Consider the following 72,089-nt stretch of genomic DNA (forward strand, 5'->3'; position numbering starts at 1 on the left):
GTAAGTGCTGCTATACTGCATTTGGAGTAATGCTGGTTTAACAGGGTGTGTGTGGATATGGCTGTCCTACATGTTTTAATACCTGCCATGTCAGTGCTATGTTTATGAGGAAACACCCATCTGTACGGCCATCTGCAGACTGGGCAGTATGCAGTTGCCTTTTGTTTCATGTATTACCCACAGAGCACCTATCTGTGAACTGCAGAAGGTAGTGTGAGGATTGCAGTCTGTAGATGGTGACAGCTGTGAGAGCTACTGACTTCATATCCCTCATAGGACATATGTTGCAACAAACCCTGTTACAACAGTAAATGTATGAAGTTATCACAACAACATGTCATTATTGGCCCTGTGTATGTGCCTCCAGCCACAACTCTGTCAACCTTTGTACATATGTCATGCAGTAAGAGGTGCTTGTGTGCTGTACACAATAATTGGTGACATCATATCTGATAACAAGCCAGTGAGATATCAGACTGCTACACATGTTATGTATAGTAAGGGTTATATTTTATGACATAACCTGGGAATTTTGTGGTTGTGTGTACAGAACTGAGATGATTTTCAACAGTGTGTGTATTGTTAATATGTACTTTGGCCTGTGTACAGACTATGGTAGATGTCATTGTTCTTGGTCCTGTTCTATATGATGTTACATGCTGCTCCACTGTATGTTACCCTATTGGCTTATGTTTGTAGGGCGCACACACATGTCCCATACCACAGACAGCCATCAGACCACACTGTGTAGCAGCCCAGTATATGTAGGGTTAGTGTGTGAGTGGCACATATGAGGATGGTGTTGAACAGATAGTCCATATACTGTAATATTACCCTAGCTTACCGTATGTGGCTGTGGCTGTGTTCACATTGGTTGTGGTTATTCACTTTCACACAGGTGTACCATACTTTGTGCTGTGACATGCCTGTAGAGCCTGCTTTATATGCTGGTACATGTGCATTCCCCCATAGGAAATGTAGGCCAGTGTTGAGCCAGTCTGTCTGTAGCCTGCACAGTGCTTTATTACATGCCTAGCAGCTTAGTATACTTTCCCAGTGAGTTGTCATGTCCAGATACTTGCCAGATGTACTGCTGCTGGGCCACCATAAAAGTCATGTATGTCAGACAGAGCAGTGGGATGCTGTACAGATGTATGTCAATATATAGTGGGTAGTACATGGCCATGGCACCTCTGTACCAGTGGTTATTATGTGTCAGGACAGAAAGGGGTGTGTGAATGCATAACCTATGGGGGCAAATGTATACCAATAGTTACAGGTTATACCCATCTACATGGCTGTTAACATCCACATTGTCAGGCTTGGTCCACATGTCTTGCACTAAGGGGTTCTGTGTATACCTCTGGACTATCTAGAGTGTGTCAGACTGTCCACATATATTAGCCAAAATCTCTGCTGTAGTCCAAAGGAGCATTATGTGCTAGCAGTGGTACTGCATTATGATGTCCTTAGCATGTCTGTCAGTAGCCAATGGCGCACATGTTAAAAGCAGATGTGACCTACCACACACACCATGTCTGTGAAGACAATCCCTATTACAGTACAAATAGTCTACAAATATACCTGCTACACATACCTGACATTCTCTTGCACTATGAAGTTGGGACTATAGGAGCTGAGGTAGGGCTACACTCCATGTTCAGGACATATGGTGAAAATATATGTATATACAATTATCCAGATATCTATACATATATATATATATATATATATATATATATATATATATATATATATATATATATATATATATATATATATATATCTACAGAAATCAACATACATAGATAGACATGTATATGTACATAGATATACATATAAACACTCAGATATATACATATACAGAGAAATATATGTCTACACATATACAGATATACATATGCACATATAGGTATGGATATCTACACATATATTGACAGTAGTAGGTATATCAGAATAGATATGTATGCACATATATTTATAGATATCTACATATATACCAACATATCTAGGCATATCTGTACACATAGGATGTGCATACATATATATCTATATATACATATATCTATTTATACATATATGTATATCTATCTATCTATATATATATATATATATATATATATATATATATATATAAATATATATATGTGTACATACCAAGAGATGTACACATGGCCATATATATGTAGCACTATACAGATATGTATACAGACATATGTATGAGTATACATGTGTATGTACATGTAGACATATATAGACCTATTATATGTATATAACCATATTCCTGTCATGAATAAACCTCACGGTTGTGTATACCCTCCCAGATGTATCTCACCGTATGTATCTGCTATGTGTACATTATGATAAAGCAACATATGTGATGCAACAGTCATATTAATAACAAGGACTACACAATTTAGGAAGTAAGGGCAATTGTTCAATACTACACAATATGTGTATTGACAGCTATACTGGTAAAACAATAGCTGTCTTCATAGTGGTCATGGAGTAGTGGTTAAGTGTTTTGACTGTATATATATATATATATATATATATATATATATATATATATATATATATATATATACATATACAAATATATATATATATATATATATATATATATATATATATAAAATATAATATATATATATATATATATATATAGAGAGAGAAAGAGAGAGAGACATATAGATGTAGACATATATATCAACATATGTATGCATATGTATGTATATATGTTTATTTATATATATATATATATATATATATATATATATATATATATATATATATATCTACATATATAGATATGTTATATCTATTTAGATATTAATATATATACACTCACAAATACATCTACATGTTGAAATACATTCCCTGTACTGTTGAATGACTGGGCTGGATGATATGTTTGTGAAAACATTAGGGTTATGTATATCTCACATAGATTAGTGGCAAATCACTTTGGCTATGGTGTGCAGGGTCCTGGGCTCAAGCCTTGCAGAGGCTGTTTATTTTGTTGCTGCGCAGAACAAGGGCCATTGGATACAGAGTGATTAAGGCACTTTTAAGCAGCTGTGAGCAGGTTTGCACGGAGGTAAGCACTGCTAACTTCAGTTACAGTTTCTTATACTCAGTTAGCTTCAAAATTGCTTAACCTGTGTAGGCATTGCTTACCCCTGTGCAAACATGCTTAAAATCGCTTACTGCTGCTTAAAAGTTCTTACTCCCACTTACCCCATGCTAATTTTTTTAAAAGTAAAGAAAAAGGGGTTAATAGTAAATTGGTGAAAAAGGGGCACAAAGAGGGAAAGACAGTAGGGAAAATAGCTAGGGATGTGCAGGAAGGGTGTAGGGAAGGTCTATAACTGCCCATTACTTCTACAGCAACAGCTGTGCATATACACTAAATTTGGAGGTAGATTTGGACACTCAAACCCCTGAGAGAGGGGTGAGGACAACAATAATATGTTGTGATGCCAGTTAGACCAGATTACATGTGTCCAGTGGACACATGTGTGAAATGGACAGCTATGTATGGGGCGAGATTTGTTTTGGGAACAGATTGCCCCTTTTTTTCAGGTGAGAGTGGGATGTTGGAGAGGGATAGTAGGTATATTTGGGGAGGTAGGTTGGGTAGGTTAACAGACAAGACAAATAAGGTGCATACAAGGGTGGTATATGACACATGTGGAGGGTAAACACCTTGATGGAGAGGGGTGTTGGGAAATCAGAAGCCCATGAGTCCCCTAGTGGAAACAGTGGGACTGAGATCCCTACCCATGGGCAGTCATCAGTACACCTTCACAGCCCTGAAGGTGGCTGTGCTGGGGGCTGAGTCACAGAGCCAGGCCAACCCTCTAGTTGTGACACACGCCCCTCGAGCTGGTGTAGCAGATCTCCAACCTCCCTGCAGAGCTCACTACGCACCACAACCTGGTCCTGGCGGTGGGTAACAGGTTCCTGTCCGTGACCATTCCTGGGGGGGACGAGCCCCATCCCCTGAGGTGGTTCCACCCAAAGGTGGTGCAGGACCAATGGATGAGGAGGTCCCGGATTGGGCCCCAGACATGCTGGTGACTGGTGCCATGGCCAGCTAAGGTGGGACAAGTGGATCCCCTGGGACCGGCCTTCCAATACGTGCTATAGTGTTTAGATTTTATCATCATATGTGGGTTAGTAATAGTCAACACATTCCAGGGTTAGGTATAACAGCATGCACAGATATTCCCATTAACTCAGACACCAGATACGGAACAGCTGCATAGCAAATGGAACACATGCATATATGGGACCACAGTGGTAATGACAACAGTATGCAGGTATATTGATGGCACCATGCCACCAGTGTTGAAATAATTCAATATAGCACATGCATGGAACAAATTTAAATATATATCAACCAATAGGACATAATCAGAAGAGTGGAGTCATTACATTCTGGTTGAGGTGGGTATGTAGTTTATTGCTGGAGATATGGTGGGGGGAGAGAAAGATGTCAATTAGTAACTACTATATTCCTGTAGTCCACATTGCTTTCCTAGTCAGTGCTGTTATCTGTACCTTACATGTATTACTACACTACCCTATAGCCTTAGTTTGGATGGTGATATGGTTGTCATCATTGTTATACATGAACTGGTTTTACCTGCAGTATACACCTCTTACCTGATATATCTGTGGAGGGAATGTTTGTTAACACTAACTGTTTCTACACATACTCCCAGATTCTGGCTTGATGTTGTGCACATAGCTATACAACTCTTTCTGCACAGACTCTGGCCATGTCTTGACCACATGCAGGTGGACCGGGACATATCTAGTCTATTGCCCTCTTCAACCTTTAGTGACTTACCACTCACATATACATGCTTTCCTACACAGTTATATTATGTAGCACAGTGTGGGTGACAGTGATCTGTGATACTTTATTATTTAGAGTAACTGCAACGCTCACAATTCCATACAATACCAGAATAAACAGTACCAGTACAGGGTGCCAAGGTTTTTATTTCGCAGCACAGTCTTCGTATTCATCATACCTGTGGGAGCAATGTTTATTAGCACTATCTGAATGTTGCCACACAAAGTTCCAGATTACACATTAGTATTATGCACATACATCTCACTCTGTTACTGTGCACACTCTGATCACAGCATGACAACATGGGGGTTTTGATAGGACATACTTGGCTTATTACTCTTAGAACAGTTTGGGGAGTTGCTAGAGTGACAGATTTGTTCTCATAGATGTGTGACAACCAGTTGTATTCCCTGTTTGCTGCCTAAACATCTGGGATCATCCCACAGACTTCCCAGGGGAACAGGATGGCAGGCAGCAGATATGGGCCCATATACTGGACATTCTGGTCTTATCTGTACAGTTGTGGGGTATGATTCTGTATGCAGCCAACTTCCACTCCCATGATTCAGATCATGGCTGTGTTGGCTACAACTTAAACACTGTCTATCAGAGTTGTGTGTGCTATATATATATATATATATATTGCTGTATATCTCCTATCTGCTTTCTGTCTTATAATTCTCCTGTGGTTTTGCATTCTGACCTTGTATTACAACACTCTTATGCAGGATTTCCTATACAGTTATATTTTGTAGGGCAGTGTGCGTGACAGTGATGAGTAATACCTTATTATTCAGAGCAATTGCAACTGCATCAGTCACAATGCCATACAATACCAAAGTAAACAGTACCAGTACAGGGTATCATTCTTGTATTTCCAGGGACAGTGTTGGTATCTGACAGACCTGTGGGAGAAATGTTTGTTAGCACTAGCTGAATGTTGCCACACACAGTACCAGATTCCACATTACTATTATGCACATACATCTCACTCTGTTACTGTACAGACTTTGGCCACAGCTTGGCAACATGTGGGTGTAAATGGGACATACAAGGCTTCTTACTCTCATAAGGTTTTGGGGGGTTGCTAGTGTGCCAGCTTTGTTCTCATAGATGTGTGTCAATCAGTTGTATGTCCTGTTTGCTGCCTATACATCTGGGATCATCCCACTGATTTTCCAGGGTGTCAGGTTGGCAGGCAACAGATATTGACCACTTTACTGGACATTCTGGGCATATCTGTACAGTTATGGGGTATGATTCTGTATACAGAGTACTACCACTGCCAGGATTTGAACCATGGCTGTGTGTGCTAAAAATGCAACAGTTTACATCTCAGTTGCATGTGCTATTCATGTTTTGTTGTCTGCCTTTTCCCTGTTTTCTGTCTATGTGTCTATCAGTTGTACTAAATATCCTCTCAGGATTACAGCAGTTATATAAAGGCATTCCTACGCATTCTATTTACGGTGCACAGTGTGGGTAACAGTGCTTAATGCAACAGTACTATTACGTGATTGCAAATCTACATAACCATATGATACCAGAGTATACACGTGCAGTCCAGCAGTTAAACCTTTATTGTCAGGCTATTACGCTTTTATTTACATACAAACTATATGAGACCCTTCCTGTCATAGTCTCTGGTGTATGCAGTGCTTGCCTTAAACAATACAGGTTTTATACAGGCAATTAATGTACTAATACTTTTAGATTTATTTCCTATGACAGTACCTGCAAGAGTATTACTGACCTGCCTCATGTCGCAACCTCTCCAGATGACTTCCATGGGCCTCCTGGTTCACGGCCTACTCACTTGCAGCTGTGGAGGACATAATAGGAATATTTAGCCATACCTATTCATGATATACATGAGCTGGCTATTATTACACACATAGTGGAGTGATACACACAGCTGGGACATCCCCTGCTGTTCTAGCCTCTTGGATCCACTGCTCCAAGAGGTCCCCCTTATGCTGTTTCAGGTTGGAATAGTGATACCTGACCTGCTCAACAGTTTAGGGTATACCAGTGGCAGTGATGAGGTCATGGGCGAGATGGTCCCAGGCTTCTGCTTTATATTGGGAACCCTGGTACTGGCCCTGCAGCAGACTCTGCTCATGGTATTTGACAAAGAGTCCTGCCATGACTCTGGATTCCTGGATGCACCAGCACTGCACCCAAAAGCGCACTCCCTCTCCACTTCCTGACATGGTGCCTGCAAGGGGAAGCTATAACCGGTTATGAGATGTATTCCCCCCTGTTGGGTTTAGGTAGTACCAGTTCCCTGCACTTTACAGTGATTGGCCAGTTTTGAAAAGGCTAGGCTATGGGCAAACCTGCTTACCTAAGGTTGGAATTGTTTAAAGGGGTATACCAATGGGCAGCCTGAGTTAGCTGGCCTACACATTGCTTACACCTACTAAGCTGGGCTGTGCAATGCTTAGCATTGCTTAATATTTAATTTGCATTATATTTGCATTTTGGCATTGATTTATTATTTATTACATGTTATATATGTGTTTGGTATCCATGATTCATGTGTACATACACTGTATGGGGTCCTTGTATTTATTAGGGGATTTCAACACTTTATGACAATGGCACCTCACATCTGGGATTAATGCAGTACTCCAGTTCACATATTTATGTTATGTAGTAGGTTATACAATATAAAACTGTATATGCATTCCTTTCACATGTTCAGTTTGTATTTCCTGTAGTGAGGATCTGTTTGGTGATACCTCAATCTTATGGACTGCTGTGATGGCTTAGTGGTTAAATGCTGTGACTATAGTGTTCGGGGTCCTAGGTTCAAGACCTGCAAAGGTTATTTGTTTTGTTTCTGGCCAGAACAGAGGCTGATGCATACACAGTGATTAAGGCACTTTTAAGTAATTGTAAGTGGGTTTGCCCATATTTGCATGAAGGTAAGCAATGCTAACCTCTGGTTAAATATGCTTACAGAGAGTTAGCTTCCATATTGCTTAACTTGTGTGCACATTGCTTACCGCCACCCAAACGGACTTAAATGCGCTTACTGCTGCTTAAATATGCTTGCTCCCACTTACTACTGCTTAAATATGCTTACTCTTGCTTACTACTGCGTACTCCTGTTTACTACCGCACTAATTTAGCCAGTAATGTCAAATGGTTCTTGGGAAGGTGGTGGATTTGGAAACTGTATGGATTTATCATTCATTCCACATTTTACCTTCCATTTGTATCCCTGATTCCTGTGTACATATACTGTATGGGGCATGTGTGATTATCTGTGGAATTTACAACATTATGAAAATGATACCTCATATCTGCATTTAATGCAGTACTCCAGTTCACAAATATATATTATGTAGTAGGTTATGCAACAAAATAAATTGATCATAAAGTGATTTGACAAGGAAAATGGATTACAATGGAGTGGGACTCAAACCAGGAATGACTACTCATAACGTGAATGCTCTTCCCACTACACTATTGCTGTCCTGCTTCATTTGCATATATCTTGCTTTTCATCCTCTTGTGCCATTTAAGCTGCATTAACCATAGCTAAGCGATGGGCAAACCCACACACCTACGGTTAAATTTAATCTGTTGTATAAAGAAAAAACACTTCTTTATATTTAATGTTTTAACTATTGCTCTTGTAAACTTGGGGGTATGTTGCTGGGGGTATGCGAACACCTATTAGCGGTCACGCTCATTCTTATTCATACACTGCTGTTCTTCATTGCAGGGGCTTGTATATTCTGAGAGCTCTGCTCTTAGACACACTCCCTGCACTGATACACAGTCCATGTCCATTTAGGAGCTCAGGCAGCGTGCCTTCATTGATATGCATGGCGCGCTGCTATCCTGCCCCTAAACGCTCACTTCCGTGCAGGATTAAGCTAATCCTGCATGGAAGGATAGTGAATCTGGGGGATTGTGTATACTTGGTGTAGGCTTTATTGAATCTGGCCCTGTGTCTATTTTGAGGGAGACCCAGAGTACAATAGCTCCTAGCCATGAGAAATATATGAGTATATAATTGCATAAATCAGCAAAAAAGCATGTGTAGCACATATAACAGTTTTATATGCATACATAAAAAGTTAAATAAATGACACCGACAGATATAATACTATTAGTGCAGGCATAATGCAAACAATATGTCAACAGCAATGATCAATGCCAAAATATTTACCAAGTATGCATTGTTCAGTATTAGGTATTAAAAGTAAAAAGTATTAGCAATAAACACATAATGACTAAGATTCAGGAAACTCAAAACAAGAATGAAAAAAATAATAAAAACAGATGAAGAAAGAAATATAATTAAAGTAAGTGAAGGAAATATGGTGTGAATTTCCCAACAAAAAAAAGGAAAGTAGCAGCCAGATTATTAGAACCACCTTACATTAAGTGTTGCAATATTAGAATTTAGTGATTACTTATTTATTTATTTTACATTTTTAGCTGGATAAGTGCTTTTCATGTCTGATGCTCATTATGATAAAACAAAAACAAATCTATTGTAACCCTATTACTACTGCTGACCTTGATAACAAGACTGAATATATACAACAATACAAATAGCACCAAATGGTAGGAAAGAGTGCTCAAAACAAAGTAACCAGAAAATAAATAAAATATGAGCCAGTAGGCAGAATAAAGTCTGTTTAAGAAATACTCCAAATAAAACAATCCATAGCAGCAGTACACACATAAGCGGCCAACAAGTTAATATGTGTTTTTGTCAGAATAATGACTTCATCAAATGAATGCATACCTCTTAACTCCAGCCTTATTTATACTGCCAAAATATAACACAACCAATCAGATGCTAATTATCAAATTCAAAATGTGCAAAATATATAAAACCTTTTCCTTAAAAATATATTATTTTCTGTGTCTAAAATCTGTAAATAAGAAATACAAATACATAAAAGTTGTTTTATTAATAAAAGATATTATAAATACAACATATATAAAGTTCTAATAAAACTTTCATGAAGATTAATATGCAAAATACAAGCAGTTCATTAGTCATAATAATGCCATCTGGTGAGCTAAATGAAAATAGCATGTTATAACTGCTGATCTAAGCTTTAAAACAGGGGTCAGGGAGACAGTTTCATTTAAACCTAGCAAGTTTGTAGCTTCAAGAAATAACTGCCAGAATAATTCTTGGCACTCCAATCTTGTCTCCCATGGCCCCCCCAATGTCCTTTGGCACAACTTCTAAGACAAAAAAAATGAAAACAAGCATCTTTACAAATTAACTTGTGTTTATATAAAGCATTATTGGTTCATTTATTCTTTATGCCATAGTCATGTTCATATATACTAGATTTTAATTTCCTTTCAGTTTTGGCCATACAAAAAGAAAGACATATTTCACATTGTGCAAGATATACAAGACCACTTGTATTACAATTTGCAAAACTAGAAATACAAATCAATTTAGCTCTACAAGCTAAGTAAAAAGTTTCACCTTTATAAAGGAAAGAACATTTGGCACAATGACCACACTTAAAAGTGCCCACCTTCCTTTCTTTACTTGAAACTTTACTCATATTATTTTCTAAAATGTTCTTAATGTTCCATCATTTCCTATAAATTAATTTAAAAGGCTCATCAAAAATCCCTTCTAAATCAGAAATATTCTTAAACCTGTTCCATTCTTTCTCAAGGATACTCTTATTACCCCTGAGTCACCACTAAAATCTACCACAAAGGCTTCATCCAAGCCATTAGCTTCTAAATTTTCTCCTGTTCCCTACTCGTAGATGGAAGTGTCACAGTCCCTACAATGGACGCAAATCTACCTTTCCTTCCCCCAAAGAACTCCATGCTCAAAATCTTTTATTAAGCTCTCAGGGTAACCCCTATCCAAAAACATGGAAGTCAATAACTTACATTCTTCTAAAAAATCATGGTCCTTGCTGGTCATTCTGCAACTGCGTACAAATTGTCCCTTTACTATACCCCTTTTCTGATAAGGGGTGTGTGTGTGTGTGTGTGTGTGTGCTAGTGTAGAAAAGATATGAATTGGAAAAAGTTTCCTTCCTATATACCTTAAAAGCAAAATTACCCTCATCCTTCATGATAGCAAAGTCCAAATAATTTGTTTATTCATGCTCAACCTTATAGTTAAACTTTAGGAAGGAAGTGGTTCCAGAAATATAATTAAAAAAAGTCAAGGAATCTTTCTTCTGTATCTAGCCAAAATATACAAATGGCATCCAAAAAAACTGCTGTAAAAATTCCAACATTCAGCAAATTCTGAACCTAAAACATATTTATTTTCCCAAAAAGACAAAATTATGTTAGCGTATGTCAGGGCACAACTTGCCCCCTCTGCTATACCCTGTACTTGCTGAAAAAGCTCCCCTTCATAAAAAATAAAATTGTTCTTCAGAACTAACTCCATAAAGGTCAAAACTGTACAAAACTCATTATATTTACCATATTCAACTAAGGCCTCCTCAAACCAGCACTTCCCCTCTGTGTATAGTATTGAGGAGAACAAATCCACTACATCAATGGTAATGAAAATTATCCTGTCACTATACAACTCTGGTTTTAATGTTTTTCAGCATGTCCCATGAGTATTTTAAGATACTGGCTTCCATCAAAGACATGTCCTTCAACTTGTAATCAAGAAATTTTGCAAGGGGGGCAGTGATAGAACCTTCTGACTCCTCAACTATGGGGCGCCAAGGGGGGTCCTGAATATTTTTATGAACCTTGGGAATTCCGAAAATGGAAGGAACTCTAGTTTTTTTCTAAATATAAAAACTTATATGTGTCCAAGTCAATTGTTCCTTCCATTAATAGGTAATTTAAAGTTACAGAAATCTTTTGCTTGACAATATTAATCTTGTTTAAGGACACTCTAGCATACATAGCCCCATCATCCAGTAGTTCCATCATTTTCGCTTCATAAACTATAGTATCCATAATAACAGTACCTCCCCCCTTATCAGGTACTAATGACTAAGATTCAGGAAACTCAAAACAAGAATGAAAAAAAAAAACAGATGAAGAAAGAAATATAATTAATGTAAGTGAAGGAAATATGGTGTGATTTTCTCAACAAAAAAGGGAAAAGTGGCAGCGGGTTGACTAGAACCATCTTACATTAAGTGTTGCAATATTAGAATTTAATGATTACTAATTTATTTATTTTACATTTTTTAGCTGGATAAGTACCTTTTCATGTCTGATGCTCATTATGATAAAACAAAAACTAATCTATTGTAACCCTATTACTACCTCTGACCTTGATAACAGGACTGAATATACACAACAATACAAATACATTTTTCATCAATTTTTGAATGCTAAGAAAACTAATAGGCAAAAAAAATATATATATATAAAGTATTTCCACAAAATGGAAAAAAGACACGTGCTTTAAATTAAATCAAAACAAGTTTATTACTTTCATGTCAAACTTTAAAATGAGACTTCATAAGAACTGAACTCATTTGTGAGTTTGCCTTCTTATAGAAATTCATATGTCATATCTCATTCTTACTGGATATGATCAGTCAACTCAAAGCTAAAAAAGAGAATAAAATCAAAAGCTATGACTAAAACTAACTGGAGTGATGTATTCCATGGAAAAACTGCAGAAGGAATGTGGAATGTTTTGAAAGAGAAATTGTCCGAATGCAAAACATTGAATAATGTTTAACATCAGGATCTAGGCATACAATGTCAGGAGGATATATTTCCATAAGAACAATATATTTGATTAAAGTAAGAGACAAAAAAATATAAGAAATGGAAAAGTGGTCAAACTACAGCATTAAAAACTGAAATAAAAAAAGGTAGAAACAAATTAAGCACAGTGTTAGACAAGATCAAGAAAAAAATCAAGAAAATGTATATAAAGATATTGAACATAATAGGAGATCATTTTATACATACAGAAAATGTGGAAGGAATAAAGAGACACCAATTGATAAACTGTGTGTAGATTCTAAAATTTATTCTCAGGCTCAACAGGTTATACATATTTTTGTAAAATCTTATGCAAAACAGTTTGGCTCACAAAGGGGGGGGGTGATAAATTGTCCAAGTTGCATCTAGGTAACCTCAGATACTGAAATCAAATTAGATTATAATGAAAATGAACTAAGCAAACTGGAGTCAAACAAAGCGCAGGGAGGAGACAATTAATAATAATAATAATAATAATGACCTGAGAACACTTAGCAAGAACTTACAGTACCATTATATCGATTATTTACTAGGTTGTACAAATATGGGGAGGTTCCTCAAGATTGGAGACATGCACTTATGAAACCTGTCTTTAAGGGAAGGGAGAGTAGGACAAACCTAGAGTCAGACCCTTAAGTTTACTTTCATGTTGTGGAAAAATAATGGAGAAGGTGATATTGGATAACTTATTGTCAGAATTAGCAATGCTGGGACTTGAAACCATATATCAACATGTAGATGTTGAAAAATAGATCTATTACTACCTGTAACATGATGTTTTATAACAATGTAATAACAGCTATGAATGAAAAACTGTGCTCTGATATAATTTATATAGATTTAACTTCAGCATTTGACAGGGTTATACACAAAACACTAATCAATAATTTAAAACAACTGGGTATTGATGTACTCTTGATAAGATGGATAGCTGCATGGCATACAAACAGGACATGGCAATTATCATACAGCAACTGGACAGGTGAAATTCCTGGTTTCAGTCAGGGTGTCCTATAGGGATCTGTGCTAGGCCCTTACTTGTTTGAATTGTTATCTTTCAGACCTACCTTTTTCATCTGAGTTATTCTACAGTTTGTATGCAGATAACTTGAATTTGGGTAAACTGATTACATGTGTTACAAACAGGGCATCACTGCAAAATAACTTGACTAAATTGACCATTTGGGAAAAAGAGAATAACATGCTGATAAATACACCAAAAACTAAGCATATGAGATTTGGGAGACATAAATTGAAAGGTGAATATTTAATACAGCACACAGTGATTGAAACTGTAGATTCATGTAAGGACCTGAGTATATGGTTAGATCCAGCTTTGAGTTTTTCTAATTGGGTCTACTTCACATGACTGAAAACTCAAAATACTGAATTTAATTTGACTGAGATCACAGTACCTAATTTGCAAAATACTGAAAACTCATTTGATTGATTCTCATTATGCTGAATGCTTACAAATGCTGAATTTCAAAATATTGAATTATATATTCTGAATATCAGTCAAACATTCACCACTGCTGTTAAAATAAATTGCAAATTAAGAGTACAAGCATTGAGGTTCAATCCTACCAAGTCTTTTTTTATGTTTGCTATAATAGAAGGAGCAAAGATAAATCATTTGATCAAAACTGGCCATCTCCCGTCATTAAATGTCCTCTCAGTCAATCTGTACATAGGAATCTTACTTTTACCATTACTGAAGTCTACTGTGATTTATGCCTAGCTCATCTCTTGCCCCGTTTGGCTACCATTCCCCTTCTATATTGAAAAGTCCCCATAGATTTTCTGTGATCTTGTTAAAAAGTTCCCTGAGTTTCAGACTGATTTGCAATAACACTTGGATCTGTTTGAGGACCCCATACAGCTCTGGTAGCCAATCTCAGGAAGTCCCATGGTATTTTTGTAGGAGATAAAGAACCACCATTTAACTGGTTGTTAACTTGAGGTACTTGTTGATATATACTAATTTCCTTCAGTATTTTTAACATGGGTCTTTTGACAATTTTCAGTGTTAAAACAGATTTGCCTAACCTTTCCACTTAGAGCCACATCTTAGCTCATTTTGTGTCTTTTAGACCTCCTTTTTTGTTACAAAGGTTATGCACTTCTGATAGTATTTCAGGTTGAGCATTTTCCTTGTACTTTCATAGTGCTTTAAAACTGGGGGGATACTGACAACTTATTGTATCATGTGATAATTAGGGTACCAATACTATGCAATATAAAACTTTACCAAGTCAGTCTGCATTAATACCTGTGATAAAGGATAATCCGTTTTGTCTCCCTTTGTACATATCACCTCAGTTGACTGATTACTAATTGTTTTATGCTTGCAAACAAATTGTGATTTAACCAATGTAATTATATTTTTAAATCCAACAAATTCAGTAACTCTTTGCCTTCTACCGTATCAGTAAATTTCATATGCTTGGTGCTAGCACAATGACAGACTGAAGATTCTAATCTTCTAGAGGTTAACAATAAAGTGATATCATGCTCCTTTGGTACACTCTGATGCAGACTAGCATTGGCAGTTTGTACAGCCAGATTATTGTTGTCATTAACTGTGCAGTACTTGGCCATATGTCTTTTTATAGAGATGTATTTTTCTACAGCATTCTAAACAAACTGCTTCATAGATGACAATGTTTTTCATAGTAATAGATAAGGAAGTATACTTAGTGATGGCATAGTACTAGCCATATGCGCATGAGCATCTGCTTTGGAATCTGCAGCTTCACTTAGTATCTATGCTCTATCATGACTACTAGCTGTTCAGAAGACTTAGGGTCAATTTGGGCTAATCACTTTCTGAAGTTACTATGGAGTGGCTGCTTAAATGTATCTAAACCAAAATTTCCCCACATTTTTCTTACATGGTTTACCATTATAACCACAATTTTAAAATGTGTTTTAGGTCAGTCATTCGTGATCTTACCTTTCTGTCCATATAAAATGTCTCATTATGATACTTAAGGAACTATGTTTCAGGTGAAGTCACTATTGCTGCTAAAATTTCTTTCAGTTTCTCACATACAAGTGCATGACAGTCTTCTTCCAAATCCATGCAAATTTGTAGTGCCTCACCAGTTAGGAGAATACAGTTCTGCTACTTTCTGCTTGGGTAAGTTCTTTTTAGTGGCAAACCTTCAAAAGCAAATAGGTAGGCCTCCATGACGTCATCATTTTATACAGTGTCAGGGCCTAAAGTTTTCATTTAATTTAAGAAAGTCAGATTACAACAACCTACTTACTTTATACTTTGGATGTCACATCTTTATACACAAATATACCTCACATATTAGGCTTGAGAACACCAAAATATTGGTTGAAACATATAGATCAATACACATTTGAATTTAATAACTGTATTTCACAGTTGGCTGAAATATCTGTGATTAAGAATATCTTTTAATCTAGCAGAAATGCAAACTAAAACTTCAGGGCATTGCAATAGGGACTTTTTTGCCCCCCTCACTCCAACATTAATATGTTCATTGGTTATTTTGAATAGGCATGCAGCTAACACCTTAAATCACTTTTGGACAGTATGTGACATTATCTGGATATCTGCTGGATGATTTTGTGTGGGTCAAGATCAGACCTGTCTAACTTTTTTTTCAATATAATAATAGTTCAGAATTTGGCATTCATTTTACTCTTTGAATAGAAATTTACTGTAGCATTTCCTTGAGGTGAATATGACTATACTTTCAGATGAAGCATGTATACTGCATTCTATAGGGGAACCATTTTCTAAGAATTCCTCTAGCTGCCTCCCTTCACATATGATTAGAAACATACATAAAAAAAAACAATTCATGTTATTGAAACTTATTTGCACATCAGAAAAAAAATGTGCTTACCTGTTTGTGGATCTTCAAGACATATTTCTACATGGCAATCAAAAAACTACATAGAAAGCTGAATCAAATATAGCAGAAATATCTAGGGACATTTTGTTGTTTTATCAAGTGACAAGTATTAACAAGGGTAAACTGGATTCCACCAGATGAATCAGATTATTCTGAATTATTGGATCATTCTGGGCCATGACAACTTCCTACATTCTAGTTTGCCCAAACTGTGATTTATTTAGTACATTGTACTTTCTATGTCAGACATATATCATGTCTTTTTATGAATAGGATTCATGAGCTAATAAGTATGGAAAGGTGGCAGAAGTACTTTAAAATCTATTGTGATGAACATTTTATGCCCTATATTATTTTAACCTTCTGCTTATTTTGACATATGTTCATTGCTATTATGGCATTGGCTATAAGCACTTTATTGCAATCAACCAAGGCTTAAAAATATAACTAATTTTGTAGTAAAATGTTAATGTTGTATAAGAAACTAGATCATATGATTTCATTTCAGGACCATGTAATGCGTATTATGGTTATTTGAGCATTGTCAATGGATTTACTGATGAAGCCAATTTACTTGGCAAATTGGTATTTTGTTTTTGATTCTGTTCTCTAAAAGTTAAATAAAAGGATTTACTTTTGTATTGTAAATGTTTGCTTACTGCCTGTATTTTGGAGCTTTTCTCCCCGGGCCTCTACTGAAAATGGATATATGTCCAGCTAGACTAGCCCGGTCAACAAATGTAAAATAAATAAAATAAATAAATAAATAAATTTTGGTTCAAGTCTCCATTGCTGGCTTTTCTATTGATTTCTGCTATAGCTAGTGCAATTAACAAGCCACTGAACACAGAAAACATTATTTTGTGATTTCATACTCCATCAGCTTAGTCCTGGAGTATACCATGCAAACAGTAACAACATTTTGCAAGGGTGGGAAAGAACAGTTCAGGCAGAACATTTATTCAGGTAGCTTTTTCAGAATTGCATTTTGTATAGCAACTGCCCGCATTCTCTACCAAAGTACACATAATAGAGACTGAAGTCAACTGACATTGTTTAGTGTCAGTTTACTGTTAAGGTGACGGAAAAATAAAAGGGCAATTGCTTCTCTGCAACACAATATTTATAATAAGATTCATAATACCACAGTGATACGTAGTGGTAAAAAATGAAACCAACAGCAACACAATATTCATTGTAAAATAACATAACCATGTTTTTCTTGGAAAACACAATGTAGCCCTAAAAAAGTTTTCACTTAGATTCAGATGCAAATTGTCCTCTTCCTCATAGAGGATTGCAAACTAGATGGGCAGAAATAAACAGTTTATACAGAAATGAAGTCTAAAATTGTCAAACAGTTTTAGTCTTCAAAAAAATCTCCTTATGCAGGTTTCACACAATTCAAACAGGTCCAGAAACAAATTAGATCATACAGCTTTGTTTATTTAACACAACTTCCTGCTGACAGTATATCCAATAGCTTGCTTTCATAAATAGTGCTTAAAGAGATGACAAATGCACAGTAACTCTCTTAGCATTCTGACATAGGCAGGTACAATCTTTATTATTCCATAAAGTGTCACACAGGCAGGGATACATCCCAGTGGCTTTTCTTCTGGAAGTTAATTAAATCATTTACCTTCCAGGAACAATTTTTAAGTAGTGTTTCTTCTGGTACACATACATTTCTGGCTAGAATGCTTCTCAGGCACACTGTACAGCTAAAAGCTTCAAATATGCTTACTCCTAGGGCACTGGGCTTAAAATAGCTTTATGTGAAACTGCCTATTATTATCATTAGCCTGCCTGTTTCTGAATTAGTGTCCTTAAAGGGACTGGCCACCACTATGTTAGTATATATGTGCATGCATGTGTATATGCACACTCACACACACACTCACACACACACACACACACACACACACACACACACACACACACACACACACACACACACACACACTCTCACTCTCACAAACAAACACATATATGCGCACACACACACACACACACACACACACACACACACACACACACACACATGTAGGTATGTGTGTGTGTGTGTGTGTGTGTGTGTGTGTGTGTGTGTGCCTATACATACAAAAAATGTATGCATGCACAGATAGACACACATACACATACACAAACACACACAGTCTTCTGGTTATCAGCTGTATTAATACCTTGGGTTATACCAAAAAATGGACATGCTATTTTTCTGTTATATTATCCTAGTCAACACTTGTTAAGTAAATGAATGACACAAGAATTAACTTACTGATTTAATCATGTGATTCTATTTCTGTTTACATTCTTGTATTAACTGAAAAGAAATGCTAAAAACACATGTATATAATTGCAAGTGACATAGAAATATTAAATATGAGGCACTATTCATAGCCTGTAGAGTAAACAAGTAAACAATACAGAAAGAAGAAAAAAACAGCAGCAGTACCTAGAAGCAAGAGTATGAGAAGGCATCAGCTAAGTGAAGTGCAAGTGTAGTCACTTTGGGCTGATGTAAGGTATTATATAATATAGAACCAAACTCCACAACAAACCACAAGGAAAGTCAGGAAAACGAATCCAGGCCAACACAGGTTTATTATCAACAATAGAAAACGAACATTTACCTAGGTTTCGTCCACAATAGGACTTCTTCAGAATGCTGAAGTCAACCATAAAATCCATGTATATATATATATATATACACAATCTATCCAATTAAACAATTTAACAAACAATTAATCATCCTTAAAGGTATACACCCTATAGCTAAGAGAAAACCTATACTATAAAAATGCCTACAATAAATACATGAAAGTTACATAAAAATCACATAAAAATTACTACTAAATACTGTGCCACTAAACTAACAATATAAAAAATAAATGTATGTGCAACAATAAATATATAACAACACTAAAAATATGTACAAAGAAAATATGTATAAAAATGTATGCATAAATATAAAAAAACAAGTAATACAAAGACTAAAAATTAAATTACCTAAGCCCTGAAATATGCTTTAATTTAAGGTAGGGCTTAATAGAACTATACTCATTAATACCAGGATAATTATGTGCATTCAACCTAAGCTGCCACTTTAATTCACAAACATCCAAGTGGGCATCTGTAATTCTTTATATTTATGCATACATTGTTGACAAACTTAAGAGGTTAGGTACAAACCCTTATATCACCTGGTGGATAGCCAGCTGTCTCACATATAGGACCTATGAAGTTAGAATTGGGGAGTCCACCTCTACAAAGAGGTCAGGCACAAGCAGAGTCCTGCAGGGATTGCTCCAGGGACTGCTCCTTTTTGGCAATTACTTCTCTGAAGTTAAGGCCAATATCAATGGCCTCTGGCTGAATAAATTTGCAGATGATTGCAAATTAGGAGTTGTCACTGAATTGCTCACTGACACAAATGTTCTCAAGGAAGGGCTGACACAGACAAACAACTGGTGCCAGAGCCATGGACTAAAACTAAATGCCAAGAAATGCATAACAGTATCCTTCAGGAAGTCCTCCACCCTTGCTAACTATCATATTGATGACACACCCCTAAGAGTTGACCTAGTAGTCAGGGACTTGGGGGCACACACATAGATAGTAGTCTAGCTGTGATGTCACCTCTCTGAGCCAGTAATCAAGGCGGCTTAATCCTCTCCAATGACACTGGAGGGAGACATTCGCGTGGAACAAAAATAGATACACACAGTATTTCTAGATGCAGCTTTCTGCATCAAGCACAATTTCTCTTAAGATTACACAGGGAACACACTCAGTCCTTGGTGTCTAGGTTACTCTTGCTCACTCCAGGTCACTAATAAGACTCCTCACTGGCACAGTGTAGAGTTAAGTCCTCAGCAGATTGTCCAATCCAAGTCCTCCACCACTCTCTCAGTGAAACCAGTGCTCTGTGTCCCTGCTCCAAGCAGCTGACACACACACACACACACACACACACACACACACACACACACACACACACACACACACACACACACACACACACACACATACACCTGAGAAAGGCTGTCACATATTTACTAGCTATGTCCCCTTCTGCCCAGACTATAAGGTAGTTAGACTGCACCAGACACTCCAAAGCAAGCTACTCTAAAGGTCTTACAAGGTTACCCAATTATATTGAGTGAAATTAATATTAATACAAATGATAGTGTTTGACAAATGCAGTAAGGCTTTCTGGAGTAGCCACAGAGTCTCCAAACAGATATAAGTATTTTCAAAGTTTATAATATTCTCTAAAGGACCAGCCACAATAGAAACATTAAATATATTTAATAATAAATAATAAAAGAACATGAAAATACAGAATATCTATTTAAAATAAACACCAGAGTTTTAATCACAGGAAATATTAAAATAACACAGATGAATAGAGTCGCACAGATGCAGACAGACAGTATTTAACTAAGCTCACTATATTTTCCTGACTGATCTAAAGAATTACTATTTTCTGGCCACTTACTAGAATAAGGCAAGATGAAGTAGGTGAGGGGTCCTTCTTTGTCAGGATCCAAAAACAGATGCCCCTGATACTTCAGTCTCATCCAGTATTAAATCATCATTTTTGTTCTGGATTACAGAATGACATCACATGCATCTGGTCATCTGACTTTGGTTGCCATACTACCCCCGTTTACTAGAAGCTGCCAGGATGTAGCACATATGCATCAATAATACACACACATAGAGCTTTACTAAAATCTGTTGCAGCTTCTGGAAGTCATAAAATCATTTCAACACTTCCACCCTTTCAGGGTAGCAATTAGTTCCCTGCTATAGACAACACAACAAAGATTTCTAGTCCTTGTTTTCACAGACATGTTGTCTCTGGCTGCAATCAGAACTGTAAGACACAATCTGTATGGCCTACCAGGTAATTTAATTTCAAACTATTTTTCAAAGTTAGCTGGACTAAGATTAACCTCTTCTCTTGCAGTATCATTTTGTTACAATGTATTCATTTCAATAGTTATAATACAGTCTGACATACAAGTGTATTTCTTTGTTTGTCCAGTAGGACACACTGTTAGTACATTTTTTTCAATGCAAGCGGCTGTACAGATCAGTTTGATATGTAAATGACACAATTATTTACAAAACTCGAGCTAGCTATGCTGGCATATTTTACACATCCACTGCCCTACTTCTCCTGGCATAGTTCATAATACCTCACATTGTCACACTAGCCTTTGACCGTCACTTGTCTACAGTAGTGAGGAAATAATTCTATGTTGAGCAACTTATAAACAAAGGTATGGCATCTAGGTCCAGGGGAGTCATTGTTCCACTGTATTCAGCATTCGACAGACCTATCATTGATTGCAGTGCTGCCCACTGATATGTACCTAATCAAGCATATTCAACAATTGGGACTTCCACAGAGGTTCTTCACTAAAAGAATACATGGTATAAGTAACATGCCCCACACAGACCACCTCTAGGCTCTATCCCTGGATTCTGTCTCCTGCAGGCTGTTGAGGGCAGATCTATGCCTAGCATACATGGCATTGTCAGACCCCAGTCTGATGGATCTCCTGCATATCTGCAAAATAATCAGCACCAGAATTACCTGTATTATAGACTTAAACCTTGCCTGTGATATAAATAGGACCTGCTGGAGAGACAGATATGTATCCCAGTGACTGCCCCTTCTCTGGAACAGGCTCCCCGTCCACGTGAAGCACAGTTCCTCCATAACTCAGCTCAAGTGTAATTTGGACAATTGGATGGGGAACAGGAAATTCATCCCTGGTTTGGCAACTATGTCTCTAATGTACACAAACAGCTTGTAATTGGTTCATCTCCCAGGCCCATGCTTGTAAATATTTAATCTCCCAAGCCCCTGCTTACACTTATCAAGGGTATCAGAACTTGTCAGATATTTGGTATACATGGTTAGACTTAAAAAGACCCTTGTGATAGTTAGCTTAGTAAACACCTATGAAACTATGAGCCCATGAAGGAGAAACACAGCATGGTATGAGTAATCATGTCACTGACTGCAGAGATATTAATAAACACAGCATTTGTAAGTGTGGAGTTCTCTAAAGTCATCCTAATGACTGGTATTGAGGAGGCAAAGACAGGCATAGTCCTGTACTGCACTGGGAAGAGACAAAACTTATAATTTTTCTAGGCATTTTTTTGTATCCATTATTAAGTATAGGTGTTGAGCATTTTCATAAGTGGCAGAGGAAACATTTGTCATATCCGGATGTTGCAATTATGGTTCAGCATCACTCCTATGCATGTTTGGTGGAGAAGAAGCTCTTATCGTTCTGCTGGAACATTGTGATGACAATTGCGTTCAACTAGAGATGATGAATATGGTAGGAGTTAGGCCGTGCCTTGTCAGAGAATTAAATTCTACTGCACATTGGTATGCTTGCCAGATCTGAGAAGCACAGATGAAAGTCATTACCGATGAGTATGTCCATAAACTATGTCATAAGGACTATCTTTTTTCTATCTGAGGAAAGACGTTAGTTTTTATTATTCACCTGATATGATGCAGTGGTTTAATATCATTTCCCCTCTCTCCCCAGCTGACCATCAGCTGCCGCCAGCACCTCTCCTTATTCTCCAAGTCTGCTGAACATGCATTAGCCTCCTAAATCACATTGATCAGCTTGAAAGGGAACATTATTCACTGCTTGGTGGTGCAGGGTCATACAGCTTCTGAAGGATGTGTCCTAACCCCCAGACTCCATCCCCCCAGTATGGCTGTGCCTTTAGTCATAAAATGTTGCTTTTTTCAAGCACAATCTTCAACTGTTTGGTAGTATATTTTTTGTCTATCATACTATCAGCAGAGATGGGAGCACTTTTTAACCATTAACACTAAAATCACCATGCAGTAAAAATGTGACAGAGTATGAGGGTAGACTGAGCATTCTCAGCAGACAGAGGCACTCCAATTGAATAGTAAGGTGTATAAAAAAGTTATCTTATAGGCATTAGGGAATGATTTGTCAAAGAAGGTACATGGCATCTCATATGTAGTCAACATATCTAATTAAAGATCTTCTATATTATGAAGTATTATAAATGTTTGCTTAACAATATTTATTGATTTCAATGAAAGTAAAATAATTTCTTATCAGTAGATGTGGAAATGAATGAAAACTGTATTGTTCATTGTATGTCTTCTTTCAAAATATGCCATTTCAAAATGAACCTTAATTGCCACAGCTTGCATAGTGAAATAACTATTTTGATAAAATAATGTTCTTTTTTTCTGCTTCTACAGTTCAGCATTCACAATATATTTATTTTCAAGGTTAAAAGTACATAAAGTTGTTCCATCCCATTCAAAGAAATTGTCAAAGAAATCCTTAAATGACTAATGAGTCAATTCATCACTGACAATATGATACCTGACTTAATGCCAACAGTAGACTTTGTATGTGGGATCTCTGGGGAAAATAACAGGTTGGAAACATAAAGAAAAAATATTGCTGGCCAAGTACTAGGACCCCAGGGAGTCTAAAAAAAAAATCATTTTCAGTAACAGAACTTTAATTTATTTCAGTACACAGGTCTATAAAATCAGACATAAATCTGAAAAATAATATATTTATGCATTTATACATCTGATTTTAATTATGGCATGATTAGGTTTTTCAAAAGCTCAAAAATCTAAATAGAAGATGTTTACTAGTAATCATTAATTTAAATCACTGCTGACTATTTCATAAATGCAAACTCTTTCAAAAGGTAAACTGATGAACTTGCACTGTGGGATTATTTATCACTATAAAAGTAGATGCTTGAATAACTGGAAACTCACAGTAAAAATACTATGTTCCTGAAAGTGTATTACAGTTCTATAATTCTTATCCTCTGCAGCAGTCAACATACCTATGACACAGATTTTAACTGTCCAGATTTTTGGCTTATATTTTTGGTCTGTTCCACATAAACTTGGTGGTTTTCTAGAAAATCACTAAGGATTGATGTCACTAAATAATGACATACATTTGAATTTCAGGCTTCATATCTTTCAGAAAATACATGCAAATACAAATCCTGTTATTTTACCAACTTTCTACATTCATAAGAGAAATATTCAAAAACTGTCTGTATTTTCGCACCTGTCCCCCCCCCCGCCCCATTATTTCAGGATCTATCTAAGAAGTTGAGAGGTATGCCCTAGGAGTATGTAACTTCAGTCTCACCCTATGGCTGTTAGATGGAGCCAACCTATAAAGCGGAGCATCTTTGTAATGTGTTCATTCTTTGTGTGAAAGCAGAGCAATAATATTAACAAATGCTCTTGGAGAAGGCTAAATGAACACTAAAATCCTTATTACAGCTGAGGAAAAAAATATAAGTTAAGTCTATTTAAGGTAGCATTTTATCTAAATGTGAAAATATATCTGAAATTAAAATATTATGAAGGATAATGCAAAAAATGCAGTAATAAACTGCAGGGTATTTTGCAGCATAATAAAAACATACAGCAAAAGCCAGTGAAGTCTGCGACAATAGGAGGTACTGCCAGCCATACCAGGAGAAACAGGGCAATGGATTTGTAACATATGCCATCACAGCTAGCTGGAATTTTGTAAATAATTATATGTCATTTGTATATCAAACTGATTTGTACTGAAAATGTATTTGTGAGGTTTGCTTGTGTTAAAATGTTAAAATGTATCAACAGTGTGCCCTACTGGAAGGAAAAGAGATGTACATGCATTATTGTAACTGTTTAAATGTATACATTGTAACAGCATATAATGAACGTGAAGAGGTTACTCTTAATCCACCTGACTTTGCAAAATATTCTTAAAATTAAATTACTTTATGGGTTAATCCATAAAGATATTATCCCACAGTTTTGAATGGAGCCAGAGATGCAATGTCTGTGGTGGAAAATCTGTTGTAGCGCCTGTAGGAAGAGTGGCATAGTTTTATGACTTCCAACAGCTGCACCACATCTGAACAAAGCTCTATCTGTGTGTATTGTAGCACATAAGTGCTGAACCCTGGTAACTTCTAGTGATGGGGGATAATGCAAGAAACAGAGTCAGATGGCCAGATGTATGTGATGTCAATCTGTACAGAAATAATGTTTTAATATTAGAGGAGACTGAAGTCTCAGCAGCATTCTGTATTCTGTCTTGGATCTGGCAACAAAGACCACTCACCTACATCATCTTGCCTTGTTCTATTCAGTAAGTAGGAACAGTAATTCTCTAGATCAGTTAGGAATAGACAATGAGACTAGCTAAATACTGTTTTTCTATAACTGTGTGAAACTTTCCATCAGTGTTATTTTTAATATTCCCTGTGACTGAAACTCTGGTGTGTACTTTAAATAGATGTTTAGTATTTTCTTGTTCTTTTATTATTTATTTTTAAATATATTTAAACTTTTCATTGTGGCTGGTGCTTTTTAGAAAATATTTAAGCTTTGAGAGTTTGTACACATATTTTTTAGTGATAACTCTGGCCACTCCTTAAAGCCTTGCTGTTTGGTCAACACTACCGTTTGTATTAATATTAACTTCACTCAGTAAACATGGGTACCCTTTTAAGAGGCTTATAGTAACTGATTGGTGGCAGTGAAACTGCCTTAGACTCTGGACAAAGTTGGTAGAGCAGGTAATCTGTGCAAGCCTTTCCCAGGTGTGTGTGTGTGTGTGTGTGTGTGTGTGTGTGTGTGTGTGTGTGTGTGTGTGTGTGTGTGTGTGTGTGTGTTTGAAAATTAAATCTCAAAGAGTATGTGTGTCAGCTACTTGGGGCAGGGACCTGAAGCACTGGTTTTGCAGTGCCAGTTGGTAGCCTTATTCGGGACCTGGAAGGAGACAGATAGAGACACCCAGACCCTGGATGAGTGTGTGCCCTGTGCTCTTAAGGGAAATTGTGATTGATGCAGAGATGTCTGTGTTTGGAAATACTGAGTGCATCCATTTGTATTGCAAGCGACCATCCATCTCCAGTGTCATGGTGAGGATTCAGGCTCCTTGATTAATGGCCCAGAGTGAAGACCTCACAAAAAGTCCATAACTGGTACAGAATTAGCTATATATCCAGATCACAATAGCCATAACATGTGCAGGATCATTGCAAGGGGAGGGAGAAAGACTTTTCTGAAGCAGTGATGATATAATTTAAACAAGACTGTGAGGTGTAGCTCCTTTGGTACAGGGTTTGATTTCCTCTGCCCTCATTTGTTTACTGTGTGACCTTGAGCAAATCACTTAGCCAGACAGTGCTTTGGACAACTGGGTATTTGGGCTAGGCTTCTCAAAAGTTCCCCTGGATTGCAAACCCAATATTTACCTATGAACCTATAAACATATTTTACTGTGCTAAATATACTTTTACTGTACTGTATTTGGCCTAAGGGTAATTGCTGCAGTAGTTTCATAATCTGGCTCAGAGAGTACCTGCATACCTCTCAACTGTCCAGATATTTGCATAATGTCCAGATTTTTGTCATATATTTTGGTTTGTTCCTGATAAAATATGTGGTTTTCTGGCAAATCACTGTGGTGATCTCAGGATTGAAGTTACTGAATAATGGCATACATTTGAGTTTCAGACTTCATATTCTTCAGAAAGTATATGTTAAAATAAACCATGTTACTCTAGCAACTTTCTAAGTTTATAACAGCAATATTTAAAGTATGTCCCTATTTTTGGGCCTTTGTCCCCCCATTTTAGTTGGGCTTTGTCTTGCACTAAGAGGTTGTGCGGTATGAGTACCTGCCAATGTACTCCAAACTTCAGAAATGAGCAGATGGTATACAATATTCCTGCAAGACAAATGAAACATTCTTCTTTATATCCAGACTGAACATCTAATTTTCAATGTTTGGAAATTATGTGAATGGTGGTATAAGAAACAACACTGTAGTATTATTTGGAAGATGGGTGGTATTTTTTATTTGTTAAAGTATAAAAGTCAGTAAAAGAAAGAAGAGGGTGAATACCAAGGTAGAGTAAGTTTGGGATTGTGCCTGGGATTGTTAGACATTTTTTACTGAAAAGATGAATGAAATGTAATGTTATGAAGGGAGTGAGTTTATGGACAGAATGGATAAAAATGAAGAAACATGACATTTTTTGCTACATGAAAAACAAGAAGACATTTGGGAAACATAGAAAAAAAATGAATATTGAGTCAGTCTAAGGCTTCCATAGTTTATTTGTTTACTTATGTATGTATTTATTAACCAGGGCAGAGTAGTAATCCACAGGAACCTTTTTCAGACTCAGCCCAAGAGAGCTATTAAGTGACTTGCTAAGAATCACACAGTAGGCAAATAGAGACTGAGGGAAGCAAACTCTGGAATACAGAAAACAGCTTGCCAAATCCCTACAAAGCATTGTAATCTAATTCATGCTATTTTGGATCTTAAGCTCTTTACACGCAAATTAAATTTGGAACACCTGATGGGGAATTTCAATGGCGCTTCTGGTGTCTTTTTGAAAAAATCTAGCACTTTTAATCCCCCCCTTCACCCACAAATAAAAAATTTTGAGAAAAGGGTAGAAGGTAGGTTCAGAAAAGAGTTGGGGTTGGGCTACCTGACGGCCAATTTAACATGCCAGGAAAGAGATCTCCTTGACCACCTCAAAGGTGATCCCACCCTTAGGGTTATGGAACCAGATAAGGGTGGGGGGACGGTCATTATGGACTGTCTTCTTTACCAGGGAAAAATGTATGATATTCTTCATGACCACCAAAAATACACTTCGGCCTCTTTGAACGAAATCAATATATCTTATCATAAGATTGATTTAGTAGTGCAGGATTTATTGGACCAAGAGGTTATTGATTTCCAAACTTATTCTTTTCTCTCAAATGCACATCCCAGGATACCATCAATTTTTGGGATTCCCAAGGTGCACAAGGACCCCCTGGATCCACCACTAAGACCCATTGTAGCATCACAGGGTTCTAAGACCCATCCCATCTCCAAGTACTTAGATTGGAGAATGAAGGAATTATGGGGTAGAGAGAAATACATTCTCAAAGATTCATGGGCCTTTTTGAGGAGTGTTGTTCCAGATCTACTGGTCAGTAATATGGTATTTTTAACCATAGACGTAGTGGATCTTTTTTCCGTCATTCCCCATGAATTGGGGCTTGAATGGTTAGAAGAGGCCCTTTGGGAATGTCCCCATATCATTAACAGCGATGTGCATGCTATTACTGAATTGATGGGTCTTGTATAAGAACAATTTTGTGTTCTTCATGGGGGAATATTTTCACCAATTGACTGGTGTCTCCATGGGGGCCAATTGTGCACCTACATTTGCTGATATTATCATGTACATTTGGGAAAAGAAATTTATTTTGGACAGCCCCTTTTCAAAATTTTGGAATTATTACTGTCGATTCCTTGACGACATTTGTATTTTTTGGACAGGTCCACTAGAGGATATAGGGAAATTTGTTGAGTATATAAACACTACTACCAATTTTTTAAAGTTTACTCACCATATTTCCCAAAATAGTGTTAACTATTTGGATGTGACACTCACTGTGGGTGACCATGGATTTAAATCTAATGTTTATCGTAAACCTACATTTTCTAATGGTTACCTACATTATCAGAGTTCCCATCCAAGTTTTCAAAAAAAGGGCATCCTTAAGGGACAATATGTCCGAATTTCAAGGATGACTTCCTTGATGAGGATTATCAACAAGAATGTTGTGTTTTGCAACAACTTTTTGGAAAGGTTACCCTTTATCATTGATTAAAATGGTTCAAGAAGAAGTTACACAAGCTAGGTTATCCAGATTTGCCCCTATTTTAGGTAAAAAGGAAGTGAGTATTGCAAAGGTTTCTGAATGCAACAGGACAGACCAGTTCTTTGGTAGTTTTACCTTTATCACTGAGTTCAGTGGAAGTCGTCCCATGTGAGGAATATTATTGAAAAGAATGGGACGTGTTCAGGAATTGACTGACTTGGATGTTTTAAGAATAGAGATATGAAAACTATTTTTAGGAAAGGTATTAATATTAAAAAGACACTTGAATTTTCAGATTTTTCCAAGGCAAACCCTAGATCTAACAATGGTACTTTTAAGTGTGGCCATTGTTCCTCCTGCAAGTACATTTTACAAGCTAGTCATGTTTTTTTGGAAAGCAGAAGTAGGGACATCAAAGCTAAGGGTCACTATAATTGTAAGACGGGTGGTTTAGTCTATTTGGCATTATGCCAAACATGTCCAGCCGTTGGAAAAACCGAAAGGTTATTCCACAGACGTATATATGAGCACATATACGACATTTCTAAGTGCAAAAGCACTAGTGCTTTATACAAACATACCACTACGTGTGCAGATGCCAAATTTTTGTTTTTTGTTTTGGAAGTAGTTTTAAAAGACATCAGGGGTGGTCCATGGGAGGCTCAGCTTGCTCACAAAGAAACACAATGGCAGATTTTGTTGGAAGCCAACAAATCTCCTGGCCTCAACAAATCTATTTCTATTGCCCCGTTTTTGAAAATCAAGGCTCAGTATATTAAGTAATATAATTTTATAATTTTAGAATATACTTTTAATACACCATATATGTCAATATTGTTATTTATATTGTATCAAATGTGTGATTTTGAATTGTTTTGTTTTTACAAAATCTTCCATTATTTTATGTTTTTAATTTATTTCTACTTAGTTGTGTATTTTGTAATAAGTGTTGCAAGTACTTGCATTTATGCATTCACACATCTTCATAGAAAATGTTTGTCTGAAATTCTTTTTCATCTGATCCACCCTAGTGAAATGGAATGATTGATTAATTAACAATTTGGTTTTTGAGTATTTAACCTGGGTGTGAACAGGAAATTCATTGTATCTGATGAAGTCTTCCTGTAGAGACGAAAACGTGTGTGTTGCTTAGTGCTGGGATTCTTACACGTTAATAAACTGAATTGCGGAATACTTTGCCTAATTGTGAGCTCCTTTGGCTTCAAACTGTTGGACTGGTGTGGCTGCTTTGCTTTTTCGTGAAATTTGTCATTTTGCAGCTCTGCCTTGTTTTTGAGTTTGTTGTTATGGCCGCTAGTCCGACGGCTTCTTTGAGGCAGGAACAACAGGGGGGTCCCCCTGTGGATCCTTCCAGGTCCGAAACGGACGGATTTACCCAGCTCACGGGCCAGTTGACTTACTTGATTAACCTCTTGACTCCCATTGGTACGGGAATCCAGACATTGCTACAGGAACAACGAAATCTTTCTAAACTAGTTGTTCCTAATCAGAGGCATGTACCCGCTGTGGATTTCCACGATGGTACGGTCCGCTCAAGGGGGAACGTCAATCATGCTTCTGTTTCCAATACGGATTTCCATTGTACGCCAGCAGTTCTACGCAACAGTAGTCCTTCACCCATTCCGGCCGTACAGTCGGCCGGTGTAGCGGATTCTGATCATCGCCCGGCCTCTTCCTTTAACGAATGGTTTTTGTCCAAACCCAAGTTTGCTTATGAGGAACATTTTCATGGCCGGGGTACCAGCGTATTCTGAGCTCCAACGGCGTTTTGAGAACGCTTTGTATCGTTACAAGACTTTGGAGTTGGATAACCTGTATCTCACGGAGAACTTAAATAAAGGTACTGTACCTAAGGGCTTAAGGGTATACAAATACCCCAACCAAGTTATAACGGGAAGTCCTTTTCACAAGGACCTTATTGAGGCTTTTGATGAATGTGGACGTAGCATTGTTAAAGCCATCATCAAAAAGAACAATGAGGAACTTGTTATGTTACAGCAGGATATTTCTGTGTATTATAGACAAATGGCTGATGATTTACAATTTGATTCTGGTAAATGTCACGAGATTAGAAGGGATGTTGATTCACATTGTGAAATAGTTTTAAATCGCAAATATAAAAAATTAAGAAGGGATCTGGTTGAATATGAGCAGGGGAGGCAGTACCCTAACCCACCTCCATTCAAACAGCATTTTTTCCACCATGTACCTGAACAAGTATTTCCCCCTAACAGTTCTTTTGTGGAAGCACCTATAGAACAGATGAATAATGCATTTTCACAAGGTGAGGGTGATGAATCATTTGGTGAAGGGGAACAGGCCCTGCGCAGGTCAGAGCGTATACGCCAACAAGGGCAACAACCTCCCAACAATTACAACCCTTTAGGACAACCACCCCCCCTGGCACAAAGAGGGGGAGGGGGAGGGGGATACACCAGGGGATGGAGGAAAAATCAAAGGCAGAAATGGTAAACAATTTTGAGCATGTAGTTACAGCTTTGGGACCATATACTTTACACACTTGTAACAACTACCACATTTACAACTATAGCAGTTTTGTTATTTCTGACCAATGTTTTCAGTTGTTTACCAAGGGGTTTAAATATGTCCCTAAAAAGCATTGTAATCTAATTCATGCTATTTTGGATCTTAAGCTCTTTACACGCAAATTAAATTTGGAACACCTGATGGGGAATTTCAATGGCGCTTCTGGTGTCTTTTTGAAAAAATCTAGCACTTTTAATCCCCCCCTTCACCCACAAATAAAAAATTTTGAGAAAAGGGTAGAAGGTAGGTTCAGAAAAGAGTTGGGGTTGGGCTACCTGACGGCCAATTTAACATGCCAGGAAAGAGATCTCCTTGACCACCTCAAAGGTGATCCCACCCTTAGGGTTATGGAACCAGATAAGGGTGGGGGGACGGTCATTATGGACTGTCTTCTTTACCAGGGAAAAATGTATGATATTCTTCATGACCACCAAAAATACACTTCGGCCTCTTTGAACAAAATCAATATATCTTATCATAAGATTGATTTAGTAGTGCAGGATTTATTGGACCAAGAGGTTATTGATTTCCAAACTTATTCTTTTCTCTCAAATGCACATCCCAGGATACCATCAATTTTTGGGATTCCCAAGGTGCACAAGGACCCCCTGGATCCACCACTAAGACCCATTGTAGCATCACAGGGTTCTAAGACCCATCCCATCTCCAAGTACTTAGATTGGAGAATGAAGGAATTATGGGGTAGAGAGAAATACATTCTCAAAGATTCATGGGCCTTTTTGAGGAGTGTTGTTCCAGATCTACTGGTCAGTAATATGGTATTTTTAACCATAGACGTAGTGGATCTTTTTTCCGTCATTCCCCATGAATTGGGGCTTGAATGGTTAGAAGAGGCCCTTTGGGAATGTCCCCATATCATTAACAGCGATGTGCATGCTATTACTGAATTGATGGGTCTTGTGTTAAAGAACAATTTTGTGTTCTTCATGGGGGAATATTTTCACCAATTGACTGGTGTCTCCATGGGGGCCAATTGTGCACCTACATTTGCTGATATTATCATGTACATTTGGGAAAAGAAATTTATTTTGGACAGCCCCTTTTCAAAATTTTGGAATTATTACTGTCGATTCCTTGACGACATTTGTATTTTTTGGACAGGTCCACTAGAGGATATAGGGAAATTTGTTGAGTATATAAACACTACTACCAATTTTTTAAAGTTTACTCACCATATTTCCCAAAATAGTGTTAACTATTTGGATGTGACACTCACTGTGGGTGACCATGGATTTAAATCTAATGTTTATCGTAAACCTACATTTTCAAATGGTTACCTACATTATCAGAGTTCCCATCCAAGTTTTCAAAAAAAGGGCATCCTTAAGGGACAATATGTCCGAATTTCAAGGATGACTTCCCTTGATGAGGATTATCAACAAGAATGTTGTGTTTTGCAACAACTTTTTTTGGAAAGGGGTTACCCTTTATCATTGATTAAAATGGTTCAAGAAGAAGTTACACAAGCTAGGTTATCCAGATTTGCCCCTATTTTAGGTAAAAAGGAAGTGAGTATTGCAAAGGTTTCTGAATGCAACAGGACAGACCAGTTCTTTGGTAGTTTTACCTTTATCACTGAGTTCAGTGGAAGTGCGTCCCATGTGAGGAATATTATTGAAAAAGAATGGGACGTGTTCAGGGAATTGACTGACTTGGATGTTTTTAAGAATAGAGATATGAAAACTATTTTTAGGAAAGGTATTAATATTAAAAAGACACTTGAATTTTCAGATTTTTCCAAGGCAAACCCTAGATCTAACAATGGTACTTTTAAGTGTGGCCATTGTTCCTCCTGCAAGTACATTTTACAAGCTAGTCATGTTTTTTTGGAAAGCAGAAGTAGGGACATCAAAGCTAAGGGTCACTATAATTGTAAGACGGGTGGTTTAGTCTATTTGGCATTATGCCAAACATGTCCAGCGTTTTACGTTGGAAAAACCGAAAGGTTATTCCACAGACGTATATATGAGCACATATACGACATTTCTAAGTGCAAAAGCACTAGTGCTTTATACAAACATACCACTACGTGTGCAGATGCCAAATTTTTGTTTTTTGTTTTGGAAGTAGTTTTAAAAGACATCAGGGGTGGTCCATGGGAGGCTCAGCTTGCTCACAAAGAAACACAATGGCAGATTTTGTTGGAAGCCAACAAATCTCCTGGCCTCAACGAATCTATTTCTATTGCCCCGTTTTTGAAAATCAAGGCTCAGTATATTAAGTAATATAATTTTATAATTTTAGAATATACTTTTAATACACCATATATGTCAATATTGTTATTTATATTGTATCAAATGTGTGATTTTGAATTGTTTTGTTTTTACAAAATCTTCCATTATTTTATGTTTTTAATTTATTTCTACTTAGTTGTGTATTTTGTAATAAGTGTTGCAAGTACTTGCATTTATGCATTCACACATCTTCATAGAAAATGTTTGTCTGAAATTCTTTTTCATCTGATCCACCCTAGTGAAATGGAATGATTGATTAATTAACAATTTGGTTTTTGAGTATTTAACCTGGGTGTGAACAGGAAATTCATTGTATCTGATGAAGTCTTCCTGTAGAGACGAAAACGTGTGTGTTGCTTAGTGCTGGGATTCTTTACACGTTAATAAACTGAATTGCGGAATACTTTGCCTAATTGTGAGCTCCTTTGGCTTCAAACTGTTGGACTGGTGTGGCTGCTTTGCTTTTTCGTGAAATTTGTCATTTTGCAGCTCTGCCTTGTTTTTGAGTTTGAGAGTTTGTACACATATTTTTTAGTGATAACTCTGGCCACTCCTTAAAGCCTTGCTGTTTGGTCAACACTACCGTTTGTATTAATATTAACTTCACTCAGTAAACATGGGTACCCTTTTAAGAGGCTTATAGTAACTGATTGGTGGCAGTGAAACTGCCTTAGACTCTGGACAAAGTTGGTAGAGCAGGTAATCTGTGCAAGCCTTTCCCAGGTGTGTGTGTGTGTGTGTGTGTGTGTGTGTGTGTGTGTGTGTGTGTGTGTGTGTGTGTGTGTGTGTGTGTTTGAAAATTAAATCTCAAAGAGTATGTGTGTCAGCTACTTGGGGCAGGGACCTGAAGCACTGGTTTTGCAGTGCCAGTTGGTAGCCTTATTCGGAACCTGGAAGGAGACAGATAGAGACACCCAGACCCTGGATGAGTGTGTGCCCTGTGCTCTTAAGGGAAATTGTGATTGATGCAGAGATGTCTGTGTTTGGAAATACTGAGTGCATCCATTTGTATTGCAAGCGACCATCCATCTCCAGTGTCATGGTGAGGATTCAGGCTCCTTGATTAATGGCCCAGAGTGAAGACCTCACAAAAAGTCCATAACTGGTACAGAATTAGCTATATATCCAGATCACAATAGCCATAACATGTGCAGGATCATTGCAAGGGGAGGGAGAAAGACTTTTCTGAAGCAGTGATGATATAATTTAAACAAGACTGTGAGGTGTAGCTCCTTTGGTACAGGGTTTGATTTCCTCTGCCCTCATTTGTTTACTGTGTGACCTTGAGCAAATCACTTAGCCAGACAGTGCTTTGGACAACTGGGTATTTGGGCTAGGCTTCTCAAAAGTTCCCCTGGATTGCAAACCCAATATTTACCTATGAACCTATAAACATATTTTACTGTGCTAAATATACTTTTACTGTACTGTATTTGGCCTAAGGGTAATTGCTGCAGTAGTTTCATAATCTGGCTCAGAGAGTACCTGCATACCTCTCAACTGTCCAGATATTTGCATAATGTCCAGATTTTTGTCATATATTTTTGGTTTGTTCCTGATAAAATATGTGGTTTTCTGGCAAATCACTGTGGTGATCTCAGGATTGAAGTTACTGAATAATGGCATACATTTGAGTTTCAGACTTCATATTCTTCAGAAAGTATATGTTAAAATAAACCATGTTACTCTAGCAACTTTCTAAGTTTATAACAGCAATATTTAAAGTATGTCCCTATTTTTGGGCCTTTGTCCCCCCATTTTAGTTGGGCTTTGTCTTGCACTAAGAGGTTGTGCGGTATGAGTACCTGCCAATGTACTCCAAACTTCAGAAATGAGCAGATGGTATACAATATTCCTGCAAGACAAATGAAACATTCTTCTTTATATCCAGACTGAACATCTAATTTTCAATGTTTGGAAATTATGTGAATGGTGGTATAAGAAACAACACTGTAGTATTATTTGGAAGATGGGTGGTATTTTTTATTTGTTAAAGTATAAAAGTCAGTAAAAGAAAGAAGAGGGTGAATACCAAGGTAGAGTAAGTTTGGGATTGTGCCTGGGATTGTTAGACATTTTTTACTGAAAAGATGAATGAAATGTAATGTTATGAAGGGAGTGAGTTTATGGACAGAATGGATAAAAATGAAGAAACATGACATTTTTTGCTACATGAAAAACAAGAAGACATTTGGGAAACATAGAAAAAAAATGAATATTGAGTCAGTCTAAGGCTTCCATAGTTTATTTGTTTACTTATGTATGTATTTATTAACCAGGGCAGAGTAGTAATCCACAGGAACCTTTTTCAGACTCAGCCCAGGAGAGCTATTAAGTGACTTGCTAAGAATCACACAGTAGGCAAATAGAGACTGAGGGAAGCAAACTCTGGAATACAGAAAACAGCTTGCCAAATCTTGTTGTCTTAATCCTCTATATTAAATGCCAGACTGATAGTTGTTGTAGACACCTGTGTACATATGTGGTCCTCTTCTCAAAACCCATCAACTCGAGGCTTTCAGTTTTGTCATTGATTTTCCTGTGCTGAATGGCTGCAGAACATAAGCTGTATCCTTGTGCAAATGCTCAGACAAAAGAAAGATAAAACTAAAATGTTTTCAGGATGACTGCTAAGTATAGGGCAGGGAATACTTTATTGAAAAGTAGTTCAGAGAAAGAAGATGGACTGTTTGGAAATTGATATTTAAAGAATTTAAGAGATTCATTGAAAGTTACATCAAATTTCCTATAGCTCTATGACATCATAAAACTCAGTTCTTTCTCATAGTCATGAAGCTTCTTTTACATACTACCAGATGCTTATTTTACATTGATGCATTTTTCTTTCTGTTTTACACTGGTTTTGTCTCCTCACCCTATTTATTATCCTTTCACATTTTGATAAACTTGGTGCACTTGGGGGAAATATTTAAGTGACAGGGAAAAAGAAAAGCAGTTTGCATAGACTATCTGCACTCTGCAGACTTATATGGAGTTTTTTAATGTATTATAGCACATATTTTCTTGCTAACCTACCTACTCTGAGTAATTGATGTGACTGACATATTGCCTTAGGAGCAAATCTCTTTATTTCCTTTGTTTTCTATGAGTGTACATAAGCATATTTAGTTCTCTGAATTTTACCATCTATTTTGTGTTCCTCTAATGCATTGTTTTTAACTGGCTACTTCCTGTGTTTAGATAGGTAATGACAGTTACAGATTTTCTAAAGGGCACATTTTCTTGTTAGTGTTTGCGATATATTAAATAGGATGCATAGATTACTTTTTGTCACCATTTAAAATGACAAATATTTCAAACACTGAAACTAATTTTAAGCTTTCTATAATGTAAAGTATTATTTTCACCGAGAAAACTGTACTGACCTTTATACCTTCTATAATATGTTTGCACTGTGTCCCTCTCTTCTCTTCCTCTATCTTCTAAGTCTTTCTTCCTTCCTAAACTAATACAAACATACAGTTATTTCATAATACTTTCTCTCACTAATTCGCATACCTAAATTTATTACAGGTACTTTCTCTAGTGCCACCTGCCAACTGCAGAAAGGAAACCTCTGACTCCCGCCCTTACCTAACAGCAAATCAACCTTAAAATGAAAGAAAGAAAAAGCAAGTTCTGGCTGCTCCTGAGCAAGTCTGTCAAGGCATGTTTTCTCCTGTTCAGACTTATTATTTAAACACTGTTCCACATGTAAAATGAGGCTATAAATGTAGGAAAAAGCATCCTTACTCCCTCATCTTGACAGAGTGCAATTTAATAGCTCATCCTCCTTACCCAGGGAAACAGGCTGCATTTACTTGAGTGCCTGCTCACTTGTTTTAGATCATGAAGGTGAACTCCCAAACCTTTAACAAGTAAGGGGGGTTAGTTTTAATTAGTATTTCTCCCCCTTTTTATTTCTCTCTCTATATAATATATATATATATATATATATATATATATATATATATAGAGAGAGAGAGAGAGAGAGATCTATAGCTATACCTATCCGTGTGTGTGTTTGTGTGTATATATATATATATATATATATAGAGAGAGAGAGAGAGAGAGAGAGAGATTTATATATGTGTGTATATATTTATTTATTTTGTCTGACCCCTACCCTTGGGATGTGTTGCCTCAATATTCCCTGCATCCACATTGCACAACTACATAGATTGATTCCAGCTGGGGGGGAGTTATGGCCCATTTTGATCCCCTCCCATCTCCAATCCCACAGCCAGCCCCCAGGCTCTCTAATTTATACATCGCTAGCGCCACCTTCTTCTCTCCCAGTTCTGTCCCTATCTCCACCCTCTTCTGACCACTCATTAAAGGTACACATAACTTCACTAAACCTATGTTTGACTTCCTCAACAACCTTAGTGTGACATATTTAAACCCTGCACTTCCATACAGTTTCATCACCATCCACACTTAAATAAATCCACAAACAATCAATACATCATTCCCAACCCCTTAACATTCCCCTATATACTCTCAGGACCTCTCCCAGCATCACAGACTCTTGCCACTCTTGCCACTTACTTTCAAAACTCCTTTTCTACCCTAGCCTTCACAATGTTTCTCCACCTCACCATCTTACTCATCCTTCCTTTAACTTACTACACTATACCACCAGTAACCCCATCTATTCTCCAGTCTCTCAACCTACCCTTTACTAGCCTACCACAAAGCTCCACAATTACTTACTTGAACCCCAACACCTATGCCACTCATTTACATGCTCCATTCTCTACCTACCATTTATGCATGACTACAGCTTCATACTCCACACTCCTTTTACCTCATCTCCCCCAAACCTACCAAATTCCAGGAACCCCACCTAAAACTTCCTAGATATCTGTATAAACTCACCCCTATACCGCTAATCCTCAGAGCCAACACTGAATCCAGTCCAGGTCCCTCCCACCACATAACACCCATAGGATCATAGGATCATAGAAGATTACTAGGCTATAGACTGAGAGGTCATTTTAAGCCTAGCCGTTTCATCCCAATATAATGCCATGAAAATGCTATTCACTACCTAAGATTGCATTTAGTGATGACTGCGAATATCCAGGAGGGTTGTGAGCACTATTCCCGGTAAGAATTTATGGTACCCCATCCACTCATCCAGGTTCCTAATGAACAGTGTCATAGAGGTGCTTTGTTTCACATGAATTGGCAGCCTGTTCCAAAGACTTGGCAGTAGTTAGGAGATAAATCTATTCTTCCAGCATGTTTAAGTCGCAGACTATATATTTAGGTCCCTGGAATGGGTAGCCCTAGTCCCATTTGATTACTAATATGCAGCACGTTCATTAGGTTTGGGTCTTCAATTGCTCTGTAGGCCAGGCATAAGTCTCCCCTAAGAAGTCTATACGACATGGTGTATAGTGACAGGGACTTTGGTCAGTCTATTTAAGGTACATGCTGAAGCCCATTGAACTTATTTGTTAGAAACCTTTGAGGTCTCCTTAGTTACTGCAAGGGCTTTGTACTCAATTATGGGCCAGATTATGCTGAGCATAGAGGGGTTATAACCTCTTTCACTCTCTAGGTGATGCCTTTACTTCAAGTGTGCTATGTAGAAAGCCTTCCTTACTACAGTAGACACATGGTGGTCAAAGTTAAGGTTGCAGTCAACTTGTGATCCAGGTCCCTAATCACTTTGTGGGTACTTAGGGTTTTGTTGTTGATTTGATAGTGTGAAGGGACATTGTTTGTGCTGAAGGGAATGATGATGCATTTCTTTGCATTCAGTTTGAGACCATGAGTGATACACCAGTGATTAGTCTGTGCGAGACCCTCCTGAAGTATACTGACATCATTTGGGGATTCAATGATTGCGCCTAGTTTGCAGTCGTCTGCAGACTTCGTCAACCACAATCTCTTAGTTTTGGCTTGAACTTCTGAGAAGTATATACCAAACATTAAGGGGCCCAGCACTGACCCCTGTGGTACCCCTCTGTTAACAGGTCTGCTGGCTGATGTGGAGTCACCCACTTTGATAGTGTGTCCAGTTTGTGAGCCAGTTGGCAATCCATCTTACAATGGAAGGGGTTTACATTCAGTTTGCTAAGTTTATCGTAATGCCTGAATGTGGGATTGTGTTGAAAGCCTTTGCCAAGTCGAGGTATGCTGTGTACACAGATTTGCCCTTGTCAATGGCCCTGGTCACATTTTCAAAGAAGTCCACCAGATTTAACAGGCAGGATCTTCCCTTGACGAAGCCAGGTTTGGAGGTCGCCTATGTCTTTATTTATGAGGTCCATAATGATACATTTCATGGACATACAGATGAGGCTGGTCAAGCTTATGGGTCTGTAATTCCCTGGGTCTTTTGCTAGGCCACCTTTATGGAGGGAATAACTGATGCTATTCTCCATTGTTCTCCTTTATTCTGCATAATGTTTCCCAATACATATGTCTTCTCCTGTGCATTAACTCTCAAAGCATCTCTAATAAACTTGATCAGATAAATACCTTTCTTGCAACCCACTCACCCAGTATCACAGCTGTCACTGAAACATGGCTCAAACAACAGAATTCTAATTTTTAGCATATACTTCCCTCCTACAAATACCTTCAAGACACAAGACCTGGCAGTAGACAAGGTGGGGGCACTATTATTCTTTATAAACACAATCTTAAACCAACTATTATTGCTCAAGAAAATGGCTCCTCGGATACTGAACCCATCTGGATCCTTCTAAAACTTCTCTCCTGGAAGAACAATTACCTTCTAATAGCAGTCACCTGCCTTCCTCCTCTAGCGTCTCTTAATAAATTTAAATCCCTTATTCTTACTATCACCATAGCTGCCCATAGCTATAAAAAGATTTTTTTTCTAGGTTATTTTAACCTAAACTACCTAGGTTCCTTGAGAAATTAAATTGCAGAATTCCTAGCCAATATCAACCTTGCCCAGTTAGTCAGTGAAGCTACTAGTCTGAATCTCGAAACCAACAACCATTCCCTTTTGCAGCTTCTAATTACTAATAACCTCTCCCCATCATCTCCAATATATCTCTTCTTCCACCATTATTCAATGACTACTCCCCAATAACTTTCCAAATTATCCACTAGTCACCTAAACTACCCTCACAAACTAGTTACCCACACCCAGATCCACCATTAGTACAGACAGCCTCAAAAAACACCTAGCAGCATTCGACATTACCTACTTGCAGAACCCCAACTCAGCTGCAACAGCTCTTACACATACCCCCTTTCTCCTTCAAGACAGATTCTTCCCCCTCACACACCACCTTTTCAAATACAGCAAATTCCCCTGGTTAACCACTGAACTGAAAGCTCAGCTCAAACTTAGAGACAATGCATGGTCTTCATGGAGGCAAAACCCTTCACCAGAAAATCTTACTGCCTTTACCCTCTATATATAACCTAGCTAAGCAAGTTGTTTGGAGGTGCAAATCCAACTATTTCAAAAACAAATAAGTTGCTCTGCTAGGCAAACTCAAACATTTCTGGCATAAAGTAAATCTTATCACAGGCCAGAAATCCACAAATCCAATCCTACCTAGTATGACAGTCTCTACCTCTCCACTCAACTCACCAAACCCCCCCCTCCTTTTATCCTCCTCTTCTATTTTAAGAAAATTATAGAGAAAAATCTTGATCTCAGTACTAGAAAACACATCCCTGGATAGAACCTCTAGTGCAGACAGCCGACTCCCATGGTTTATATCACTCTGAAAAAACTTCCTTACCATACCTCTTCTCATATTTATAATTCTGCTTAACTCAAAATACAGTGCCAGACATCTGAAAAACTGTTCTTGTTTAACCCCTTCCCAAACAGCATCAGCAGAAAATGCCCTCCACTTCCTCCTATACTTAGGAAAATACTCAAAAAACTCACATTCTAAAATCCCACCTCCTCTCCTCTAAACAACATGGAATCTGGACTAGTTGACACACAATGACAGTACTATGGTCACTTACAGATGAGATCCTTCTCAACATGCATAAAGAAACCCTTTCAAGAGCTCTCTTCACTGACCTCACAAAAGCTTTTGACCTTATTGACCACTTCCTGCTCCTTCACTCTCGCCAAGAAATTGGAGTTTGCCCCAACACTGTTAACTGGTTCCAACATTTCTTAACAAATAGGTAATTCAGTGTCAAAATATGATCATCCTTATCACCTCCAGCACCCCTTACCACAGAAGTGCCCCAGGGATTAATTCTTGGCCCATGGTTGTTTTCAATCTTTATTAACAAACTACATTCTGATCTCCATAACCTTCCTATCACTCTTTAGGCTGATGAGATAGTTATTTTTTGATCCAGCTCCTCACATTAAACTATTCAAATCCATCTTCAGACTGACCTCCACTCCCTTAATTTTTGGCTGAACAACCATAAGTGACTCCTAAACCCCTCCGAAACACAAAGTGTTGTATTTGGAACCTCACAAAAGCTATAAAAATCATACGAATCTCAACATTATTGAGCTCAATGGCTCCCAATAGAAACAGCCACATCCTTTAAATACATGGGTTTATGGCCAGACCAGTCACTTAACTTCCAAAGCCACATTGAAAACACCAGTAAAAAGATTAGTTTTATTCTAATCCTTGAAAATATCTCCATTTCTCTTCAAACCAGCTAGACCTGCAATAGGCAAATGAGTCCTCCTTGCTCAACTTGAATACTTGCTCCCCATCATGGTCACAGCCTCTAAAAAAAATCTCATCCACTCTACAGTCCAATGAAAACAAAATCTGCCAATTTATTTCCAATGCCCCCCCGGATCATCACTGCATCACCCTCTCCAAAGCCAGTTGGTTACCAGTCTCCTACAGAGTTGAATTACTCTTAGTGTCTCTTCTTTTCAAACTATGAAACTACTTCAACCAGATTCTTTCTCACCTCTTGCAACCAAACTTCATAATAAAATCACCCCTACAACCTCCATAACTGGTCCCAAACCAAACCGCACTATAGCGACCATTCCTTCTCCATTCCTGTACCCAAACTCTGCTAATCCCTGCACCTCACCTAAAAAGGCTACTCTTTCCTCATATTCAGCTCAAGTTAAAAGACACCTCTATCAAAAATCTAACTCAAGTGCTTTTCTACTGGACATGTAACCTAACTCCCTCATTACCTGCATCATTGCTACTTTGGCCCACTGTTTTCATATGCTGCTTCTGTCTTTTATTTGCTACTAAAATTAATTCACATTAGTTTTTCTGCTCTGTTCATAATACTTACATATTGTTTCAATTGTTTATTGGAATACCTACTTCTTGTGATTACACTGTTTGTGAATTTGTTCTGTTTTTATTTATTTGTTTATTTATTTTTTTTTTAAATTACTTCACCTGTGCTGCACCTGCAAATGGTCTATTATGATCAATGTACTATCCTAGTAAACACACCTTATAAATCAATCAATAAATAAATAAATCAGTTCAGAATTCAGTTATTTTTAGTTTCTTGCCTTACTATGCAGTTAGTCGGATAAGGCAAAGAATTAATTAATTAATTAATTAATTAATTAATTAATTATTAAATAATTAATACGAATGTTCCAGTTGCTGGGTGAAACTTAAAATATAATGACTCCATAGGCTTGGAAATGTATGCACTTCTCATGCCTCTTCTGTTTATAACGTATTTCATTAAAAGAAGATGAAGAATCCCAGTTTGCAATCTCCTTTAAATTAATTTTTACAGTGAGTGCATGTATGAGTCAAAGATAGAGAGAATGAATGCAAAAATGAGGGCTTAACTCTCTCAAGCCTAACACGGCATTTTTGATACTTCTGTTTCATACCCATACCACCTTATGGTGTCCAGAACTTTTTTGGGTCAGACATCTTTAAGTACGTGACTTAGCAGATAATGATAGGCAGCATTTGGAATGGTATGGAGCAATTAATAAAATTACAGTAAGATTATTAGTCTAGGATAGCCTGCAGTGGAGAAATGAATTTTTGCTTGCCACTTATTATTCATATTTTCATATTTATGCTCATATTGCTAGTTGTTTGCTCATAATTATGAAAATAATGAATATTTCATACATACTTAATACTTCAAAAGACAATTGACTTTAAATTATTGCATGACATCAAGTGTAAGCTTAGATGTTGTTGAAAAAACTGTCTGTAATATTTGTACTGTATGGTTGCACATTTTGGGATGTACTCAGTATTACTTGCATTGCTAATTATACAATTAAACATATGCTTACATATTTCAGCTAATATCTCAGTAAACTTGCACTTATAGAGGAATTTAATTTTGTCATGTGAATGCTTATGACAGTTTAACAAAAATGCTTTAGCAATATATATATATATATATATATATATATATATATATATATATATATATATATGTTGTATAGTTTTGAAAATATGAAAATTTTAAAGTTTAGAAAAAGTATAATTTGGGGTTTCTGTGCATTACAATATATGCACTCACTGACGATTATCATTAGAAAGACTACTTCTTACTGATAACACTGCTGTTTATACACATTAATAGCTTTTATTGTTCACAAACTGCTTATGTTTGTTTATCTTAAGCTTTTTAAGTTTATTTTTCAGAACATTTTCTGGATTGCAGGATGTGTGTACACTGCTAGAGGTATGACATTTAACACCACGTAGTGTTAATGAGTTAAGTCCAAGATAGAATATCTAAGTTGTGGAAGAGTTGACATTTGTTCTTTTCCTGTAGATTCACATTTTTTTTTTTGTAATTCTGGGACTTGATATTATGAATTTTAAAATTACAACTGGGAACCATATAAAGTTTTTCAGCTGTTACTGAAGGAATATATTTTTTGAAAATGTGCATTTTAACAATGCTTTTTGTTTGAAAATGTTGCTTCTAAGTAGTACAGTATTTCAATACAGTCAGTACAAGCAATTAAACTTCTTTGTTTAAGGGATGAAACAGAAATTGTATTTTCTTCAGTTAGTGAAACAGCAAAAGATGGAGAATAAGAACTTAATTTCCATCCTTCTAGCATTTTTTAAACCTTGTTGTCCTTACCATAGTCAATGCGATAACAAACTAAACAGTACAGACCATAGTATCACAGTATCAAAATAGAAATCTTGATTATTGATCCAAGCAGCCTTTTTAAGCCTAGCCACAGTTCCCACTAAAATGTACGTCCCAGTTTCCAAAGGTTTTGTGGAGGTATACAAACTTAGGCATGGGTAGCTGAGCATTTACAAGCTTCCTCTCTTTAACAGGGTATATGTACAGTTCCCCATGCCATGCTTCACTTTAATAGAAGAACTCTGCTGCACATGGATCAGAAGTCTGTTCAAGGGAAGGGGGCCCGCACCTGTCCTACCGGCATGTCCTACTTATTTGCAGGCAAGATTTAGGTACCTGGTTTGGGAAATGTGAAAAAATTCATTAGGACTGCATTGGAGGATGCTTTATAGGCCAGGTATAGGTTGTCTCTCAGCAGCCTAAAGGAGAATGAATATAAGGACAAGGATTTGCGTTGATCCACACAGGATTTTGTCACCATGCCATGTATTCTTTTTATGAGGAATCTCTGAGGATGCTCCAGTTGTTGCATATGCCTGGCCAGGAACATAATGAAGGGGTTATTGTACTCAATGACTGGTCTTATGAGAGCAGAGTACAGTGGAATGATGACATGTTTGGATCTAGATGCCATACCCCTGCTTATAAGTTGTGAAACAAGAATGATTTCTTCACTACAGTAGACACATGATGGTCAAATGCCAAATCACTGTCAACATGCATTCCCCAATCCCTGATTACAGTGTCTACTCTTAGGGGTGTATTGTCAATACAGTAGTTTGTTGGGGTGGCTGTTTTTCCAAAAAATACTATGAAACATTTTTTGACATTGAGTTTAAGACCAAGACTCTGGTACCAGTTATCAGTCTGTGGCAGGCCTTCTTGTAGGATATATATCTTGAGAGGATTCAATGGCTGCACCTAGTTTGCAATCATCTGCAAACCTAGTCAACCACAGGCCCTTAACATTAGCCTTGACCTCAGTGAAGTGCATGCCAATCAGTAACAACCTCATTACTGAGCTCTGAAGCACCCTTCTAGTAAATGGCCCTTTTGTGAAGGTAGACACCCCTATTTGAACTTCTTGGGTTGTGTCTGTAAGTGAGTATTCTATCTAGTAGGTGATATAGGGATTTATACTTAGTTTTGTGAGCTTTTCTACAATGCCCAAGTGAGATATTGTGTCAAAAGTCTTGGCCAGGTTGAGGTAGGCAGTATGCAACATTTTGCCCTCATCCATTGCTTTGTTTACCTTGTTGAGGAAGTTCACCAGGTTGATAAACAAGACCTGCCCTTGGCAAACCAAAATTCATTTGGGTCCAATGTTTGCAGGTTACCTATGCAATCATTTAGGATATCCATGATAACTGCCTTTGGGCAAGAGATATCAGAGTATCCGCTGCAGGACCACCAGATACTTAAACAGCTTCTACCCACCAGTGTTGAGACTTATAAACTCTGATACCAGCCACCGATTATTTAGTCAGTAGTCATTCACAATACGTAGCTCAGCTGAAAAGTGTGCAATATCTTTTGTTTGTTTGTCTTTTCTTTGATGTTACATTATATTTTCTTATTCATGTGCAATTGCCTGCTGTTTGTCTGATGCAGATGAACAAAGGATGGCAATCTTATTATTGGTTTATTTATCCTTCTGGGGTCTTGTATTGAATATCTCTTTAAATTGAAATGTTATACTGTTGTTCTTGTTATCCTTGCTTCCCATATACTCTCTGGTGAGTTGATACTCGGAATTTCATTTAGGCTGCACTTGTGTAGTCCAAAATGACAATAACGTTTACTTTGACTTTGACATAGCTCTGGCTAGTCAGGTGTATGAGTTAATAATTCCCTGGATCTGTGGATGGTCCGCTTTTGTGCAGCAGGATAACCACTGCAGTACTTCATTTGTTTGGCATGAAGCTTGTTTGTAGGCTATGTTTAAATAGTGATTCCATGTGCCAAGAAGTTCATGTTTCATGCTATTAAGGAGGCATCTTGGGATAGTATCATGACTCATCAATGCAGTGTTCTTGGCCTTGGAGAGAGTCTTGCGTATATGCTCTCTTCTGATAGGTGGGGAAGTTATGGATGTTAGTATTTTCTAAGGGGCACCCAGTGTGGGGGTCGGGGGTGGAGATAAATTTGTTAGCCAGGAGGTCTGCTATATCTTCTGTCTCTGTGATACAGATGGCACCATTTACAGTTAATTCAGTACATTGCTGTGCATTACTGTTGAGGTTATGGTCTGGGAGGGTAATACAACTTCAAATTTGGCTTTGGTAGACTTGATTAGTCCCCCGAGATTCTCGTTTAAGTTGATGAGTGATTGTTTTCACGTTGCTGGGCATTTCACCACTTAACATTTGCTATGAATTTCTTCATGTTGTTACACACCATACTGATGTTGGGATTCCTTTTGAGTTGATCTTGTGCTTAATCTGGATAGGTACAACTGGCTCTGTGCAGTTGTTAATATGCTTATACATGGTTTCTGTGAATGATTCAACATAGGCAGAAGTATTCTTAGAGGTTGGGGGACTTGAAATTTTGCCAGGCTGTCACTTAGCAGTAGGAATTTTGCTCCCGATTAATTCCTAAAAGTTCCAAAGTTAGCCAGTTTCCCTGGTTTTACCTTAATTTCAAAGGAGACAGCTTTATTGTCTGACCTGGCCAGGAAGGACATTAACTAGGGAGGGTGCAATGTTATGTCATGTTTCTGAGTGCCAGATCAAGGATTTGTGCCCCTAATGGATGTACAGACTAACTGGTCCAAGTTGTTTGAGTTTACAAAGTCAATGAAGCTCTGTACAAGGACAGGTACCCTAAGTTACTTATATCCTTCATCTTTGAGTAACTTCCCTCTACTCATATACTGAGAGCAATCTGCTATTTTCCAGGAAAAAGCAGTAGCTTCTGATTTGGAGATGATGAGTTTCCTCCCAGCTGCTTCATATTTAGCAGTGAACAACTCCACTGGATGCCGGAAGTCAAAATCACTTGTTGCCATGATGAAACCATAATCTACAAACACACAAGACAGAGCACTTATATCCCATAACTGGAAATTCTCCAAACATTGGCTGCATCTTGATAATTATTCATAATCATTTTAAACAAAGGGGGTAGCAATATACCCCATTCAGATTCCTGTGCATACCTTAAATGTTAGTGGTTTAACACTAAGAATGCAAATGCAATCATCACTGAGTACAGGGAGTGAATGGTGCACAGCAATGGACCTGGGGCACTATACCATTGTAACACGTCTCATAAGATATTTCACAGTTCATACTCATATGCCTTCCCCATAGTTAAAAATACACGTAGTTTTTGGCCCATGCTTCTAAGGGATAAAATTTTGAACTGTATATTACCTGACTTTGTGAGTATTGCATATAAAAGAGCTAGGAATGTGGCTGATATTCTGGTACATAACCAATTTTGTTTACCAGATGTTAATGTTAGTCAGAATTTAAGCACAAATAAGGGCACTGTTCCATCTGTCATTATGTAGTGAGTTCTTTTCCCTGTATTAATGGTATTAAATTTACAGCTAGGTATGAATACAGTTGTAATACTGAGGGGCCAGTGTATGTGCTGAAATGTGGATGCAATAAGTTCTACATAGGGGAAACGTATAGGAGTTTTTGGGTCTGGTTACAGGAACATATTAGGGACATAAAAAATAAAAAACTAGAGAGTCCCCTTGGGAGCCATTTCATGACAGCACACAATTCTGATCCTGATTCTCTTAGGGGTTGTATTCTGGAAACATTGCAAGTTGGTATAGGTGAATGTGTGTCTTTAAAAAATAAACTTAAAAAAAAAACCCTCTTGATTTTAAAGTATGGTTCTTTGGAGCCTCAGGGACTCAACAAGGAATGTAATTGGAAGTATGTGATTTAAATTGTATGCTTAATTGGTTAATTGTCTTGTGCAATATGCTGTATTTAAGTAAAGAGTGTTTTGTAGTGTTTTTACTCTTGGAAGGCTGTGCAAGCCGAGGCCCTAAGTGTTTCATTAAAATTGCTTACTTCTTGGATCGGTGGTCTTGGTGGTATTTTAATATTTTATTTTTTTGCCTTTCTTAGGTTGTATTTGTTAACTGGTCCAAGATGTTTGAGTTTACAAAGTCAAGGAAGCTCTGTACAAGGACAGGTACCCTAAGTTACTTATATCCTTCACCTCTGCTCATATACTGACAGCAGTCTGTTATTTTCCAGGAAAAAGCAGTAGCTTCTGATTTGGAGATGATGAGTTTCCTCCCAGCTACTTCATATTTAGCAGTGAACAACTCCAGTGGATGCCGGAAGTCACTTGTTGCCATGATGAAACCATAATCTACAAACACACAAGACAAAGCACTTATATCCCATAACTGGAAATTCTCCAAACCTTGGCTGCATCTTGATAATTATTCATAATAATTTTAAACAAAGGGGGTAGCAATGCACCCTATTCAGATTCCTATGCATACCTTAAATGTTAGTGGTTTAATGCTAAGAATGCAAATGCAACCATCACTGAGTACAGGGAGTGAATGGTGCGCAGCAATGGACCTGGGACACTATATCATTGTAACACCTCTCATAAGATATTTCATACTTCATACTCATATGCCTTCCCCAGGTCAAGAAGGGATGTGTAGATGAGGTTGGAATATTCATGTGACTACTCAGAGTAGTTCCACTCTTATACATCCAGGATGGTATCAGCACTGCTCCTCCTAAATAAGAACATCAGTCATCATCACCATCATCAATCACCTTTTTCCCATTTTCTACATGGTGTTGTGTCACTTGTCACCATCTCTCCCTATTTAATACCACTGTCCTACCTTCTCTGACAGTCATGCTTGACTGTCATAAGTTGTCTTTCACACAATCCACCCACCTCTTTGCTGGGCACCCTCATTTCTTCTTGCCTTCTTCTTGTCTGTCCCAAATCTTCTTCACCAGATTGTCTTCTGCTTTTCTGCACATGTGCCTGAACCACCATAATGTGTTTGGACTTTTCTTCAATTGGAACTACTTAGGTTTCTGGTCTTATGTCCTAATTCCTTCATCTGTCCCACAGTGTGCATCCTACCACACATCTCAGACACTTCATCATCTCCACCTTCCTAAACTTCTCAGCCTTTACTGCCCAGGTTTCTGTACCATACAGTAGTACTGGTTGTACACCGAGTTGTACACCTTCCTTTTCAGCTTCATTGACCTTGTTAAATGTAAGGCGCACAGAAGAACCTCAATGTTATGGATGCAGTTTCTTTTTCAGGACTCTGACAGCAGCTTTTTCTTTAACTGGAACACAGCTCATCATGTTTTTGAAAATGATGAGACTGCCTTGGTTTACCTAATTATACTTATCGACCTCTTAACACAAGGATTCCAAACAAAGCCAAAACTAATGGGGAATCAAAAGCCCAAACATAGGGACCGTTTTAAATATTGCTGTTACTGATTAGAAAGTTGGTAGAATAACAGGCTCTGCATTAGCATACACCTTCAGACAGTATGTAGTCTTGAACTCAAATGTCTGTCATTATTTAGTGACTTCAAAACCAGATGATTTGCCAGAAAACCACACATTTTATGAGGAACAGGTCCTCCTCTTAGACCATTGCCAGGATTGTAGGGATACACAAACTACTATACTGTTGCAAGATTATTGCCATAAAAAGGAATATTTAGATGGAATTTTCTCAGAAACATACTGAGAAGCATTTTAGAAAGATACTCCTTCCATACATGTCTAGACAGAAAGAAAAATATCTAACTTGCAAATGAATTCTAAGAATTTTTCTTCTTTTGGTGATAATGACAGCAGTAAGAATTCATAACACAGTAAATGTGGAAGAGAATTTTCAAACAAAAAAATTATTTTCAAGAATGTGACCACAAACTATAATTTATCTAACCTACAGACAGGGATAAGCAGTTTAAACAAATTCCTTAAAGGTATGTTCTGCCATTATCTTATAGGATTGCATTTCTGGACATATTCCATCAGGTGTATTGTAGCAGTTGCCGTCTGATTTACCATTTTTTCTAATTCTTTCCAGGACCTTTCCTTAAAAGCAGTTCTCTGTAAATGGATGACCAACCACATTGACACATTGACTTAAACAGGGAGAGCATACAAAGTAAACACATGGCTTAATGAGGAGGAAGCTGCAGTAGGTATGAGGTAGCAGATCACTAGCATACAATGGTGATACATAAATAGTCAATATGTTAGACGTGATAATAATGATCATCACTGTAACACAGCAGCATATCACATGTGATCACCTTATGACAACTACTTTGCTGGATATAAACTATTCCCTTTGTCACTTTCCTTTCATATTGAAATCAGACATTAACTGAAATGTCTGCAGTACCTTTTAATGACTAAACAACTGTGTACGTTTATATACTCAGACTGGTGGTCATTACATTGTACAATGCACTGTGTAAAAGTGTCTCCTGCAGTTAATTGTTCTGAGTGAACCTACTTTCCCATGTCTCACTAAATATATATATATATATATATATATATATATATATATATATATATATATATAAAATTTATTTAACATTTGTTTACCAGGAAAGTCCAACTTGGAATGAAGCCAATTTTCAGTGGAGTCTCAGGGAGAAACACTCCAGACACATGTTTTTGTAACGTGGGAGGAAACCAGAGTACCCAGAGAAAACCCACACAAATGCAGGGAGGACATGCAGATGCCGCACAGAAGGCACTCCAGCTGAGAATCTAACCAGAGAATCTCTTGCTGTGAGGCAACAATGCTACTGCTGCACCACTGTGCCATCATATATATATATATATATATATATATATATATATATATATATATATATATATATATATATGTATAAATCAACCAGATCATCAAGTTTGCGGATGACTACAGTCATTGACCTCATCAGTAAAGGAGATGAAAAAGACTATAGGGAGGAAGTGAGCTCACTGATTGACTGGTGTGCCAAGTACGCCCTCGACCTTAATGTCAACAAAATGAAGGAGATCATAATGGACATCAGGAAAACACAATTGTCTCATTCTCCTCTCATGATTAATGGTGAGAGGGTGGAAACAGTAAGGAGCACAAAATCCCTGGGGGTTCAGATCGCAGAGGACCTATCTTGGTCAATAAACACCAGTAATATAGTAAAGAAAGCTCATCAATGTCTGCATTTCCTAAGGAGACTGAGAAAAGTGAGTCTACCACTCCCATCCTCTCCACCCTCTACAGGGGTACCATAGAAAGTATCCTAACATGTGGTACAGGGAACTGCAAACCAAAAAGCCCTGAAAGTGCCAGAAAATACAACGATCTCTAAACTTCCATATACAGCATACAACAGAGCAACAAAAATAATCAAGGATCCCATATACCCTTCTTATGAACTATTCACATGCTTATCATCTGGCAGACGGTACCACAGGGTGCACTATACAACATCCAGGTTCAGAAACAGCTTCTTCCATCAGGTGGTGAGACTCTTGAACTCTGCCAATAATCTCAGGGAAGCCAGACACTGACAAGATATGGGACAGGCAACTCTTTTGATGCAAATAAATGAGAGACAGTTTGGATTCTAAACATTAACAATACATCGATGGCAATGAATGTGCATTATTATACTAACTATGTTCTCTTATTCATGCCAGAATCACACAGTACAATAAGAACTTGTGCAATAAAAAAACATTTAGCTGCTGAAAATTACAGATAAGGTAAACTGTAGTAATATGTAGGTAGAATAACCTGTCTAATGTGAAATCACGAGTATATGTCCATTGAGTGTGTTATTGTATGTATGTATATGTCTTCTCAATTTGAGACTGATGCATGCAATTTCATTTAGACTGCACTTGTATAGGCTAAATTACAATAAAGTTTACTTTGACTTTTATATATATATATATATATATATATATATATATATATATATATATATATATACGCATAAAATGATATCTAATTGATTGTAAAATGCTAAATGGGGTGCAGAGCACAGACTTTTCTTTCATTCTGCTTACCATACCTTAGTTTTCTTTAACCTTACATAGTATGTCTTTTAACATGATATTTTATGTATTTTTCTTCTACTATTGTATTGTAGTAGGATTGCATTCTTAGTTTATTGTAGCAGTTTGTGCATATGTCCTATTAATAGATATATGCCTTACTGCATGTTGAATAGGATTAAAACTGGTCTTAATCTAGGACTCTGTCGAACCCGATAAATGCATGTCAGGATCACATAGACAGACACACGCACACACACACACACATGCATGCACAAGGTTAACATTATTCATCATTAGAAGAAAAAAGATTTTCTGAGTAGAAAAGCTAGGATATAACAGAACCGTTACACTTCCATTCTCTTCTGTCGTGCTATCAAGAGATGCCTGCAGAACTCTGAAGCACTAGCATTATAATACGCTTTTTTCTTTTGAGATTTCTTCAGGCAAGCTTTCAAGGGACCTGCAGCAGTTTAAAGTGCTATCATTGTCATGCTATTTTCTTTTAGGAAGTACTTTGTCTTGCTGCAGAGTGAATATTAGCCTTGCATTTTTTGTACCAGCTTTGCTATTGTGCTTAAAATGTAGCTGGTGTCCTTCACAGAAGACCTGCTGCAACACAAAGAAAATGATTCTCCCTTAATGTTTTCATTTTTGTCATGTCATAAATATAATGGCATGACATAGCTTATCAGCAATTTGGCACTTTCTAAATTTTTATTTCATTATCTAGGCTAGCCACAATAGAGCTAATGGTGAGCACTGTAGTGGTTTTGGTGCTAGTTACTTGGCATGCTTCACTAAATATGACTATTCAGTATTTCAGTTGTGTTTCATTGTCCTTTCAAATAGCTATATATTTACCAGGATGCATTGTTTGGAGATGTGTACGTTTACATTCTTTTATACTACAAATCATAATAATTTCTATGAAAGTACATATTATTTGTACCGTTTTCTGCAACTTACAAAAGACTGAAAATAAAAGTACTTTGCTTTACTAGATAGTTATCAATGTGGATGTTAACAGTACAACATGACAAGTTAATTTTGATGTATAGAGCTGATGTTTTTCCTTAAACACTTTAACTTGCTAACACCCAGCAATGAAAAATGAATTGTACTGTGACACAAACTTCTTCTAAATGGAATCAGAAGCATTCTCGATCTGATTATACGAACACAAAACATGTCTGTGCTCTAAGCTGCAAAAGAGACGCCACTTGTATTAATTTAAACATGACTCCTTGTGACTGGTTATGCATTTTTTCTATGTTTCTTCCTCTACAAACAAGCACAGTTTTCTTTCACACATAGTAACTTTCTCCATTATAAATATATAAAGCATTATTCACTTCGTAAAGATAACCAGCTATATAACAGCAGTTATCAGAGATGTATCAATTAGCAAAAGTCACACTCCTTTATGACTGCATAATTAAGAGTTAAGTGTCAATACTTTTCACAGTTTTTTTATCCACTATAAACATATAATAATGTAAAAAAATCTTACGTAACAGTTTTATTATATTTAAGTTGATCTAAACTAATGTAACAGTCCACAGCAGAATATAATGCAAACTATAACAGCTGTATATGAAAGGATAACAGTTTATAACCTCCATAAGAAATTCACAGAATATCTTGTATAATATTTCCTTATGCTACTGCAGACAGTGCAGTTGTGTACATTTTTACCATAACAGTAGATGTCCTTCTCTTCAGTGTTGGAGTATTCATCACTATAGAGAATCCCTGTCAAGTGTAGCCCAACATCTGGCAGTATACCAAACCCTTAGGATTTTAAGGACATTGTACATCACATGTATGCTCCATGCTCACGGTGTAGGGCATAAAGGTGACTTATGGATATATATACCTCAGAAATGAATAGCTCCAGGAGGAGGAACAGTACAAGGAGAGAAAGAGGAACATGTGCACCCAGAAGGAAAAAAAATAAGAGAAAAGTGGGAGGAGGGAGGCTGTCAATACTACAACATAAAGAGAAGGACATCTACTGTTATGGTAAGATTTTACACAACTGTATTATGTACTTTCATATCACTGTCGCAGTATTCTTCACTAAAGGGACAGTACAAAGCTCAAGAGGAAACTTGGGAGGAGGAAGGCCCAGAAGAACCCTTCAAAAATCCATGCAGGTTAGCTCTGGCAAAGACAGCTCTTGATCTGGCAACAACATCTAATTTGTAATGCCTAGTAAAGGTAGAGACAGATGCCCAAGTAGCACCCTCAAGGATGGAAGTAGTATCCAGGCCTTTGAAAAAAGCACCAGAGGAAGCCACAGCCCTAGTAGAATGAGCCTTTACAGCAGCAGAAAGGCTTTTCCTATGAAAGGAGTAACAAAAAGAAATGGACTTAAAGATTCATGAAGAAATGGTTTGCTTAGAAACAGCCAAACCTAAAGATCTAGGATGAAAAGAAACAAAAAGCTGCTCAGACATGATAATGGCCTTAAATCTAATCCAAATAATACCCACGCTGTCTGTGCAAATCCAAGGTGTGAAAAACCTTCTCAGTAGCAGACTGCAGAGAAGGAAAAAATGTGGGCAAATTAATAGACTGATTAAGAGACAATTCATTAACCATCTTAGGCATAAAAGAAGGATTAGTATGAAGACACACCCTGTTCCTATGAAAAACTAAAAAAGGAGGAACAGCATAATGGCCTGAAGCTCAGACACTCTCTTAGCTGAAGTAGAGGCCTAAAGAAGAACAGTCTTGCAAGTACAAAGCTGCAAGGAAGCTGAAGCTGCAGGCTCAAAAGGAGCCTAAGTCAATTTTTCAAGAGCAAAATTAAAGTCCCAGGAAGGAGGAATAGGTTTCTTGGGAGGCCTAATATGGACACCTTTAAGAAACTGTTTGACCTCAAACCTAGAGGCCGAAAGAGGAGTCAATGGCAGACAAGTAGAAATAGCTGAGAGGTGAGCTTTAAATGAAGAATATGCCAACCCAGCATTAAGTAATTCACACAAATAAGAGAAAACCACAGGAATCTCCACAGGAAGTGGATTCTGGTTACGAGCAAGGCATCAAACAGAAAATCTCTTCCATTTGGAAACACAGAATTTCTTGGTAGTCAGTTTCCTGGCCTACTGCAGAACCCAAAACAAGTCCTCAGAAAAAAAGGTGCCTAAAAGGGATCAAAATCCATCATTGAAGTGTGGACAAATGAGGATGGATGAGAGAACCCTTTTATTGTGTGACTAGGTCCAGCCTGTGAGGTAACTTGTGGTGATTGCCTAGGCTAGGTGCAGAAGAACAAGAGGGAACCAGTGCTGACTGGGCCAAAAAGGGAGTCACCAGCAACATTTTGGTGGAGACTTATTTTATCTTGATTAGGACTTGATTAGGACTCTTGGTATGACAGGAAAATGAGGGAAGATACAGAGAAACATCCCCTTCCAAGAAAAAGACATGGTGTCCACCTTCCATGCCAGAGGACTCAGGACTCTGGTGAAAAAAAAAGAGGAAGCTGTCTGCTCAGAGGAGAGGCAAAAAGATCTACCTGAGGAGTATCCCACTGGTAGACAATGTGCAAAAACACATCTCCGTGATTTATCCACTCGTGACCATGTGTTAGAGACCTTCTCAGAGAGTCTACCACAGTGTTTTGTTCTGAACAGAAGGTAGGACCTTGTCCCCCCTTACTTGTTGATACACCACATCATTGTGGTATTGTCTGCAAAGATTTTGAAATGCCTCGGAAGAAAAAGAGTACGAAAGTCCTGAAGAGCAGGAAGGAAAGTTCTCATCTCCTTGATGTTGATATGGTCTGCTCTCTGATGAATGAGATAAAGACCCAGAACCTTTAGAGAGCCAAAAGAAGCACCCCACCCCGGGTCTGAAGCATCCAAACAAAGTTCCTGAGAGGGTTCTGGGGGTTAAAAAGTATGTCCTGGGTTGAGACACAGCTGATGAATCCACCAGTGAAGCTATGGTTTCAGGCATGAAAGAAGAGGGACTAGAAAGTCTAAAGGATGACAGTGCTGGAATCATACTGACTTTAGGAACCACTGTAGATTCCTCATATGTAGTCTGGCTAGAGGTTGCATAGGAATGGTGGAAGCCATGACTCCCAGAGCCCTGGTCATATGGGTATGATAATTAATAGCCTAAAAGGCCAGGGTAGCAGCACTATACACCTTTTTGCCTAGCTATTCCATCACCATATTGTCCTTGTTAGAACGAAGCAATTTAGTAGAAGGTAAGCACTTGGAAGGTTTATCAAAATAGACAGACACAACAGAGGGGTCAGCAGACGGACATTTATACAGAAACTTACAGTCATTGGGCACCTTATAAAAACTGTAAGGCTTTCTAGGGGCTGGAGATTTGAACTCAGGAGTGTGAGAAGCTCCTTAAAAACTGTTTAACAGGCATCTAGGACTGGAGGGACAGCAGAGGGCTAAGGGAACTCAATTTAGAGGAGTTCATAATACCTCTGCTGGATCTCAGAAACCTGAGAACAGTCCCATTTAAAGAATTCCATCATAAAAGAGATAGTATCCCCAAAAGAAATTTTCTCAAAGAGAGAGTCTGGGCTAAAGGAATCCTCCTTCTCCTCAGAACCATTGTCCAATGGAGAAGGAATCTGAAAAGAGTATGCCAAGGACTTTTACTCTGAGCCCAAGTCCTGATCAAAAGAGTCCTGCTCCCTAGGCCTCTTAAATGGAGTAGATGACCAAGGTGGGGCAGGAACAGAATCTCCCTGGGAAGGCTTCAAGGCCATGAATGTATTAAACAACCCCTGTGTAAAATCCTGCCATTCATGCAGGGGATCTTTGGAAGGAGGGGAAATGTGTTTAGTTTTCTGCTTCTTCTTTAAAGGGCCATCAGCCCCAAAGACCTTAGGAGGTTCAAACTCTTGCTGACACTCAGTCAATGTAGTGTGAATCTCCTCTCAAGCAAGGATTTGCAGGATGCCCCTCAGTCCTTCAGATGTGATCAGCTGAAGTTTCCCTTCAGCATCCACATTGTATGTCTGCAGAGCGTCCGAGGACATGCCAGGAGCCAGATCCATGCTGTCCTCCAATATAGTCATGGCAAAAGAATCCGATGGAGCAACCATATGATCCTCCAGGGTTTCACCAATCTGGAGAGAGATGTCCAGAGGAGGTGGTACAGCAGCCGAATCTGACCTAACATTTTTGGTTTCTTCTTGGTAGATAACTAACCCTTGGGATGGGATGATTCCTCAATCACACACTGCACCAACAATTTAAGACATTTGGTTCTCCAGGTAAACAGACAAGGAGGAGAGATGACTACGAAGGCTATTAGGGACAAACTTGACAAATCAAGAATGTAGTATGGCCATGAGAAGCACCCAAGTGAAAAAGACACTGCTCATGATGCCCCTTATGGGGAATCTGTCTCCCACACTGACATTTTCCCTTTCTGAATGGCATGTAAACTCCCAAACCAAAAGAAAAATAAGATAAGAAGAAAACCCCATTGGGACACTTATTTGAAAATGGCTTGGTAACAAGCACAAATGAAAGAGCATAGAGACCAATGATTAAATATGGTGTTCGGACTGGTGGCAAATAAGTTCTGAAGTATGTATGTCCGTATGCCACCTTTATACCCTACGTCATGAGCAGGGAGCATATGAGGGATGTATGAGGTCCTTAAAATCCTATAGCTTTGTTATACTAGCCAGACGTTGGCCTAACCTTGGCAAGGGATCTCTTTAATGAAGAATACTGCAACAGTGATGTGGATAGATGTCTACTTTTAGACCATATTTTTTTATGTTCCATTGGGTACCTGGTATCCTAGTTAGGAATGCACTCCTATGAAAACTGTTTTACATTGGGATCTCCTCATTTCATATAAATTGCATTCATGCTCAAACAGTGCTTCTGATAGTAGCAGTCATTCTTTGGCTGAAGGAATTTTGCATGATTTGAAAATATGAGTGATAAGTGATAATTTTCTTTAACAGATGAAATCTAAGGATCCAGTTTCTCTTTGCTAGCATATCTTAAATAAAGCTGCAAAAGGGTCATTCTTAATGTTTGCCATTCATCATTCTTTACACTTGCCTAGTAGCTGTCTAAAAGTCCTTCTGGAAAAGACAGGCAATGAAACTGCACTTCCAGGTCCCCATACCTTGCCACCATAATATAATAATGTAATATATATATATATATATATATATATATATATATATATATATATATATATATGTGTGTGTGTGTGTGTGTGTGTGTGTGTGTGTGTAAACTCTCCAGGACCTAGCCCAAAGGCTTCTCTACCTTCAACTGATTTGTCTTTTCTTTTCTAAGGAATGGGATCTGAGCATTTTTAGGCTAGGCAAGAACCCTATGATCTCTTCATTTTTGCCCAGGAACCCCCATCATCCCTCCATTTCTCAACAAGAGTTGGACAGTAAGGAGTGATCCAGCTTGCTGGTCCTGGAGGGTGGCCTACTTCCCTCACTCATTCTCGGTGGATCTTCTAAGCCCACAATTTCTACCTCCTCAGGAGAAGGATGCTTCTGCTTGCTATTCTCTGCTTTGCTACTCGGTGAGAATGTACAGCAGTTCTAGGCTTAGCTGACCCAGAACTGCACTAGGCAAACACCTAGTGCTCTTCTTGCTAGGTGTCCCCCATGTCTTATGCCAGAGCACCCTCCTTCTCTCCTCTCAAGATAGGTGAGCTGGCAGTGGTCACTCATTCCCATCCTCCTGGCCAGCTTCTACAGGCACTTAAGATGTTAGTTGAAATTGGGTCACATGCACAGTAGTTAGGGCTTTATTCCTGTACATCATTAAGCTGGCAGCAACCGATGCATGGATTTTAAGATCAGCACCTCTGTGGGATATCTATCTACCTGGTGAGTATAATTACTCCATCTCTGTGCCACTGACCTTAAAAATACTTCTGGGAATAAAGTATTATTTCTGCCTTATGCAGAGCACCTTAAAGCCCTTTCTCTCTCTACTCAGTCTCTTATAGATTACTGAGGGATGATCTGTGCCTGGCTTACAAGGCAGCAACAAACCCCACACTTATGAATGTCCTGCATATTCATAAGTCAAACAGTATAGGGACCTGAATTTTTTTCTGTGACTTAAACAGAACATGCTGGAGAGACAGATATGTGTCTTAGAAACTGCACCGCCTGTGGAACAGACCTCCCATCCATGTGAAGCTGAGTTTGTCTATTACCCAGTTTAATCACAACCTAGACCAGTGGATGGAGAACAGGATATTTACACTGGGCCTGGCACACATGCCCCTTATTTACAGAGGTGCCTTATAAATGCCCTGGTCCTGAATGTCCTATTTGGATACAGGACATCATTATACCTTTGGGAATACTTGGCTAGGCTTAGAAAGGCCTCATTGGCCATTATTCTAGTAACAATCTATGAATCTATGGAAGGCAGCATATGCTCTGGTTATATCCTTGTCATGTATTAGCCTCCTTGTTTGGGTCCTTCATAATACAGAGTCTCAAGAGTAGGACTTATGTTATCCCTCTTGCACTCTACTGTTCTAACAATATAACATCTTGCCTGCCCAGAGAAGTAAGTGTTCCATCTTGAATCTGAAATAGTAGTTGCAATATTTCAAAGCATATTACTGCCTTTTTATTTATGAGATGTTCATTCACCTGCAGCTCCTTGTCTTGTCATCTTGTAAGTATCTTCCTAGGCTTTTTGAAAGAAAAGTGAGAGTATTATCTAGTAGCGATATTAGGAATACCCACTGTGCTAAGTGAAGCAATCATCTGAGTGTACTACAATATGTCTGGAAAATTATAAATGTAATGTAAGGAACAAAAAGAGCACATCTTCCTTTGTATACCTAGTGCCTGCATTGTTCAATTCATCCTCCATGTAATTTCACTCTTATACCCCTCAAAAATTGGTGCAATAACAGCAGATGGACTGAGCTTGTAGCACCGTCACGGAATCTCAAATTTTCCTTGTGGTCAAAGCATGAACAAGAGCAGATTTTAAAAACTGGCCCTATCTGTGAGGCAAGCTAAAGCCAATCCTCCAGCTTGGGCAACCACATAAAGACTCTTCATAGGTACCTTTTACTTATTGGTGCTGAGATGACATTTAGTATACTCATATTCAATTTGATCTCTAATGTAGCTGAAACATAAAAAGGGAGAGCCTACAACATATACAGAATCTTCCACTGTAATATGTCCCAGTGACACAGATGGCTCTTTCCATAAATGTACTCTTTATAATATACTGAATGAAGGCCACCTTTCTATCCCTTCAGCCCATGAGGCGGGCAGAAGGTTCACGCCTACAGCAGAATTATCTCCCATTGTATTTGGAAAGTTTTGCTTTATATCTCTATCAGAATTAAACACTGTGCCAGTGTTTCTGATATATCTCCATTAATTTTATAGCATGAAATTTCTCCACATAGATTTAGGGTCTTGCAGAATATAGAAACAGTGGCTACTGGTTCTTATAATAGCATCACTAAATCATCTGTGAATAATGTTGTTTCCCTCCTACTATGTTCAACTATTCTCATTGTTTGGCATCAGTGGTTTCCTCAATAGAATGACCAGTGGCTATAGAGACAATAGATAAACTTTTGCACAAAGAAAATGAAGCCTGTGTTTTTAAGCATTTTTAAGCATAAGTTCAATTTGTTGAATGCTCACTAAATCCAGATTGCAGTTTTGAGGAAACAAGTATGTGAATATATGACGTGTGTGTGTGTGTGTGTGTGTGTGTGTGTGTGTGTGTGTGTGTGTGTGTGTGTGTGTGTGTGTGTAAGTAAGGAGTAGGGCAAGGGTAAGGGGAGTGTTAGGGTTAGCATGCATTATTAAGGTGGACCAGAGGGACAAAGACTTTCCTGTCTATGGTAGTAATGCTTCTATACCTTCCCCGGTCACCAAACCTAACCCTACACCTTACCTTAAAGAAACCCTTTCTGTAACACTACTATTATTCAGACAAATTTGAGCTAGTGATATGGATGGTTTTAGTTTAAAGATCATCAAAAGATCTCTAATAATGCATAATGCATGCTGACCCTGCCCCTGTCCCCAACCCTAATATTACACTTTACCTTGAATAAACCTTTGCATAACAATACCACTATGCAGACTAATTTGGACTAGTGCTATAGAAGGTTTTGGTTTAAAGGTTGCAAAAGGAAAGTGTTTGCATTTTGCAATCTTCTGTATGTTTGATGTTAGTGGTTTTCAATAGTATGAATGTTCAATGTGATTTGGTGACAGTGTTTTCTTTTCTACATTTAAACATTTTCATCATTCATACTGTTAGCAAGTATATACTTATCTAGCTGTGAAATTTTGTGGTCAGGCTGGGGGTACAGGAGGCTTGCTTCCCTGCAAAAATGCATGGATCCGTAATTTATGATAACCTCTGGTGGCATGAACTGTCAATGGGATAGGTCAATAGATTGCATCTCAATGGTATGTATTCTTGATTACCGGGAGCATAATTATATCTATATGGGATCTCTGGCTGTTGGGAAACAGTTATTAGAATGTCTCACTCAGAGTACTCAGTTTTCAACTGCATTTTATTCAAATTAAACTGATCAAATTAAATGCACTTTGAATTTTGTGAGTGCAAGTACGTCTTTCTCCAAGATCAATGAATACTGGAGAGAATAGAGTTTGCCCTTATGGGCAAATCCAATGGGATAGGTCAATAGATTGCATCTCAATGGTATGTATTCTTGATTACCGGGAGCATAATTATATCTATATGGGATCTTTGGCTGTTGGGAAAAAGTTATTAGAATGTCTCACTCAGAGTACTCAGTTTTCAACTGCATTTTATTCAAATTAAACTGATCAAATTAAATGCACTTTCAATTTTGTGAGTTCAAGTACGTCTTTCTCCAAGATCAATGAATACCGGAGAGAATAGAGTTTGCCCTTATTACCAGTATTGTGTGATCTCAGAATTGGTATATTTAAGTTAATGGGGATGTGTGAAAAACATACTACAAAAAACATGTATTTCTAGATGTTTCCTCGAAGTTCATTTAGTCTGTTTTTTGATTGTTTGTATTCAATAAAATAGACTTTGGACTGTGGATTTTAGTGAATAGACATATACTCATGCAAGCACACACAAAAACACATCCATGTTAAGGCTGAAAACACAATTGAAAACATCATAATAATGCCTACTTTTCAGAAAATGTTGCAGAATCAAATTTAATTCAACACGGTGGCAGTCATTTGGTTGTTAATTTGACATCTTCAATTTTAAATAGAATAAAGGTTTAAACTTTGCTTCTGTTTTGAAGGATTACATAGGGCCAGTCAGATATTTTCAGAAATTTAGCTCATAATCTGAATACTGCCAAAAAAAAAAAAAAATGGCAAGCAGCAGGGTGTTTTGAGAACTAACAGCTAATTTCAGTTTGGTAATTACTGACACTGTGGTAGTTTGGGAAGTAATGGATTATAAGGAGGAAGCGCAGGTTTAAGCATTTCTAGCAGATATTTTTACTAGATCCCACCTTCAGTTTTAGTGTTCAGATTGAAAGGTTTTTTTTACAAAATGTGATACCCTTTGTAAGAGCATTATCTCACTACAGCTAAAAAGAGTTAACTGTTGATGAACAAGTATCAAAGGTTCTGTTTATTATAAAAAAATTACTAACAGGTTATACCCCCATCAGAAAAAACAAGTGACTATGGAAGAATCACCTTGATCAAGCTGAGACCAGTAACTGAGAAATCACTATCCATATAACACAAAAATAGAAGAGTAGCCAGGCATATTCGAAACTCAGTAATTCACATGGATATGAGATACTGCCAAGGCCTGTTGAGGACAGTGGGTGTTACCCAGGCAGGTAATACAGTACTGAATGTCACACAACAGTAAATAAAGAATTAAAATGAATAATGCTGGGTAAGAGGAAATAGGAATGAGTTACTAGAACACAATTACTTGATGCCAGTAATGCATGACCAGAATTGTGATAATATGTGTGTATACTGTATATATATATATATATATATATATATATATATATATATATATATATATATGTACATAAGCTCCATGTTTTGAATGAAGAAACAATGTGTGAAGGCTAGAAATGTGCACGGAGACAGATATGTATTTGCCATCACATTCAATGTCAACAGGCTATAACAACATGAATCCTATCAGCAATATGTGCATATATAGTGTACACATATGGCTATAATATATGCATCCTCTGCATATAACAGGTTAAATGCCACAAATTGGCTACTACCATTAGATGAGTGCTCAAGTATGTAAACAGGTATCTGCATAGCTGACAGGTGACAATTATCTGTTCTGAACTGCATATAAAACAAATTGGAGAATGCCATATTTTCTTACCTTAGACAACATTCAGTATTGTGAACCTAGACTTATGTATAATGGACTGGACAAAAATACCACTCACCATTCGATTAAAGCCATGACCCTTTGTCTGAGCATGTGGGTATTTTGGTACATGATGCACATAACATGCATTGCACATGGCAGTACAGGAGGTAGTATATCCCCCGTGGCAAATTGATATAATATCCTTATGTTGTGTGGCACAGAAAGAGTTGTCATCTAAAGCAGCAATAACTACCATGTCTACAATGAACCTTTGGCTCTTAGCTGTTTCAACATGGTGTGGCTATACTGCCATGACAGTGCCTACCATGCCAAGACCAGATGGGACACAGTAAACAATAGGATGGTGTGAAACGGGATACATAAAGCCAGTAGTGGATAAATACAAGGGTGGCAAAGACAGTGTGCAGAATCCAAGATAGTGCTGGGATGGTGCCCTCTCTCAGGACAAATGACATTTTAATAGACATATGAAACTACAATGGAAGGTTTGAGAGACAAACAAAAATAATATAGATGTCAGGTCTGAATATAACAAAAAATTTTCACAGGGTACATATGGAAGTAATTGCACATAACAGTATAGGCAGGCATGCAGAGATAGAAGAGAAGGCAATAAAACTGTAGGACATAAAATATAAATTGTGTCTTAGAGGGTGAAATTACATACATGATGCAAGTTTTAATTAAAGAGTAAAGCACAGATGCTGGGAAAGAAAATGGGGCAGTGAAAACTGCCTTTGACAACAGCTGTTGTTGTTGTTGGGCCTGATCCACTTATAGTGTCAGCATATATACTTGAACCCTGCATGTTACTTCTATGTGCTGCACCAGTGCTGGAGATCCAGGGATCCTGTACTTGAGCCTTGTAGATCTTTTTGAGTAGACAGTGCAAACGTCAAACCCAGGTGGCCATGCTCAACCAACTACTAAAGTAACTATTGCCTCAGTCAGCTATGCTAAAGCCTCATTGCCACATAGCTGGGATGATGCACCTACCTTCCATTGGGATATTAGAGCCTGGCTTCTTCACCTGAAACTCTCCCAGAAATGATGGTTCCTTGACATTTATTTTTAAGGTTTGTGGTGCTGGACTCACTGGCAGTTGTTGTACATATGACAAAATGGAATCAGAGGATCATTAAACCATTAAGTGAACTATTACACAAGCATAAAGAGAATGCATATAAATAATAATGGAATAGCCCTACTTGCCCTGAAGACTTCTCTTTTGCTTCCTGCCTATTTGCTGATTGTATTGCAAAGCATGTTTACAAATTGTCCCTGCTTTTCAGGACACCCCATGGTTTGCCTCGGAACACTGTCCATTTCTTTGCTGAATCTGTGATTTTATGTTAGATAAAAATACAGTCACAACATAATGCTGGACATTAACATCATTGACGTCTTAGTTGTCAGAGTATGTTGTTGCTGTTGTTGTTGTGTCTTTCGGCTTTTCCCGGTTAGGGGTCGCCACAGCGGAACTCCGGTCCGCTAATGATTGGCAGTAGATTTTTACATGCTGAGTTGCCGGCCCTGAAGCACAACCTTCAACGAAGGTACGCCCATTCATGCATGTCTCCACACAGAAGATGCTCTAGTTGAGAATCGAACAGGACAACGTCTTACTGTGAGGCGACAATGCAACCGCAGCACCACCACTGTCTTTTCTAAATCAACAAATGCATATAAAATTAAATTAATCTTCTAAAAGAAATATGTAAATATAATGTCAATGTTTCTAAAAGCAAAAATTATGAAAAAACATCCAGCACAGTGGCATTGAGGAATAAAGCCCTAACCACAGCCCAGATACCTAGATTTGATTAGCAGCTTGGACGTCTAAGGTGTTGGCAGGGAGGGTGCTCATTGAAGATGCTATGTAAGGGGAGGTGTGGTCCAGAGATGGGATTAGCTCTTGGATGTTGTCAACAAATGCAGGAGAGGGGGTGGGGAAGCAAGGGTAAATCATAACATAATCTGCCTCATCAGCAAACGCAGTTAGTGACGCCACCTCCAGGACACCATTAAGATCCCCAGCTCACTCAGAGAAAATGTCCGTGGGATGAAGGAGGAGCAGGTAGACCCAGTGATGGATGAGGGACACTGGGATGGCTGGAATGGATGAACCAGCTAGGGGAAGAAAAAAATATGATGCATCAGATGGAATATTTAACATGATTGTCCATTTATTCTTCCAGTCTGTGAAACTCTTCTTGAACTTGTGCAAGATCTGCACTTTTAAAAATATCCATCACAAATTAAAAAAAAAAAGAGTGCTAAAGGGGTCACTTAGTTTGATAATATAAGATTCAAAAATAACACTCATTATGGGGCAGGCCTCTGTGAGGTATCAGAGAACCATAAAATGAATAAGGGCCAACCAATATTAATTTGAGTAAGAGTGTAATAAGTGAGTTTAGAAATGAAAACTTTCTAGAATGGATGAACTATCCTTCCTTTCTTTAAAAACATACAAATTATCCACCTAAATTGCATACACATATTAGAAATGAGGAATTTTGAGAACATCAGATTTTTTATAAAAAGCCCTATAAGATTTACCATAAGAATTTAGACAAATTGGCATAAAGACCATTAAAAAGGAGTTAGGAATCAAGTAAATTGAATAAGTTGGACAAAAATCTTAGAAGGTACTCATCTTGAATAAAAATTAAAAGTTAAGGGGATTATATTAAGGGATACTGTTTTGCACATTTGTCATGGTTTCCAACTGCTATTCTCAAACATAGAGTAATTATTTTTGTTCCCCTTTTGTTTCATACTTTCTGGTTTACCACAGTGCCCCCATTCATTGCTGGATCTATCAGTGTCTTCAACAGCCCCCAGACTAGCTCCATTGTAAGTCTGAGGCTGGAGGAACCTAAGGGTGCACTTGGGAGTCATACTGTTGACTGCTTCTGCTGGGGGATTGTTTTCATTTATGACCTACCTCTTGATTGCCTCCCCCCCACTTTACCTGTTGCATCTGAGGGCTTCTCCCCTCTATGGACCATGCCTCCCTGAAGAGAGCACCTAAAAAATGAATTCCTTCCCCTGGAATAGACATGCCAATCCCTCCCTGCCAGCACCTCAGACACCCTAGCCTAACTGACCCCTTGCCACCTGATCTGTAGATAGGGCTTTATCCCTCTGTGCCACAGTGTTGGCAAACAGCATGGTCTTTTGAGACATCTTTGATTGACCCTAAGTATTTAAATGTATTAAGTAGTTTATCTGGGGAGTTATTTGAGTTGCTGAAATATGGATAGCTCTGATAAAGTAGACTGATGGATAAGCAGAAGATACTATACATATCACTTAATGCGATGCATCATTGCTCACATTTGGAAAATGAATCGAGGCATATCTTGCAGAATGAGGTCAATAAATTCCACAGGAAAAGAGAGGGTAAGACACTGAGACATTCCTGACTCTGAAAAAGACAGGTGGTGCTCAACTAACTATACCACTCATTCCTCATTTATGCAGAATTAGAGCTATTAAATCTCCAAAAGTGAATTTCTTTTCATGGTACTTATCACTAAGCAGGTGTTTTTTTCTGTTATCTGTGCAAACGTAATCTGAGTAGGAAGTAAGAGTGTACTAAATCAAGAATTTCAGACAGTATGGAACACGTGAATAAGCATTATGCTTCCCTGTTTAGGTAACAAATGCTTTTGTTTTATCTAATTACATTTGATTTGATTTGAGTTTGATAAGGATAATTAGCCTTTCTATTCTGATTTCGTTTAACATTCCATATCTCCTTCTTCCCTACCCTCCTATTTACCTTTTCTCCAACTGTCCCATGCCCTATTCAGTGTCTCTGTAGAGTCTATCTTCAGTCTCCCATTTCATTGGTCTCAACGCTATCTAAGAAGCACTTCTGAAACTAAAAAGAGCAGTTAGTCCCCACAGTTTGTTGCCTGTGCATGTGCCCTTCCCCTCTGTCCTTCCTGTGTATATAGTCACTTGAGTCCTTCACATCACCCTAACCTAACATTGTGTACCAGTTTCATATCTCACCTTTATCTTTCAAGAACAGTTTTAGCCTGTTTAGTTTGCGTTTATATCCTTTTAACTGCATGCTAAACATTTTTCTCATGACTTTCCTGTGGATTCCTTCCAGAAGCTCAAATTCTCTTTCATAGTCTGACCTGTAAATCTTTAGTCAGTTTTCAAGGTGTGGTCTGATGAGGATCTTTTGTAAAGTAGGACGTCTTTGCTTCTAGAATTCATTACCCTTAAGATAAACCAAAGCATTCCGAATGCTGTAGCTGATGATAGTCACCCATTCTGCTCTTGTTGGTGTATCTAAGTGTGATCAATGCTCCAAATTCTCTTCCTGCTCCATTGCTATCAGTTCCATTCCTCCACGCTTATGCTTGCACTAATCTTAAGAAAGAAAAAGAGAAGACAATGGTTTATCATGATGTAAAACCTGGTCAAGAACCTGTCAATGGGAATGGCTTGGAGATGTGGGACAATCACACTGTAGTCTACTGTACAGGCAAAGCATACATTCCTCCATGTTACCATTCATTTAAGAATTCATGTCTACTTCACAAACAGCATAAGGAAGTCCTACACCACCCAAATCTCTGTTGATGATCTGCTGGGGCAACATTGCATTGTAATCACACAGTATATACAGTAGCAGCAATAACATAGTTTTTACAAAATATACAGCAACATTTTACTGTAAATCTACATTGTAAATACATTACAGGCAACAGTGGATAAAAAGATAATGACAGAGGTATTGCAGTGGAAAACATAACAAGTGTATGTTAATAACATTGCATTTTTAAAATCAAGAAGAGTGTGCAAAAATGTTTCCTTAAAAGAAGTGGTCAGAAATTTATGAAGTTTTTTGGGCAGGCACAAAAATATAAGTCAACATATTTGATGCAAAACAGATGGAAAGGGCCACTGTACTGCATTCTTAATAATAATAGCTAATATGATAGACATAAATCATGGGTGGAATAATTCACTGAGCGACTGGGGTTGTCTGAGAAGAAGCTGATGTTGTTTGTGTGTATAACCATCTTACATTCCAGATGTAAATCAAGTGAGCTGTTAACTGGCAGCAGAAAAGATAGGGGACTAAAGCAGAATTGTATGGCTATATTATTTTTACAGTCATGGATTACACTCACTGATGCAGCCTTCTTTGGATTATTTCCGGAATGACTTGTACATTTTTCCAGGTATGTCAGATGAAAACTTTAATTAGTACCTAAACATGGTAAGGTCATATTTTGTGAAATTGGATCTGTGAAAGGGTTTGCTATCATAATGTCGGACCAGACTCGGTCTAACGCTGCTTACATCGACCCACTTCCGCGAAAGTTGACATTGCCATATCCTGACATTGCTGAATTATGTCTCAAATGCGACCATGGAACGGGCTTTAATATGGGTCAAGATAGGGGCGAGATTTGTAATTCGGCAATGTTGGGTTCGACATTGTCACCATTCGACCCCCTGCCTTTCGTTGAAGTGGATTTGTCCAAATCCACTTCAACATAAAGATAGTAAACCCTGTGAAAGACTGAAACTATTGATATAGCTCCATGTATATGCCTTCATCAAAAGATCGGAGAAATGTGATAACAAGTCCAGTCATGGCAGTTGTAGGATTCAAGTTATTCAGTGGAGTTGAATATTATGAATGAGCATGTGTTCTGACATTTACAGGGACATACATTTTTAAATGATGAAATTAAAAGTCTGTAATTGCTCAAAAGATTTAGGTGCCAGTTTTATTTAGATTTAATGTTCTTATTCCAAGAGCTGTGCTGTATTAATATATTTAAGAACATGCTCAGAAACAGTTGCTATTAAATAAGCATTTTATTCCCTTTAAGCAATTACAGAATAGGCCACCATTCTCTTCACTTTGAAAGTTCTGAAGATCCCTTAACAAGTATAGACTTGTGTACAGGTGGTGACCCTGAAACCAAATGATGAATATACTAATATTCTGAATTTGGTGTAACAGGAATGGCGGAATGGGCCTTGTATACTGATGTAACACATTTGAACTGAAGGTTTGAAATTCATGAGTATAAACATTTAGTAATAAGTTAAGGTTGGGATCACATACCATACACCATTGATTCATGTTGTTTAACTCTTGAAATTTCTGTTCAGTCTGCTTCAGTTTGCCATATAGTCAAAGTCATCATTGTTCCCCTCAGTGGTGCAAAAAATATGGCTCTAGCCACTCAATGGTGTAAAAATATTGCTCTAGATGATCTGGTCATGTTGAATTATGTTGCCAAAATGGGCATGAGTATTTGCTGGTGGTAAGTGGGTTGAGGACCTGACCTACTTTGACCCATGCCAGGGGCCCATGCTATTGATGGGAGGGGTGTATATGCCCCTATTGGCCAGTGTGTGTACCACTGTAATGTCCAGTAGCACTGGGTCAATAAGCCATGGGCTGGCTGGTGTCCAGCTGCCCATCTTGGGTTACCTGGAATAGCTCTGTTGAGAGAAAGCTGGATGTAAAACCAATCAACCTGCCAAACACGAACTAAGAATTGCCACACTCAGTGTAGGTTCACTGCCAGGACGAGGCTTGGAAGTGGATGACATGATGGTAAAGAGGAGGCTAGACATCCTATGTATCTAGGAGACAAGGTAGAAGGGCAGTAGAGCAAAGCCACTTGGCTTGGGATCCAGAGTCTAGTATTCAGGAGGAGGACAGGCTAGAAATGGTGTGGGAATTGTGATGAAGAAGATGCTACATAAGGCAGAGAGGGATGACATCAGAATTACTGACCAACTCATGACAGTCAGACTCCACTGTAAAGATAGGGTAGTATCCATAATAAGAAATACCCTCAGCAGCCCCAAATGCACTCTTTCAAAACAGCACCTATATCAACACATAGAGCTACATCTCATGGAGCCTCTACCTCTAAGCCCATAAGGCAAGTCACCACTCAATCCAACATGCAAGTCATTGGAGACTCCATTGTGAGACACACTGATATCCCTCTCACCAGGCTGAGTAAGGAGAAAGTTACGGTCAGTTGCTTATCAGGGGCTAGGATCCACCATATTATGCATGCACTCAGGTCACTGGACAAAATTACCAATATGACTCAATCATAGTCCATGTGGGAGTAAATGACCTGAGACATACCTCCCTAGACTATATGAAGAGAGACATCATAGAGCTCTCGGAATATGTGTCTTAGGCTGGTATGAGCCTAGCATTGAGCAGCATTTTATCATCTCCAAGGATGATGCCACAATATGAACAAAAGATGATTGACTGTAATAATTGGCTTAGTTTCTGGTGTCATTCTAAGGGGGTGCAATATTTGTCAGCATGGAAGGAGATGGTCAACAGACCATGCTGCTTTGCCAGGGATAGTCTTGCACCTCTACCCTCTAGGCTTTCAAATATTAACTAAAACATTGTCTTCCCCTATAGTGCCTTTTTTAGGCAATGCCAAACTGAAAGTACTTCCAACATAGCAAATCAAAACTAAGAAAATATAAAGGTATTACTGCTCAGTGCTTGGAGTCTAAAGAAAA

Source organism: Protopterus annectens, chromosome 6.part0 (assembly GCF_019279795.1).
Source record: "Protopterus annectens isolate FY-2018-M chromosome 6.part0, PAN1.0, whole genome shotgun sequence".
NCBI classification, from domain to species: domain Eukaryota; kingdom Metazoa; phylum Chordata; order Ceratodontiformes; family Protopteridae; genus Protopterus; species Protopterus annectens.